A 60,948-nucleotide genomic window follows, 5' to 3' on the forward strand; every position below is an offset into this window, starting at 1 on the left:
AACCTCACGTCTGTTAGTACATCTGTTGGACTTCTTTTGGACTACTGCTTGTTTGTTTGTCAGATCATTCTGGATTTCACCTCACCCGTTTGTTTGTTTGTGTTTTGGATTTCTTTGGTCTTCGCTTGTTGGACTTGTGTTTCTGTTCGTGAGTAAGTTGCCTTTTGCAGTGATTTTTGTTACTTTGTATTTTGTTTTCTATGTTGGTTCATCTTTTTGTTACTTCATATGTTCGATTTGTATGTTAGCATTATTTGCCTGCCTTAAATCAGCGTTTTCCATTGTTACTCTGTGTGTCTGGTTAGTGGGATTTTTAGTATTGTTTACCTGCGTAGTGCATCATATTTTGTGTTGTCACTTTGTTCTTACTTTGTTAATTTGTTCGTCTCTTTTAGTTGTTACTTTCTTGGTGTTTGTTAGTTCCCCTTGTTCCTTATTATTAATAATAAACAAAGTTCGTACTTGTTTGCCCTCGTTTTGTCAGTTTATAACACAAGTTAAATTAAATTTACAAAGGCTTTGACGTCCCATGTAATGTCCTCATCACATACATTGTTATCGATTACCTGTGATTAGAAATGTACAGTCAAACTAGATTGTTTTTCTGCAGTCATAAAATCACAAGGCCATGAGATCAGACTTACTAATCCAGAGCCACCACCTCACTGCCCATTCATTGCATTTCAGGAGCCTGAATTCTGTCCATACTTGATCTATTTTCAACATCCTTTTTTTTCCCCTCCTAGTGTTGTTATGCTCATTCAGATATAGGCAATTGCAAAATAAAGAGCTCTCTTCCCTCTCCTATACTCTGATGTTACCATGGAGACAGATATAATTCAGTTCTTGATGTTTCTCATAAAAAAAGCCTGCGTACATATTTTCATCTGCAACCATAGCGACACTTGACATTGTCCGCGCTATTTGTAAAAAGCAAGTCACCATAGCGACACTAACATCCAGGCTGTGTCATAGATCATGTGTCCTAGCTGAGTATGCCTCCTCATTATGAGTGAAATTTAGGAATCCACTGGTAAACAGGATTCATTTTCATCATTTTCAAACGGGTTATCACTTTTAACTTTTAAAGAATTGAAATTAAACATTTTTATTTAATTAAAGTGAAAAAAAAAATGCTTAAAATGTTAGAAATGAATATGCACATGTGGGTGTGGACATGTTGTCTCAGACGTGCAGGACAGTATGAAAATATTCTCAGGAAATTAAAAATGTGTTCACTAGGCAATTAACACAATTTTGCCACGACTACAGTGAGTTGTGATGCAGCTTTTGCCAAATTTAACAGAAACTACAATCATTTCATGTCAAAATGCTCATTCTCAAGAAGAATAACAAACATTTGGTTTGTTTTCCCCAGTTCGTGCTACTATATCGTGCACTGATCAGTGATTGGACTGCGACCCATTTGAAGCTTGCAGACATAGTATAGGTAATTATTTTTCATAGATGCACCCCGTCTTGTGCGTCAACCCTACGTCACACTATAGGCCTAATGGCCAACCGTACAACAGCGTTGGTGTGGAAAAAGCGCTGCTTTCATCCAATGCATGATTTCAGAATAACTACAACCCAAGAGTTCACATCCATATTGTGGCTGTGACCACCACAAACAGAGCATTTGACCCGCGGCAGCTTAATAACTACAGGAGCTGGTGTCTGAGTGCTGTTGCATGACTAAAATAGTAAATCCTTAAGCAAATTCCTATAAATGTAACTTGTCAAAAATACATCCTCAGGGTATCATCGCAGCCATATGAACCCAATCCCTATGACGGCTGGTGGAGATGCGCTCGTCCTCGGCGATAATCGATAGATGGATGCAGGTAGCCTTCCTCCCTACACACGCAGCATCACCACGCACCCTTACTCCACTGTGCAGTCTCCCCTGTTTTCCTCCCCATCACCACACTTAAGAGGAATCGCTCGTGGGTGCCCTGCCTATTGATCTCTAAACATCTGGAACACCTCATATTTGTTTTACAAGGCAGAGACGAACGCGCTGCGCCCGAGAGAGCGGAGTGAGACAGCAGCAGCAGCAGCAGCAGCAGCAGCAGCAGCACGGACCACTTGACACCTTGCTTCACGGCATCGATATGCAGTAGCGTGATACCAGCTCTGCGGAGACGGGAAGGCCAGTCCATGGCATCTTGATATTAAAACCGTGGGCTCTGCGCCGGCGTAGTCTTTTTTTTTTTCCTGCGGAGTCGAAAGGATTAACGTGGCCAGATAAAGACGACGAGGGAGGAAATCTTAACAACTATTCACTTTGACCAGATTGTGTTTGGGGGATTCGTGGGATCTCACTGTACCTGCGATGGACTCCAGCGCGGGGGGAGATGGCATGGCTCGTCTTGGATTGTTTTTGGTTTTGATGGGGCTGTGGAGATTTAGCGATGCTTGCCCCGAATCATGCACTTGCACCATCTCAAGGATTGTTTGTATTGATTCTGTACCAGGGATCGAGGATTTCCCTGTCCTCGCGTTGGATGACACGGAAAACATCACCGAGATGTAAGTGTATGAAAATGATCGTGCACACGGCTTATGAACTTATTGGGATGCAATGCGTAAAGAACTGGCTTCGATCGTAGCTCGCAATGATACCGAAGGGCTAGGATTAGGATGAGAATGAAGGTAATAAAAACATCAGCAATAATATGAAGAACAGCAGGTCTGATATAATCCCCCCCTTGTGGATTAAAGCTCGCTCGAGACCTGTCCTCTGCGTTTAATGTCAAACACAAAACCTGTGCTTTTATCACCAATGGGTTTGTCAGATCATGTAGCCTAGTATATGTGTGCGTGTGTGTGATGGGAGTCGAGCGTGCCACTAGCGAAGACGGTGTGTGTGTGTGTGTGTGTGTGTGTGTGTGTGCGTAATGGTGGTGAGAGTGCGCGTCAGGCTTATTTGGATTAGTCGGTGTTTCCTTTACAAAACAGCTCCAGATTTAGTGATGGAGTAAATGTTTAAGCAGGCCCCCGCGCAGCCTCTGAGGTGTTAATTCGTCGTTTGGGCGTCAGTGGGGAAAAGCCTCAATATTTCAAAATGACCACATTGTTGCCAGATTACACATGAGATCACATCAGCTGTACATAACCGGCGATAGGCTACCCATAGTTATGTAGCCTTATCTGCGTCAGTGTGTAGGCCTGTGTCAGAGTGTACCTGCTACAACACTGCACAAGTATACAACTGCACTGGAGAATGGAGGAGAGACTGGGGGAGTTTTCTGAGGCAGACAGACTGAAGCTAGGTGTCACATCAACCTGTCATCAGTGGAGTTTACTAGGTGTCTACTGTAGTTGGATCATTTTGCAAGTCAGTCCAGCTTTGTAGCACACCACACCGTGTTCATGTGTCTTTGTTAGTGAGTGAAATGTCTCCTTATGACAAATACATCGTCCCCTTTGAAGCATTATTGAAATTAACTGAACAAACCTGCATCTTCTTAAAATCTGACCATGAATTTTAAAACTCTTGTGTCTCATTTTTAATGTTTGAGCATACTAACCTAGCTCTCCACAAGCAGCACTGACTCCGAAGAGAGTAGAGGATACTTTAACTTGTAATATATTCCCAGTTCAAGGTTTATTCCACATGAAAACAAACATGTCTCCTCTAAAAGGTTTGTTTACCTCAGTAATGTAAGGTAATGGTCACTCGATAAGCAAAAAATGTTCTGTTTCAACAATAACTCATAACATTCAGCAACATGCTGCCAGATGGGATAGTAACACATTATGTAACTTCACTATCATGCCACATTAATCAAGGCTTTAATTTTTATCTTGATGCTCGGACATTTGTTCGACTGCTTTAGTGTGTAGTTGGATAAAAACAAGGAAAACGGAAACCCACGGCTCTTGTGGCATTGTTAAGCTATAAAAGTAGTATGACCTTTATTAAAAAGCTACATCAGCAACACATACGAGACATTAGTTGTTCCACTCAACGCAGCCTGCTGTCAGTGTGTAAATACATGATGTTGTACTGGTTCACATTAGATTGACAATCAAATGTGCCACAGACCAAATTCCCTCAGTGAGACAATATGACAGCTGTGTGGGCTGTATAGCACACATAAAATGTAGCTATAGCTACAAAATTAAATAAAAAACATTATGTTTAGTTTAATAAAATATACAACGGGTTCTCTTGATTTGCACATTGAGTGTTGCTGTGTATTCCCACAAGGGTAAGGCTCCTCTGTGGAGTTTAACACATGGATTCAGTCAGGTTTTGGACCACATGTTGTCTATCTAACTCTAACAGGTGTTTCTTTTTTTTCTGTTTTCACAGATACATTGCTAATCAAAACAGACTGTTTGAAATCAATAACAGCAGTTTGATTCACTACATAAACCTCAGAAACCTGTAAGTATAAATGTTCTTAATGGTTCACGAGTAATTTAAAAAATAAGCAACAGACAAAAGTTGTAGCTGACATGATGACTCTACATTTTAACTTCCAACAGAACAGTGATGAGGACAAGGTTGACGTCTATATCATCAAACGCATTTTCCAACAACAAAATACTTCAATATATGTAAGAAGGAATTTAAAGACTCACTTAAGTCATTGCATTGATGCACACAGGACTCCCCTTGTTTAGATTTCTATTGTTTTTTTCCTCACCTTGTAGAAATCTCAGAGACAATAATCTATCAACACTGTCATGGAAAACATTCGAGAACTTTAACACATCATATCCGTAAGTGTCAAACATACACACAACAATCAGTCCATCTCTTTAATTATTTGTGCAAGGGTGGCTCATGAGATCATGTGCTTTTATTTTTTAGACTCCTCCTGACTGGAAACCCCCTGGATTGTGTTTGTGATAACGTGTGGATTAAACTGAGGCTCCAAGAAGAAACTGATGGTCAAGAGCTGAAATGCATAGATGGCAGAGGAGTGATAAAGTCCTTAGCTACACTCACTCCACCAGACTGTGGTAATGTGAAACCAAGTTATAAGTAACACTGGCTTCATGATATTAGGCCTTCAGAGAACCGACTGCTTCACAAAGACCAGACCCGTGTAAATGTTTTATCTGACTGGTATCTGATGTCTTTTTTTTTTATTTATTTTTTGGCAGTGGTTCCCAAAGTAGAGGTCAATCCTAAAACTGTCACCAGGATGCAAGGGAGTAATGTCAAGGCTGTGTGCAGCGCCTCAGGCTCCCCCCGTCCTGACATCAGGTGGAACCTTGGGATGCTCTCAACTCCTAACAAGGTGAGTCAGTCTACCTCTTTAAGCTCAGGTCATGAGTTTGGTTATATCCTATATTTTTCCTCTTATAAAAAAATCCACAGACCAATACCAAACACTTAATTCATCTTACTAACACACCCTGAAATACCTTATTCCTCTTCTCACATAGCTGTATTGTTGTTAATAAGCATTAAAACCCCTCACTGAGCCACCGGTGTTGTCTTTCAGTACCACAATCATGGTAATCACGATAAAAACTCAGAAAATGTGTATTAATCGACAGGTTAAAATAAACCAAACTTCAATAGAGAGGACTGTTCATCTTAGAGAAAAAAATAAATAAACACCATTAACTCAACTTTGAAAGTGTTGTAGTGGCTCTTTTGCAATTTACATAAAACTGTGACTTGACTTTGCCTCAGGGACGGGAGACTCCGTTTGTCAGGACTTGATTTGAGACTTTGTTGGACTCATGTCCTAAATAATAAATAAGTTGTATATATTAAATAGCTGGATTTTGATATATGAATTAAATAAAACATGTTTGTTAATTGTTAATTAATTAAATTTGTCAATTTCAATTATATATTGATTAATTTTAGCTGTTTCATCTGTTTAGCTATTACTCTTCAACTATTTAAATAATTTATCAATAATTATCAATTAATTTTGTGACCATTTATTTTGTTGGCCTTTTTGGTTTGTGCCGCACATTTGTGTGTGTTGTAACGGGCTGTGGTTATGATAAATGTACTAACGATCAGCATACATGACGCTATTAATGCATGTAACACAATGCATTGTGTTTACAGACTGAACCTTTGGAGACGGGAAGCAGACTCATCTTGTCAGGCCTGTCTCCTGATGATAATGGCAGGGTGATCGTATGCAGTGCCGAGAACATGGTTGGTCAGACTGAGGCCACGCTTGTGCTCAATATTCTCTGTAAGCACTCATACGTTTCTATTATCATTAACTGTAAATGTTAACTGTAGCATACATCTTTAGAAATGTACTTTTCTAAGTTTAACCTGTCAAATTTCCTCTCAGATTAATCCCTAATGTCTTCTTCTAAACTGTGCTTTTCTCCACTGGAAACAGAAGGCTCCTCAGTTTGTTGTCATTACTGTCTCTCGACAAACCTTATTGACTCTCCATGTTTCCTGTCCATAACTCTTCCTCCTGTAAAACTCCTCATGCCTTTCCGTACTCCTCTTCTTGTTTAATGCCACATTTCTCCTTATTCTCCTCTTTCACGTTTTCCCAATGTCAGTGTTCAAATGTTGTGTGATCAGTCTTTCTTCTCATCCGCAACTGCATCTCTTCTCTAAGCCCATAAACGTTGCCTTTCCTACTGGCTATTCCTCCTGGTGTTTATTTCCTACCATCCTGTGATTACTCTCCCTTTACTGTTGCCTCCGTGTCAGTTCCCCCCACCATCCAGCAGCTGCTGGGGCCGGAGCAGGACCACCACTGGTGCATCCCCTTCAGTGTGACAGGAAACCCCAAACCTGAGTTGCGATGGTACCACGAGAACATGCCTCTCCAGGAGCAGGACTACATCCGCACCATGATCCACCTGTCCACCGAGAGTGAGGACCACGGCTGCCTGCAGCTGGTCAATCCAACACACATTCACAACGGAGTGTACAGACTGGTGGCAACGAATAAGTACGGCTGGGATGCGAAGAATGTCACTGCCCAGTTCATCGACCCACCTGACAACCACACAGGTACGAATATATTGTCTTCATACAGGTACCATTTAGTGAGAAATTAAATTTCTGAAGCTATCATTCACTGCTAACACCATGTTTTTGTGTGTTTTTTTAATAGAAGACATCTTCTACTACTGTAAGTAATAACTGAGTTTTATATACTCATCAGTTATACTATACTAACTTGATAATTATAGAAAGTTAAATTTAACTTTTGCATTTCTCCTCCTGTGGCTGCATCTTCCATCTCCTCCCAGACACCACTGGTAGGTGTTTGAACTCTCTCGGGGTTACACATTTTTAAACACACAATACACTATATCACTTTTAATAATAATTGCTATTATTTTCTAATGTTTAGATAACTGTTCTTGTGTTTTCAGACTCACCACTCCCCCCACTGGATGACAGTGTTGCAGTAAGTGATACACACTCCATCCTTACCATCTGAATCAGTGTTTCCCACCTAGTTAATTGCAGTAAATCAAATGTTTTGCTTTAACTTGTTGCACTACTTAAATTATTTTAAGCGGATACAACACGCAGATTTGAGTTATTTTAACTGTGAGTAATGAAATAGGAGTACATTTTAGTTGTAATGTAAAATATTACGTTACTAAGAAAAAGTTAACAGAACTAAAACGTTTAGATAAAATAAAAACCTCAAATCCAAAACGTTTCAGAAAACACTTCTTTGTTTCTTTCTTGTCAGGTGTATGTAGTTGTGGGGATCGCAGGTATTGCCCTCACTGGCTGTGTTTTGATGGTGATCATTCTGAAATATGGAAGAAACTCCAAGTTTGGTATTAAAGGTGAGCTTGTTTTCTTAAAGGGATCATTTTTATGTACGCTTACTGGATTTTTTTGCCCTGGTCTTCAGATTAATACCATTCTTATAACAAGACTAGCTGTTCCTCCTTGTTTATGCTTAGCTAAGTTAATCTGCAACATTTACCTTTTTTTCGACCTCAATGATAAATTAGTTTAGTATGTTATACCTTAATATAAGAACATAGAAATTATTTCAAGTTAATCCAGTTTTCGATGGTACATTTTGGCAGTTACAGTTGTTACTTCAATTAATTATATGCAGCATAAAAAAGAAAGTGTTAGTTTCCACTGGATCACTATCAGGATGTGTGAGTCCTACTTTGGGCTCAGGCTCTCATGTTCATTCAGGATGTTCTTTTGCTTATTATACATCCTGGATCCTTCGATTTCTTTCCTCGTGACCATCATTCTACACTTCTTCTTCGCTCCTCTCTCTGCACCTCCTCCCCACCGTTCGCTGTCCTTCTTCGCTTTCCTCTCCACATCCTCCTCCTCTGTGGGTCCCCAGGCTCCTCCTCAGTCATCAGTAATGACGATGACTCTGCTAGCCCTCTTCATCACGTCTCCAATGGCAACAACACCCCGTCGTCCTCGGAGATGGGTCCAGACGCAGTGATCATTGGGATGACAAAGATTCCTGTCATTGAGAACCCACAGTACTTCCGCAACTCCGGCAGTATGCTGAAATCTGACACGTGTGAGTTACCACCTCGCTCGACAAATGCCTCGTAACCCAGACCTTTTCTGATAAATCCATGCTGGACATCAGATTTATTATCAGTACACTGCTGCATTGTGACAGTGACTCCTGCTCTGCAGAGGAAACGGGCAGTTAGCCCAGCTGAGATGTTCAGAAACACAGACTTAACATAACTTTCATAGACACGTACAACATTTGACAGTGTATAGCAAACTACAAAGTAATTGTACACAACTGAGGGAACAGCTTGAACTCTTTGTCAAGTTCCTTAAACCATTCCTGTACAACTATTCCTGGCAATAAGGGGGCCACAGACACCAGAGAGTAGGGGTCACATGCCCAAGTAGAGTGCAGTCTGTGGCTATGGAGGTCCACACATACAAAGCTAAGATTGACTGTGTGCAGCAGTAGCTCTTGTGTGGATTGAACCAAACGCACTACCCTTTACTTCCGAGCTTTGAAAGTTCCTGTGACACTATAGCATCATCCCACCTCGTGACAGGTGCCTTTGTAACAAGATAATCAGTGTTATTCAAACAATCGGTCAGTGACTGATCAGAGTATGTTTTATATTTCAGTGTGACTTTACAACGTCCACAAGAGGAATCATAGTTGTTAGAAAATTCATAAATAAACCCTTATATCTGTTTACAACTACAAGTTTATTTACTGTTTATAAAGGGGAGCTATCACCATTTTTACATAAATCTAAATAACTAAATAATCAAGTTGCACAGATGCTTTAAGTGAGTGATTTGTCTTATGCTGCATCACAGTTGTCCAGCACATCAAGAGACACAACATTGTACTGAAGCGGGAGCTGGGCGAGGGAGCCTTTGGAAAGGTCTTTCTTGCTGAGTGCTACAACCTGACACCAGACCAGGAGAAGCTCCATGTGGCCGTTAAGGTACAGATCAGGAAGCCATGAATTGTATTGACTAGATGTACGTTGCTGGAGATAATGCTTCCCACTGTGAGTCCCCTGTCATTGACTTTTGTCAGACTTTGAAAGAGGCCAGCGAGAGCGGTCGAGCAGATTTCTACAGAGAGGCCGAGCTTCTAACCAACCTGCAACACGAGCACATCGTCACCTTCTATGGGGTGTGTGTAGAGAGTGACCCGCTCATCATGGTGTTTGAATATATGAAACACGGTGATCTAAACAAGTTCCTAAGGTAGGATGATTTTAAATTATATAAATACTGACATGTTTTATAGTCAGCTCCGAAAATCAATACTGCTTTCATACCTGTGTGCTCAGAAGGAAGTTAACAGTTTGATAGCTTTGTCTGGAAAAATGGAATTGTGACGAAGAAAAATTGTTACGTAGTCAAATAATTTGAAGATTAAAAACTAGTTTCCGCCCTAAGTAACGATTTAAAGTGGAATCATGTTGTCATGTATGATTGTAGTTTTAAATTCTGCTGAAATTCCATTAGTTTTATTTTCTATCAAGTATCTAATGGCTGAAGCTTTTATTGTTCCTGGGTGCAGGTCCCATGGTCCTGATGCAGTGTTAATGGCAGACGGTCAACACAGTATCCTGGTGGAGCTCACCCAGTCCCAGATGCTGCACATTGCCCAACAGATTGCTGCTGGCATGGTCTACCTGGCCTCCCAACACTTTGTCCACAGAGACTTGGCAACCAGGAATTGCCTGGTAGGAGAAAGTCTGCTGGTCAAGATAGGAGACTTTGGCATGTCCAGAGATGTTTACAGCACAGACTACTACAGAGTGAGTATTTTTTCTATTTTTTCCCTCTTCTCACCTCATTTGGCCCCTAGTCTCACACACATGCACATACACACAACTGAAATGTACCCACATGAACACAGTCTCAAATGTATAATTAGAATTTTATTCCAGTTTTGGTCTGAAATATGTAGCCGAAGAAATGAGAGATATTTTATCTGTTTTAATACAATTTAAATGCAAATTCTATAATCTGCATAAAATTACGTGTGAAGTTTTCATAGTAATAAGTGCAAAAATGCATGGACAGTTTTTTTTCCCTGGGCAAAGAGTTAGTATTTCCTTTAACTATACATGAACAGCATAATATTAATTCATATACTGTAGAGGAGTTGGTATGTGCTTTGCTGTGGCACATGCCCGAAGATACAGTAGAATAAAAAAAGAAATAAATGCATTTGTCATGTTGAGGAACAGATGTATTTTATTCTGTCATGTGTCTCAGATACTAGTTTGAATCCCACAGTGCCCCCTGCTGTCCAAAGTGTAGTCTTCACACACACACACACACACACACACACACACACACACACACACAAAATGGCATTTACTGGCATCAGATAAGATGATCATAAAGAGAGCCTGTCACCAACTTGTGATTTTTATCAGAGACAAAGTAAAGCATGAACACATCTTACAGTATGGTTCTGCCTCATTTGCTGTAATGCTGCTCTCACTGAGCAATTTAAAGGAAATCGTGTAATAATAAATCAGCTCGGGGAAACCAATACTGTTGCATTGAATTTGGGAGCATTAGCAGCATTAGAAATTAGGTGCACTAATGTTGATCTTCCATTAATAAAGATTATAAACACTCAGTTGGAAAGTTAGTTAGAAAGCACTCTGTTGTAAGTGGGCAGTTCTTTTCACATACAGCAAACTAAAAGCTTGAATTCTTCATTCATATAAACAGATTAATGATAAAATATTATAAGAGGCACCAATTACTGAGTACACTACAGTCATGCTTCTAGGGTAAAAGTCTGTAAGGACATTTTTTAACTTAAATATTGCACATTCAATAATTGAGCGAATGTGCACGCAACTTTTTGTAAGTGAAGTGATGAAGTGAAAGGATGGGAGTAAAGCTGATTGGATTAGAGGAAAGGCAGTAAGAGATACAGGAAATAAGTGATGGAAGGAGACAGGAAGACACCGGGTGGATAAAAAGGTTATGAAGCTGTAACAGGCGTGTTTCAGGAATGCCAGGAGTAAACTGAATCGTTCACCCAGCTGGGAGGATTTTTAGGTACAGCATTCAATAGATCCTAGTGATGGTGTTCAGGTTTCAGAGAGCTGTTGATCGTTTTGAAAGATGCAGGATGTGTAATATATCGTAAATATAGTATTTTTAATAATGATAATAGGCTAACTAAATAGGAGAAACACTTCTCTGTATTAAGGCCAAGCTTTAGCACATCATGTCTAAAATATACCAATAAAGCACAGGCAGTCTAACCAGTGGCGTAAAACTATTCAGCACGTCTCCATGTTCTCTCTCCGTAGGTGGGTGGTCATACAATGCTGCCAATCCGCTGGATGCCCCCAGAGAGCATCATGTACCGGCGGTTCACCACAGAGAGCGATGTGTGGAGCCTTGGTGTGGTACTGTGGGAGATCTTCACATATGGCAAGCAGCCTTGGTACCAGCTCTCCAACAATGAGGTTAGAAGCACATGTGCTCTGCACTGCTTGGTCACCGAGTTCAGAGACACTAAATTACACATATTCACCCTCATGTTTATGAGCTACACTCAAACACGGAGCTCCTATTTGTGATAGTGAAGCTATGATCAAAGTCAAGTTAGAAAAGTCATTAAAAACTGTGCGGGGAAAAACAACAGGTGATCTGAAGTATGCAATACTGTGACGACTCCAAACCTTTACCTATCTAAACCAGAGGTTATCACTTTAAGAAATCACCACTGAGTAAGAATGCTACTGTACAAAACTTAACAATTAGAAATAATATTACCAAGTCAACATCAGTTTGGAAATACCAAATATATTAAAAGCATCACCATTATACATTATTTAGTGCATTGTCATGACGTTATCTGGTGTTTCTGCCCCCGCCTGTAAGCATCTGTCATTGATACCACTCTATGAATTAGAGGTTTTGAAGTGCATGTCTCAGCATTTGGGCTCTAGTCACTACCTGTGCATACATATACAAAGCATTACAGGATGATAGATTTGGATTTGGACAGACTAGAATATATGCAGGGGAGCTAATGAGGGAAAGAGGAACAGAGTGTGAGCTATATCTAGTGTATGAAATATGTAAAAGTCCTCCTTGTATCTTGTAGGTGATTGAGTGCATCACTCAGGGCCGCGTGCTGCAGCGGCCCCGTACCTGCCCTAAAGAGGTGTATGACCTGATGCTGGGCTGCTGGCAGAGGGAGCCCTACATGAGACTGAACATCAAGGAGATCCACGGCATGCTTCAGAGCCTCGCCAAGGCCTCACCTGTGTACCTGGACATACTGGGCTGATGACCCCGTGCTCGTGTATGTATTTTGCGTGTATGTGTGCAAGCTGGGGCTTCAGATGTGGACAGGTATTTGTGTTTGCACATGGTGACACGGGGAGAAGAGGAGGAAATGAAGGCTGTGTGACTGCTTGAGTGTGTCTGTGTACAGTACCCGGCTGTAAATGTTACTGTAAATGCTATCGTCCATGTCCTCATTACATCGAGAAAAGCCTTAAATTTTGAGTGATTTTGTTTTGCTTTTTGTTTTCTTATCAAGTTGCAGATGTTATTGAGGCATGTTTCACAAACCAAAATGCATACAGGATTATGTAACTTTATTCAAACCTACAACCCCCTACAAACAGTATTTGTTTAAGGTATAAAAAAGAATGAATGCCAGTAATCAGACACATTGATTACTGGATTATTCTGTGCACATTCCTTGCATTAAATGATCACTCTTTTTATATTTCATATGTGCTGTGAATGAACAAAGGGAAAATAATGTGTCTCTCCACAATGGACACAGCTTTGTAGATAAAAAAAGCTTTCTCGTCTTTCAAAAGTGTCACATATTCTGCCAGAAGATAAAAAGTAATCACTGAGTGGACGCCTTTACTTTTATTTGTCCTGGGCTATTTTAATATAAGTAGAATTTATAAATGTTGATTCTGTTTTCATACTTAATCTATGATTTTTCCACAAACACATCACTACTTCAACCATATGTGTAAATCATTATCCAAACGTGAAACAAGTGTGAAACCCACATAGATTCTGTAACTGAATGACTTCCCAGTTGAAAATCAATGAGGTGTTTAGAAAACACAAGGGCATACAGCATTTTACAGTTACAGAGAAAAAACAAAACATCACCCTGTGTCATATTTTCTGTAAATATCTCTTCATATTTAAACTAATTACACCAGGTCATCAATATTTACAAAGTAGTGTTTAAATGTGCTCATTCCACAGTCTCTTTCCCCCTAAAGCACAGAGAAGGAGGACATGGTGATGTTGAACTGTGCCTATCTTGAAGATTAAAAAAAAACAAAAAACGGATGAGCACAGGATGTTTTTGGTTTTATTTTTCATTCACCAGCAATGCCATTTAGCAAATCTTCGTTGTTCGGTGGCCCATATCTGTAAGTGATGTGGTTTTGTATGCATCTTCAGGTTTTCACATGTTATGGGTGTTGTTGTTGTGTTTACGGTTCTGCAGAGAACATGAACTTATGAAGTTTGTTTTTCTGCCTAATTTCTAAGAGGGACTGACGTTTCTGATGCACTGCTGACAGCGCATTTCAATGCAGTCCATTACTGTAGGTTCAATATAATGAGGATTTTCCTTCTGTTTTCATTTTGTCTTTGATTGTAATGAAGCTGCTACCTGTCCGTTATATATTTACAGTGTACTTTAAAGATCTAATCTTTAACTCTACATAGTAGACTAAGAGACTGCAATGAAAGGATTAATTAACAGTCTGATTGCCCTTAAAGGGTCCCAGGGGTGCTTTCATTTCTCTCAGCATACAACTGAGAGCTGATACAGCTCCTCACCCCGAGCAGTGGTGAAGCTCACTCGTACTGGCAGAGGATGCTTTAAAATTGTTTTTAAATGTATTGTTGTAATCATTATCCAAATTATATTTAATAGCTCTGTTTTCCTGAGATAAAAAAAAAAAAGCTAAAACATTAAAGCAAGCGCGGAGGTTCAAGTATCTAGTCAAATCTCCAAGTATTAATCTGTGCCAAAACATTGGCAATTACTCCTCCATAATAACCATCGTGTTTTTCCATATAAAGCAGTACGGCTCTTTGCTGAGACAAGTTAAGTGCACTTTGATTGATTGCATTAATTAACCCCTAAATGCACAACCTGACCACTCTCCACCTTGACCTCAGCTGCACTTAATAACAAAAAAACATTTCAACCCTTGCTATGTCGCCCATGACTGAAGCAACTTAGACACACTGTCCTTGAGGAAAACGGCAGTTTTTGTGTCGCTCTATGTTTTATTACAGCATTTGTTAGTTTTGTATAATAGTCACGTGTCTGCTGTACATATATTGCTGTCCATTCTGTACAGTTCTGATATTTGTCTATATGAATAGTAGGCTATGTTTAATAGTATAATCTGTTTCAAGCAGGTATCATGTCAAAACTGTGTGACATCTATTGAAGACAATGTGTTATGGGCCACTGGCAATACATAATATATGTAAATACGATTTAATTTGTGCTACATTGTATAATTTCTTTGTGCTTGTTCATAATAATGGGTGAGAATACAATCCTTTTTTTGGCAACTTTTGATCTGCAGAGGACTTTCTTTCAACAATGTGTTTTTCTCTGAAGAAGAAACAAAACAAAACAAAACAAAATGAAAGAAAAAGAAAAATGATCTCTTCTTTCCTCTCCACTGTGATGGGGAGCTTACACAGAGGCTGTTTGAGATGATGTCTGTCTCTAGGAGGACCAAAGACTCTAGATCTGATTTAACATCACGATCTCTCTGAGCTGACAGGTGCCCTAGCAGACGTGTGGCCGATGGCGAGGAGGTCAAAGGTCGCCTCCTGGCCAACCCCACTGCTCAACCTCTGACTGACTGTAGCCTATTTTGATCCTCTTTCAGATGAATAACTGTGACTTTGCATCATGAATAGTATATTATTTTGAATGTAATCTAGAGGGTTGGGACCTTTTTTGAATGTAATCTATCCTGAGGGGGAGGGGCTAATGATTTTTTTGTAAATATAAGTATGGTAAAAGATAAAAAAAGATTACAGTTTTCATTCCTGTGCAGATAACAAATTTTACTTACTGTGTGAATACAAAGAAAGTGTGTATGTGTTTGAATGTGTGACTAATGTGTGGATGATGTATGTGTCTGCACATACATCTGTATGCAGTGTGTGTGTGTGTGTGAGCTCTTCTGGCAGATTTAATCCTGCTTTAATCAGCCAGTTCTATCAATCAATTCAATGCTTTGTGCATCATGTGAGTAGCTTATCCACAATTAATGGAAATGTTCCTTGTGATACTGTGCATTTAATAAAGGTGGTATGTCTTACAGTACGCTTTGTGTCCTCTGCGTTCTTCATTCACAGATTTGACCCTTACATATCTAAATATTTGCACACTTTGGTTTCTCCAAGGATTTAACAAATAATATATACATATAATGAGATTTAGAGGTGCAGGTTCATTACAGCCAGGCTAGCTGTTCTTTTCTGTGCTAAGCTACACTAACTGGCTGCCAGTTCTAGCTTCATATCTAGTATACATTCATATCAATAGTATCAAACTTACATTTTACATCTTAGCAGAGAATGAATCAGCATTTTTTGCAAAATGTCCAAATGTTTAATTGAAATTATCTTGAAAGATAAGTTCAACTGTGATTCAGTCTTGATTTTCGACTAGTCACCACTATACTGATTAATTGTGTATAGTTTAATGACCAGCGACAATGTGAACAGCAGACATTAAGACTGTGATAGATAATCTATCTTAACATTGCTTTTGGTGGTGGGCGGCTTTAAAAAGTACCAGCAGGCCAACATTTGTCATGAAAGGTATCCCATGGGCACCATTTGTTTCTAACAATAACTACTGGAGAGTGACATGGACAGCTGCCCTAAAGGGCACAGACACTACACTCAAGGACAAATCAGTGGCAACAGCTATACTGGTCTTAAAAGTACCATATATTGTCCTAAGTTATACAGTATTGTATTGTTACAGTTAACATGCAGGTGTAAGAAGATGTAAGAAGATTACAGACCTACCTTTGTGTGTTCCACTCTGTGCTCCACTCTGCATGCTGCCCATAGGTGAGGACAGTGTTGTTGAAAAGTTGTATGGTCAACTCATCAGGTCTTAAATAAGGGGCCAGCTACTGCTCTCTGAGGGAGGCTTGAATGTTCCTGCTGCAGGAAAAATAAATATAACATACTCCTTTAAGTTAGGTGAGGTGGAAACTAAATATTAAGATGGTTTGATCATGTGTGCGTCCATATTGTAGTACAATAGGTGTTTAATGTTTGTTTATAATGCACATATATGATGATAAATATACTTTTATCAAGATCCAGTATGTCAACAACCAACTTCTCCTGTGAAGAATTTTTTTATACTATCATTACTTTATTTTACTGTATTGCCATTAGTTACTTTAATGCACAAACCTCAATTTGGGGCATCCACAGGAGTTAGTTGTTGACAAATGCAATAATAAAACACTTCACTTAACTGCTTTTTATGATATAAACTACTTTTTTGATGCTTAGATAAATACGCTTCAAGCGATCTAGGTGCAACTCAGAGGTGGTGTTCTGTACCCATTCTTCAAACTGCCATCTGTGAGCAGATTATTGTGAGATCACGCCGGCTACACAGAAACATCTGTCGAATAACACAAAATGCAAAAGGTGTGATGTTCTCTTTTTTTTCATCAAAAGCTGTGCGCAGTCTATATTTATTGTCTTCTAAATTTACATTTTAAAAAAGGTCTGCCCATATCTTAGAACCATTATGAAAGTTAATGCACAAATTCATAATACATCTCATGTAATTTACATAGTGGGTAAAAGTATAGGCATGAAGGTGGCATGATTTAAATCAAGGCTCAAACAAATCAGAAAATAAACATGAATAAATAGAAAGTGCTAACCTTTGCAGAAAAAAATATCTCCTCTTAATTAAAAAACAAACAAATAAAAAAAACAACTGCAGAGTGGAAAGTCTCAAGCTCCTGTTACCAAGAAAAAGAATTTCATACAAGCTATCTAAAAAGCAAGTGGTCTGACACTGGATCTGCACATTAGCAGAGTGGATGTAAGAAAATCATGTGAACGAGCAATGGATAGAGCTGGGTGTCGTACTTATCTATAAATTATAATGTAAACTGTGCCTAAACAGCTTATAACTAAACATTAACATCTAGGCAAGCTCGATTTTCTTCTGTTCCTAGTTTCCATATGATGCTTGTAGTTGCAGTTTTGCTGCTGTTAATGCAGCCACTGATATTTTCAGACCATCGTCACAGGAAAAAAAAAAAAAAGGGGGGGGAATCTGCAGGAGCTGAGACGTTGCAGTATCTCTGCAGAAGCTACTACAGAATCCAATTATTTTCTCTTTATGATATATTATCAAACAAACCCTAACAAAATATAATTTGATTTCTGCATGTCAGTTTTGTCAATGACCTAATTTTTAGTACTTAACTATTTTAAAATAACAATTTAAAAACTGTTGAAGGCTTTGGAATAATTAAAAAAAAGAAAAGTTTTAATGACAATGTCATTAAAAGTCATGCACGCTGTAAATAACTGCATGCAGTAGTTATGGTAACCCATCCAAGCAGTTTTTATTTATTAATAGTCATAAACACACAGCAGCTTCATCAGAGGAGCCAATACCCTTTTGACTTTTGAGTGTGGAGTATTTATACGGAGAGCCATTTACATGTTACAGGAAGCAAAGGTCTGCCACAGCTGCCTGTAACATTTACCTGATAAAGAAAAGAAAATGTGGATTGATTATCAACTTCATATATATTTTATATATGTATAGATCTTTCTTCTCTAGCTCGCTCGCTCACTCAGTTGCTCTTTGCACATTTATCCCATCTTGCTCTCATTTATTTTTGTTTACAATGTAACAAAAATGGTGACAGGCCTGAAATTACAATCACCAAAAACAAACTCAGAAAACAGAGGAAGGAGAAAGGAGGGCGAGGCCGGGGAGAACTGCTGCTGTTTGCTGCCCATCACTGACAGTTGCAGCACAGAGGACACAGTCTGCTTGATGCTCGGACATCAAAGAGGAGGTGGTGGAGGCTCCTTTCCCGTGGAGCTGCTCTCTCGAAGCTGGAGGTTCTCCAACGCCACATCTAAAGGCATAATATCCACGCAGCCCATGGCTCCAAAATCGGCGAAGTCTCGGCGCTCGTCCTCATCAGAGGAAGAACTCTCTTCGTGCATCAGTGTAGACAATAACAGCTCCTGCACAAACAGGCTGCGGTCTGCACGCTCTCCTTCTAGAAACTGCCGCTCTGCTTCGGACATCTTAGGTTCATTCAACCTGAAAAAATGATTAACATAAGTTTTCATGAGTTCCTTCCTTTTTTCCTAACCTCTGTAACCTAGAGACCCTAACTGCTTAATTGTATTTTGTATATTTAAAAGTCTGGTGCATAGTTTTTCTCCTGTGTATAAAGCCTGATGGAGTTTTTTTTTTCCTGTGCCAATGGCCGACATGTTCCTTCAGACAACGATCACGGGCACTATATTTTGAACCAATTCTGCCAACACCACCTTGTTACCATAAATACAAGCTAGTGCACTAAAAACAGCAGAAAATAGAAACGCATGGTCTATTTCTTCTGAGTAATGCTGTAAGAAAGTGCAGTGTCCAGTTGTTCTATAAGATAACTCTGCCTTTCACATTAATGTTGGTGTGATAATGATTTTTTTTTAATTATTTTTTTATTCAGATTTGTGATTTGTGAGATTAGATTTATTACTATACAGTAATTTGTCACTAGAAACTTGTAATGTCTCAATAAGATTTGAGTTTATAAGATGTCACAATGCAGGGATCAATGAATTACTCATCCATTATTATTGAATTAACAAAAAAATTAAATAAAATACTGAATTAAAACCACACTCACCGTGCTAATAGGAACTGGGAGTTGTGGGATGAGGACGACGGATTGCTTTCACCCACAGCGGCAGTGTTGGCAGTTGCTGTGCTGGGTGGAGGAATGGCAGTGCCAGTGTTACTCGGGTTGTTGCTGCGTCGTGTCGCGTGTCGGCCTGTGTCCACTTGCTGCCTCGCTGCTTGGGCCTGCTGCCGCTCCAACTGCAGCTGCATCTGGAGCTGCTGGAGCTGGGAGGCTGAAGGCCCTGATGAGTTTATTTGCCCCCCTGCTGCACGCCGCACACCTGACAGCTGAGACAACAACTCTGCAGGAGGGAAAAAAAAGACTTCACTGTCAGCTGTTTCTAAATAAGTCATGATTTCAAAAGAAAACACTGTGTTGTCTTATGTAGGAAAACATAATGGATAGTAGGGAATGAGTATTACAGGACTCTTTAGATGGTGGTTACAGAACTGCTTAGACACCACCTGGGTTCTGACTGTATACATTTACTGTACCAACTCATCTTGTTTGGTTCTGATATATTTCTTAACCACTTGTCCATAGAGGATATTATCATATTAGTGATTCACCTGCGATTGGGTCCATTGCTTCTCTGTTACTGGGAGTATAAGTGGAGCTCTGTGATGAGGAGGATGAAAGTCCCCCTGTGGAGCCACTAGTAAAGTGCATATTTGTCCGTCGTGCTCTAGGACCACCCAGTCCTCGCCCAGGGTGGAACATCCTACGTACATGTCGAACACTGCTGGACTCATCATAAACAATGACTGTTAAGGTTCAATTCAAATTTAAATTAATATACGTAACTACATCTTTAAGCAGACACTAGTGAGTGCAGACAAAGAAAGGATATTAAATCTCTTGGTGCTCTGTGTTCGAGTGTGAGGTGAGCTGTGAAGTCATCTGTGACATGGTTGGGGTCCCCTCCTGGCAAGGCAGCACAAATTGGACAGATCTGAAAAGAGAGAATGAGATGTTTCTGTTGGAGGACTGTTTGAAAGTCTGTGCTCCAAACACCAAAATGAAGGAATTTAGAAGTATGAAATTATATTGTGTTTATTTTTAGAGTCAAGTTTATCCTACGTTTGATTTTTCATTTATTTCATATCTACAGCAGCTACTGTATCCACTCACTAAAAGTTTGAAATAGAGTGCTGTTTATTTAAAATCAAATTAGGATAAATTTATAGTCAAGTGTTTAATGTAGTAGCATGACTGAATTTAATAATGACAAGGGCTGCACAGGAAAGACTGATGACTGACTGAACAATATCTCAGAGAGGAATGACTGCTTATCTCTTCTGTGTTGGTGTTATTTAATGGTGGTTTAGAGTGATTGTGATATTTCTTCATTAAAATGAACACAGACACTGTGCTTTATTTTAAGCCAGTCCCACAATTAATGTCCTGCTGCTGTAAATACTCCCTGAAAAGCCAAATGTCTAATAATGCACAGCTAAAAATAGTTTCCAGCAAATCACCATTTATTCTTATTTCAGCATTTTTGCTAAAAGCTACAGTGCTCAGTTGTTTTAGAAAAATCACTTTTCAGTTTTGTAAAGTAATGATAGACTGAGACATTGTTGGTTGTAGTCTTAGCACTGGCTTTTTTTTAGAGCTGAAACAATTAGCTAATGAATCAACTGACAATCAAAAACTGGAAACTTTTGATAACTGCTTTTTAAAGAGTTCACAGCTTTTCTCAGTTTTTGGTCATTGCAACGTGTAAACATGTACTTTTTTTTTACTTTTACTTTAAGACAACTGATAAACATGTTTCAGTTTTTCTGAAGTTTAACAAACCAAACATTACCTAATAAAACAATGAGCAGATTATTAAATAATAAAAATAATATTTGTCTACAGCCTTACATTTTAAAAATGTAGAATAATTCAAACCTCACCTCTAAAGCCCCGTAGTGTTACACATTGACAATACTGTGAGATCAGCACAGTGCAAAACAGCAACAGCAGTTCTGAACTGCAGTCATATTTACACAGATAAAGAGTAAAAATCAAACCAACAAAAAACACCCTTCTATCTAATAACTTCATTATTGTTGTTGACAAATACATAAAAATTGTATCTGTAAATACGCCCTGATCCCTAATGCATGCAGAATACTCACCACCTCTGTGGAAGTCTCGGCATGCTCTGAGGTGACATGCTCCTGTAGCGACGTCTCTGTAAAGCCCATCTTGCCGCAGTAAGGACACGTGAATGACTGGGGTTGCTCTACTGAAAAAGTATCTCCTCCATAATATAAGTCTGCAAGTAGACAGTAAACAATATTGTAATGATCAACCACCAATAAACTATTCTCAGTAAAATAAATAACCTTACTGGTTGCAGTAATGTTAAATGATTTCTAATCACAAACACTATGAGGAAGGTATGATGAATTTGAGTATGATCTGTATGCCACACAACTTCTTTCTGGGCTTTCAGCCAGGTCCTTACCATAGTCTACCCTGGTTAATATGCACTGCATGGGGTGCTCTGTTGTGTGTCTAGTTGTTGTGGCTCCGCTCTCGTAGCACGATGCACATAGGTCGTAGTCGTAGCAAATTAAACACTTGAAGCGCCTTCCTCTAAAGTTCCCTTTTAAACACGCATCACAGCTCACACCTGCAGAAGAGAAAAGAAGAATGTTGACCTCACAATATCGTTACAAATTCCTTATAAGTGTGTCTGTGCGACTAGCTGTGAGAGAGCAATCTCTCTGTAGGCCACTCTCACTTACACGAGCATGTGTTTTGGAGTGGCACCAACCCACAAGTGACAGCAATGAAGAACTCTGGCATTCCACAAGCAACCCAAAAGCAGGACTTGAATATATCTGAGCCTCAGAAAGCGGATTTCATTGCAGCTTTCTTTACTTGTTCATAGCAAAGGCATACATTTTCAGATAATATTAGTGTATTTGTTGAGATCTACGTGAGTCAAAATGCTCAAGAGAAAGTAAAGTGAAGCCAGATAAAGCACTGGACATGTCAGCCGTATTATGCAAATAGCTTATTACTGCTTATTAGTCATAAAAATATAAATATTATTGGATCTCTCTGTTTGTCCACTCTTTGCTACAAGATTACTGTGAAGAACTATCCATAAATATCCAACCTTTGGGGGAGAGAACTGTGTACTGTGCTCAGGCTTTGACATTTAAACAACGGCTTATGACTACCTAGAAAATCATTAGGCTTCCTCACCTCAAATAATAAATAAGCCCATTTGGACAATCAACAGAACAAGTAGATTAGCTGTCCTGCTTCAACTGATTAAGTTATTGAGCATTATCCCTAGTGTTGCTGATATTAACTAACCTTACTGATGTGATGTTTGTATTATGGACAGCATAGTAACTTTGAGGTGATAAAACAGGAGAACTGTTTCAGCTAACGCCTTAAAACAGCCAACTTTACACTGTCATCTCGTTTACAGTTATTCATATCGTAACTTAACCCTGGCTAGCTAGTAGCCTGCCAGTTAGCTAACTTAGTGACTGGTTCTTGGTCAGAGGCCTCAGACTTTCTGTCTTCTTGATGACAGTGCATTAGCTAACAGCAGTAGGCTATGTGACCAAGCGGGACAGTATGGCGCTAACACATGAGCTACTGACTGTTAAATTCGCACAAATACAGTAAACAGACGCTGATAGCTACACCATATTGCATTAGTGTACATCAATTGAGGTTAAGAGTGCCTATATAGGCAACATTAAGTCGCACATACACCAACGACTCATATGTTAGCATACATTAGCTTGCTCGCTAGCCCTGCTAACGTAAGGTAACGCAGTACCTAGCAACGGCTAACTGCTAAGCTGCGCTATGTTGCCGTATCACTGCGAACAGTTTGACTTAAGTTAGAACCGTTTGTCTCCGCTTAGGAGATATGATAAATATAACTGGTATGTGTACTACAGCAAACACGTATGTGTTGGAACAAGCCTGAACCAGCGGCGAAAAGCGCAGCAACCTCCTCACTTGACTGTGGTCTTAGCGAAGCTAGCTGCGAGGCTAGCTGCTACAGCAGGCGCTGTTTATCAACTCACCCTCATGTCGGGACATCCTACAAACAGCGACACAGCCGCTCCGCGGGCTCCCCAGCGCGCTTAACGGGGAAACGAGGCAATGTTTGATATACTAAACTGAAAAACGCTTAACCCTCGGCTTCTTTTTTCGAGCAAGATGGATCCCCAGCAGCTTACAGTTTGTTCTGCTTCCCCTCCCAGTGTCATTTATCGGTAAGTGTTTCGGGCGAACACCAGGTGGCGCTCTGCGCACATGTGCCGAGGGAGTTCAAACCCTTAGTCTTGACTCACAGGTATGAGAGTTCACTGAGCCGGCGGTGGAAAAATGTGATCATGCATGGCAAAATAAATTATAATCTAATAAATTATTATATGTTCTTGTATAGAAGTCCCCTAATCTGTCTACACCCCCATGTAGTAGTCTGTAGATCTAAGTTTGTTTATGTATTTCTCAACATGTCCTTATGTGAAGACTGGTGCAAGATAAATTCAATGTGTCTTCACAGATAAATAATAAATAGTGAACACATGTATGTTGTAGTGATATGCAATGCACTGACAGAATTGAAGTCATCCAACATTTTTACATAATATCCAAAAATATTTCAATAAAGGCTACATGTACATGTTTTGTCATATCTTATCTAAAGTAAAACAAAGAAACCAATGTTTAAAACCGTCTTTGTAAAAAGTTTTTATTTTTTGTACATAAGATTTGGTTCATTTCTGTGCTGATGAGGACACATACAGTTTGACAAACCAGTGCAATACAGTGAAGACTTCACAGCAGTGTAGAAGGCTCGGTGGAGCTCACAACTCTCACTTTGCGTTTTACTCTCTTTCAGATGTTAATACAGAATAAAATCAGAAAAAAAGTTCCCAGACCACCTCAAGTAGACTAAGAGAGACCCATAGCTCCACCCTCGTGCATAAGCCTAATGTAGCCATACAATCTCAACAAAAAAAGAACTACCCTAATATATAATCTAATCTCGTTTAACAAAAACGTGTAGCTGTGCAACGTCTGAAAACAAAAACAAGACTGAATGATAAAATTTTAAGGTACTGTGTACAACACATGGGATGACAGTAAGCCTGTAATACTATGTGCACATGATGCAGGTTGTCTCCAATCCATCTACACAACAACAGTGGAAACAGCTGGTGAATGGTGACATATACATGTATATTTCCACAACAGAGGAATATTACCCACCATGCTATAATGCATTTAAAATGACTGAAGTCATTGTGTCTTATTCATGATAAAGCCTCTGAATTAAAGAAAAAAACAAAAGTAATGGATACAAATCCTCATCTTCATCTATATTTTTAGTACAGGATAATTGTACTTTTATTTTCTCATCAAAATATAACAATATTTACATATTTGCATCAGCTTTGAAATGGTGAGAGAGAGGCCAGGTAATTGTCCTATATATCAGATGTTGTTGTCATCATTCATAATACTTGTAGCACCTGAGCAAAACCATCTTTTCTGACCACTGATCACACACAAAAAAGTTAAGTCTTTGTGGATAGCATCTCTTAAATTACACAAATGAAAACAAACACAATTATGTACACTTTGAGCTTTACATTTTTAAGCACTAACCTATATTTACAGTACAATCAGAGGTTTGGATATTTGATCTTTCTGTATCTCTCAGTCACTAAGGTGAAACATATTATAAACATTTACCATCTGAGTTGCTAATCTATTTTTTAAATTGGTTAATATATGAAAAAAAAATCATACAGGCTGCGCAGGTGTTTTAGGTCAGTGTCTTTTTAAAAACACTTTGAAATGAAGGATGTACAATGTGCCATATCATAAACCTCAACAAAAATGCTAAACCGAAACAAAATGCTATAAGACGCTAAAAATTACAGTGTTTTTTTCAAAACTAACTCAAGCACATACGCTTCAACACAAGAAGTTAAGCTTTCAGACAGACTGCTACAACACAAAGTTCACATCTTGTGTCAGAGGCAAATAAATCTTTGGATATTGTTGCTGTAAAGACAGAAGCTATATGAAGTGGCTTAGTCGACTTTGGATCTTCATGCCAAAAAACCTGAGTACGTTTTTCCTTCGAAGCTGGAAAACAGCTTTTGTAACCATGAACATTTGGTAAAACTGCTACATGTAATACAGATGTCTGCTATTTAGCCAAAGGCCCCTGGTAAGCAATGTCTCTTCCTCCTCCTGTGATGTGATGCTGATATCTGCCAGAGAGAAGCTGAGCAACTACAAATAATGTTTGCAAACGTGTGTTGGCCTTCTTGTTTTGCGTCGAGGCTGAGGTGGCTGGACGTTGATCATCTGAATAGCTCCAGTTAGGAAACAGGCCCCTCAAAGCATCAAAGCACACGGGTTGAGAAGCAGCCTGTTTGCAAACATTATTTGACTTTGGATGCGCAGGACAGGGATTGGTCATTGTGTTCAACTGGTAGTCATCGTGTGGTAGCACTGAGGTGTCCGTGGGTCTTAATGGCATCTCCTCTGTCTGTGTGTTTAAAAGTGTGTGCCTGTCACTTTGTGCAGCCCCGATGGCTCTGGAAGCAGTTAGTCACAGAGCTGCAAGCTGCCAGCTCTGTGGACACCTCAGTCCATTATTTCCTCTTTGGTGTAGTCCCTGGATTTTCTCTTGAAGAAGCCCATCTGGAAGAGCAGAATACCTGGTTATAACACAACCTAACAGACGTGTCTCTGTGTTGATTAGAATATTCACTATGTAAAAAGTGGTAACACTATGTGGTAATATGAGAAAATGACACCAGTTAAATGCTAGAATACACATAAAATGAGATTTATGTCCCTTAAAAAGTGCCAAACTGAACGCCAGGAGAGTTTCCACCACAACTAGCTCACATACCTGCAAACACATGATCAGCATCCATTCAATCAGACAAATGCTGGTCATGATTTTACCTCTCTACTCAATTTATTAATTGCTGGAAAGTATGTACTAAATCAGGAAATGTTACCTTCCATAGAGCGAAGATGACCAGAGCTAAAATCAGCAGTCCTATCAGGATGCTGATTATGATGACCCATATAGGGATTCCTCCTAAGGACTCCTTTGAAATCTGGATCGTAACCTGAGTAGAACAACACATTCATTTTCTAAATATACACATACATGCAAACATACACACACGCGTTTAATGACGATACCAAAACTCCTCATTACGTTACTTACAGTTCTGTTCTTGACACTGTCGTTCAGTTCAAACAGCTTTGTGTTGCTGATCGACAGAACACCGTTCACCAACATGTTCAGAGTGGAGAACTCGCCCTGTGAAATGAAAAAGCTTTAAACATTTACTCTTCAATCCATCAGTGAGCCAGCTGTCAATCTTTATACTCAATCTACAACTCATTCCTGTTTCTGACAAACCAAAGGACGAGACAAGAATCAACAATCGCTTTGACCTACCTTCGTAAACGTAGGTTTCCACACTTTGAATGTCACATTGACCTCACTGATCTTAGCCTCAGAGAGGGTGCAGGTGAATGATGCACAGGGAAGCGTCTCACAGCTCTGTAAGACAGGAGCATAAAGTATTACTGTATGATAAAGTTCAATATATTTGAATAGTCTTCACTAATAAACCTTCATTACTCACCAGTAGATAATTGCTGAGGGTTTCCTTCACTGTATTGGGCTTCAAATTGTCTGGGTTGTTGCTCAAATCCTTTACGGAACATTTCACCTTCAAAGAAAGGGACAGCAGATATAAAGGCGGGTCTATCTGTTTAGAAACACTTGAATGTCTAAATGTGCAGCTATACAAACCTCTGAACTGGGGCTGACATGTGTCAGATACAGCAAGTGGTTCTTCCGAGGAGACACCGAAGGATAAGTCACTGTTAGTTGAAGAGGTGACGTCACCATATCACTTAACCTCTCCACCTGGACAGGTGTCAAACAGATTTAGCAAAACATTAGCAAACACACCAGCTGTTTGCAGCTGTATGGTCTATGTTTAAATTAACAAGTCATCAGATGTGAGCTCTACCGTGTAATTAACGTTGATCTCCTCTTCGATCACCTTGGTGTCATTGAATATACTGGAATACCATTCGCCCTCTTCCACTACAATGTGTTTGTGCACAGGTCGCCTACACGAGGAAACAATCACATTAGCCTTATTGCTTTCAGACATCATGAGATTCAAGGGCACAATCAGTGAAGCCATTCCCACTAACTTTTATTCTTACTTTCTTTGACTGTGTTTTCAACTAACACAAGAAGCTGTGAACAACTCAGAGAGACTCATTTTCACAGAGGATAAATTATAATGGTTTTGGTGACATTTAGAGAAGAACACAGCATGTACTTTTAAATGCAGTGTGATAGGTAAGATGTATCTATGGCGAGCGAGGAGTGAACCAACCGCTGAACCGACTTCCACAGCTACTCACGCTGAGAATAGAAGTCCAACTTCATACTTCACAGGAATGGAGATTCGCACTGTGTTGTCATGAAGGGTCGAATCCAGCTCTTCACTGTCACTGTGGGAAATTTAAAACGGATTTGTACTTCACCAATACATAAAGAGTAACAGAAACAACACAACTCTTTAATTCTGGTCTTTAATCATAAAAACAAAGAGAAATAATTTTATATAAAACATATTTTACTCTCTCACCTTGTAGCTGTCACGTTGATCTGAATTACCTCCTGAATATGTTTAGGATTAACCTCGAATTTTACTTTGAATGTTTCCTGTGGGTGTTAGAGCACGTAACATTTTTACTACTTGGCAGTAAAGACAGAAAAGAACGTATTTGTTGGACAGGAAGTGTGTATTCTGCACTGTGCACAGAGACAGATCAATGTATGCTGAAACAAACCTCTGCATTGCTTCCCAGGAAGGGATATCCGACAGCACACTCCAGTTTAGTGTTATTTAGAGTGCATCCCGTCTCTGGCTAGAAAATGCAAAACAAAACGTACATCATCACGCACGTCGCAGCACAAAAACACTAATATGATGCAGATGAGTACGAGAAATCTCACCTCTACTTTAACATAGTTGATGTTCGGTGTGAAGTTGAGGGTGACTTTGGTGTTGTATGCGTTGTCTCTGCTGTTTCTCACTGTGATGGTCACATCAATCTTGTTTGTGTTTGGTTTGATGACCATAAGCCTGCGTGAAAACGATCAGCTGTGATGTGGATTTCTCTCCACAAGGGTGCAGTCATGCACTGGAAGCATTAAACGGTGGTAAAACGCTCTTTGTGAGGACTGTCTACCGTTTATCACCACCCAGTTGTAACTTTTTCAGCAGAACTGAAAAAATAGTTCTAACTAACTATAAAATAGAACAGAATGAACAATAACAGCAGCTAGATACTGTTTTATTGCACATATAGGCATGCTAGTACTGCTTTAATACACACATTGATAACACACGTGGATTCCACTTACCCATTTTCACTACACATTACTGTCAGAGAGAGGTCGGCAATGCACTTTTCATCCCCTCCACAGTCCACTAAAGGAATCTACAAGATAGAGATGCACATTTCCGAAAAAGTAAAGATGTGAAACCTTAATGAGTAAAACATGTCTGATGCATATGTTTAAAGACAATCTCTTTAGTTCTTAAAACAGATCAAAAGGGGACATTATAAACGCTGGAATAGCAATAACATTAGACATCACCAAGCACTCTGAAACAGCTACAGAATCTCTGTGTGTTTGTTTGTTTCCTTGGCTAAAAGGGTGCATTCAATGACCTTAATTTCCTTTGTCTTTTCCCCCTGAGTGTTTGAGGGTCATAGTTGTGTTTATTCCCATTTTCAGTACTCTCCCACTGGACTGTTAAGAGTAACTGTGCCTGAACTCTCAAGAAAAGACAAGAGACCCAAAGTTGAGCGCAGAACAATGTCAAAAAGAAAGAAAGACAAAAAAAAAAAAAAAGCTGCTTCCGTCTGATGACTTCCCTTTTCGGTGTGTGTCACTTCTCTTCCTTTCAATAACAATAACAGGAGAGGTCCTCATAAAGCTTCCTTGCAGTACGCATGTTTAGATGAGAAGGGAGGTGTTGTTCTTGCTACTGTGAATTTCACACACCCAGGCTTTACCGGTTATGTGTTAAAGCTGAATTCTCATGTGACATTTTCCCTTTTTATCTGGACACTTCCCTCATTGCAACATTATCTGGAAACCCTCTTGTTAGGACAAATATGCACGTGGGAGTGTGGGAAGACTGTGTTGTTGGTGTTGAAACACCAACGCAGGCTTGAGGCAAAACTGAAGGACAGCAGTCAGCTGTTGCAGATGCTAATGTAGTGTAACAGCAACAGGGGCCAGACAAAAACGCCCCACTTCTCAGTCTTGGATTATAAAGACAGACAGATGGAGGTTGTTAAAGATGAGGTTTCAATCCTTCCTGTCTGTGACTCTAAATCTTCTGCTTGCTGTTATTTGGCAATTAACAATCAAAGCACTGAGGGGGATTCTTGTAAATTTGTCATAAGTTTGTCTTACTGTTTTATTGATGGATCTGGGAAGACTTTCATCCAGGACGGGGCCTTGGTCTTCAGCTAGTCCAAACTCCAAAGACACCAGGAGAGCATCTCGGAAGTCTAGTCGGGCCTGTTGGGGAGAAGAGACAGGTGGAGCACAACAAGAAGAGCAAGAAAATTAAAAATGTGGGAAGAAAGAAGACAAATGAAGGATCCTACACTCATGGCTGATTAGACTTCTACATAGTAGTGTGCGTGCTGCTTACAGATTGTAGCTGTTGCCCTGTGCAACACAAAAACGTGGACCAGGCAATGGAAGTTTTGAGTATAACACCACTTCTTTTTAATCTGCGGTTCCCCTCACTGGTTTGGAGCTGTTATAGTGTGGTGTGGACTTACTGGAGTTCTTGTATTAGCTAACTGATTATTAAAGCCTCTGTGGGACACGGATTCATTTTGTTTGTTCCTGTCTGATTTGTTTGGGTCCGCTCCAGCTTGGATTGAGGTGAGATAGTAGTGATCACTTTTGTGTCTGGTACAAATCACCCCTTAGAGACCTCTGCCCTGGACAATGTGGGAAGCTTCTGCACAAACTGGAGTGCTGGAACAGAGCAGGTATTCATGCTCAGCACACACACCAACAACAGCTGTTTCCACTGATTAGTTCCTCTTTGTCCCGCGCATTGCTGCAGCGAACGGCCGGAACGGGAAATTTCATGCAAGCGGTTCTGAATGTTGCTGGAGACCACTGAGATTTGCAGTAGGTTGTGTAGGTAGCTGTTAAGTTCAAAGGTTTTAGCAGTGATGAACGGTCTGTGACGTGCAGGTTCAACCACTTTTAGAAAGCAGGAATGTCACTTTGTCACAAGCTCAAAACCCCATTTACGTCTAACAAGACTAGAATATATATGTCATAAATAACCACAGAAATGTAAGGTTAAATTGCTTTGAATATTGTGCAAAAGAAATAAAATTTCATTTAGGTTTTGGGTTCTTTCAGGGTTAGGGTACTTACCGACATCATGAAGGTCTCTTGCATACATTTGGTTTCTGTGTCTTTGATGGTGAAGTTTCTGGTAATCCTGCGATCATTTTTATCATCTTCGTCAATAAATGAAGCTCTGGCTTTTGCACGCAGAGCATCCAGAGTCAGATTGAAGCGTATAGCTGCAGGACACAGTACAGACATGAGATGAAAAAAACATTTTGAGGTCGAGGAGGAATCAACATTAACAAAGAATGTTGCATGTCTCACCTGCAGCAGAGTTCGCGTCCTTATTGTCAGATTTGATACTGTAGAAAAAACACACCTTGGTTGTCACACACACAGATTGGCGTCCACCGTGTTCACACTGGTACTGAGAGTGCTGAAGGTTTATTTTAGGGGGGTTAAAGGTCATGTTGGCATGAAGCTCTGCAACATCTCTGGACCTGGGAAAATTACATGAACATGCCAACTTACACACAAATAGTGGGTACATTTACTGTAGTTCTGCACATTAGTACAATTTAAGGTACTGTAGTGTTTCACTGTGTGTACTTGAACTTAACTCTATTTTAGGTAAAGCGGTAAGAAAATACAGTGTAAATTTGTGTAGCAGAACAAGTTGCTCTGTTCTGTTAATCATCTCACACTCTGTCAGACTTATTTCTGATCTTTGGGAATAAACTCCACCACTGGGCTGAACTACCAAACTGTGTGCCAAGTATTAAAACTGCTACAACATGTTATTTATACATTCATGCATCACGTCATAAATGTCTGTCAGGACCATTTTTTGCATAATGACTATTTCTATTTTCTGATGCAGTATGTCTTTCAAATGCAAGAACCAGAAACAGATGCATCTTAAACACAAAGCCTGGCCTCAACTCTCTCCATACAACTGTTAAGCTTTCGTAAAAAATGCAGCCAACAGCTCAGGAAGAGCAGCCGCCTGTTGCCGAGTCCTATTTAAACTCTACGTCACTTGGGACATGGAGTTTTCGCACAGCTTAGTTGAGCCCTTGCCAGCAGAAACTCTGGGAGAAGGTCTGCCTGGGAAGTTAAATCATGGTGTGGGCTGGTGTTTTAAAACTTTGAGGGTCGAAGTACGTAGGCTGGTCTCCAACAGTGAAGAATGTAGCCGGGGGTTTGAACAGATAACCCATTAGGAAATTGTTGGTCTCAAGCCTACTAGCCCAGTGGGACATGCACAGCTGTCTAAACCCAAATAAGACAATGCTAAGCGGACGTACAGGGTGATTTCTTTGGAATATGAGCTGCTGCTGGTGATAATTCAAGTCGAATGTCTAGTGGACATTTATATCTGAGGATAGGCTATGTCTCACCAGAATAGTGAAGCCCCACCCAGACCTCCTATGGTAACATCAGTGATCCCATCTCCGTTTAGATCCATAACTCCATGTATGGACTGACCGAAGAATTTTACCTTTTCACCATCCCCACCTGCAGGAATACGCTAAGGAGAAAGCACAAAATCCAACAATAGCGCATTAATCTAAATGAACTATTATAGATCTTTTATTAACAGATCACTAAGTGGTGTTCAAGTCTGAACTTGGTATACCTGTACAAACTTCTCTTTCAGTGACGTCTGATCTCCGTGATAGATGTAGACGGCTCCTCTGTGGTCGTTCTCAAAAGGTGCACCGATGGCCACGTCGTTAAATCCATCAAGGTTGAGATCTGACACAGCTGCGATGGCCGTGCCAAACCGAGCACCACACGGTTCATTTTTATTAGTGCAGCTGTCTGAGCGGGCAGTGCAGCAGGACTGATTGACAGGCTTTAAGGTGAACTTGTGCTCAAACTTGTTGTCCTAGAATCAAATAGAATAGAAAGGACACAGTGAGAAACAATCAGCAGCTGCATCGCCTTAAAGTTCCCAGTGTGACTTTCTTTACAAATCTGATGCATCCTGCTTTATTTGTCTTCTGTACCTTGTTGAGGTTATAAACGTAGACTTGTCCCTGCTCGTTTTTTTCTGAGCCCATGTACATTGGAGCCCCAACCAAAAGGAGATCCGTGTAGGAATCCCCATCCACGTCCACAGTCTGCAGGACGCTGCCAAAGTAGGAACCAATCTGCACAGATGAGTCAGGGATTATATGTCAGTGTCAACCCTTTAATCACTGAACTCTGTTTCCAGACTCATCTAATGACTCCTTAATCATATATTTATGCATTCTACAGTATATATTTAAATCTCTCTATCTTCTATTTTAATTCTATTTATCCTGCATCATATTACAGACTTGAAAATATCTACAGTATTTAGTCCACACATCATAGCTGCTAGTGTTAAACTCCAGACAAATAAATCATATTTTATTTATAATGTGTGAAATACTGAGAGTTCAGTATCATCCTTAAGCTTTTCAGGCAAAATCAATGAAAGATGTCTTCTCTGCATTAATACACAAAGCAATCAAACATCAGCTGAACTCACTTGTTCTCCTTTCAGGATCTGTGAGACAACAACCGTGTTGTTTTTATTCAGGTTATAGATAACAACTCTGCCTGTGTGGTTGTACCGTGGTGCGCCAGTGATGTACAGAACTCCATTAGGGGTTGATGCTGACTGGACATCATAGCCTGCAGAAAATGCACACACAAGCACAAACTGCCGTTACGTCAATGCAAACATAAACACGCATCATCTTGAATCTAAGGATGTCTTGAGGAAAACATACTCGGCTTCTCTTAGTGGGATATTTTTAAAGGCTTGCTTTCTCCAACCAGCTGTTTACATCTCAAGGTGTGGAGGAAACTATAAAACAAGCTGCCAGGAACACACACACACAAACCTCAATGCATGCACGCTCACAGACAAGCACACAAAGGCCGTGTATGCAAAGTCTGCAGTCAGACCATTAGGTATGAGCATGTGCCAACAGCTGAGTTTACAGTGTGCAAGCCTGGACCTACCAGTGCTCTTTCTAATGACATGTTGATTAAATAACTTGATATTAAGATGCTGTGGTTGCGCTGCAAGCCATAAAAGGCAGCAGAGAGGAGTCAGTGGTTTTATGTGACACAGAGAAAGAGGCATCTGCTGTCAAAGTTAGACAAATGACCTTTCTTACTCCTCCACCCAAGAGAGACCATATTTATTCTCCAGCTGTAAAGTTTCACTTAATCATTTGAGAGATCTAGCTAAGAGGTCTGTCTGCGTAGAACAAAAATACTGAGCTTAGTCATTCATGTAAGTTTTTTTTATGATTTTACTTAAAGCCACTGAACGACTGCTTTATTAAGTGCTTCTCTATAAATGATTTAACACACTGTATATAACAATGAGAATTTGCCTCCTGAAATTGACGTGACGTGATGCACTACAAGATGTGTCATTTGGTCACAGTTGTTCATATTACAGGGCAGAGTAAGTTGTTCCCTCACAAAGGATCCTTGGTTGAGTACAGAGAACACTGCAAGTCACTGACAAGTTTAGTCTGGGCCTGTCATCGTGTGATTTACAAACTCCAATAGAGATGTTACGTGGGAGGCTATTTTGGGTGCTCCTGGTTCTGGAAGTAAAAGTCCCATTCATTTTTTCCATAGCTACAGTAGCGTTGCATAACTCACACTGAGAGGACTTCTATGGTATGAACATCTCCTGCTTGAATCATGAGTATTAAAGGCTTACAGCAATGTTAAGAAACACCTGGTTCTTTGAGCAGAAGTCCGTGTACATAAGAATGTGGTTTTAAAGGTAACTACAATTCCCATGATGCAATTTGGCAAGGAACATCCAATCATACAGCAAAAGGTTCTGTTTAATGAGCTGCTAGCAGGAGGCACAAGCGGACCCTTATAACGTTGTTTTATTGCAGTATGTAGATCGTCCAACTTGTCAAATATCTTAAAGATATTATAGTGAACTCACCAAGATAACCAGCCAGCTGTTCATATCCCGCCTCAGTGTTTGGGTTGTAAAATTCATTCTTCGCAGGAGTGATTGTCTTTCCATCCTTATGCATGACCACCGTCCCATTCCAGTCATAAGCTCCCACTGCTCCCAGTAACACACCTTCCTGCAGAAGACAACAGACAGAGACAATTATTATTATTATTATTACAAAATAAGGGGTGAAAATAAAATTATACCGGAAAATACCAAGAGACAATCAATATTTATTATCTGTAGGAAGCTGAGTTATCTAACAGGAACAGCAGGGTCACACAGGGCCTGACATTAGCCATTAGTCAAAGCAAAATGTGTCTTTTCTACTAAAGGCAGTTAAAACAAGTCCTTATATGTGTAGCGCTCAGCGGGAGAACTTAGTTTGGTTGTGTCTGGTTTTGTTAGGGGGCTCAAAGACAGTGTACAGAGTGACTGAAGAGGTGATAAACATGAGTCAGGAGCAGGAAGCGAAGCACAAGGAGAGAGCCTTGACTTTAAATACACATAGGAAATCGCTACTGAATGAATCCAAGAATGACGTGTAGGCTAAAACAAGCATGTAGATTTAGAATTTTTTCTGACTCAATCTCTCTCTCCCTCTAACGCTGTACATGTGTTACATGTACACTCAATCCCTTTCTTTGTTAATCTGTCTCACATAATCTCATGCAATCAGACAAAACACCACCAGTGTGCAGCACCATGAGCAGAGACGACAGAGACAGTCTGCGTCTGGAAACTACTACTAGCTGAGGTGAATCACCTAAGGGCTGAAGATGGACCAGAGATAACTCTCTGACAGTGTCTGGGTGAGTTCATTAGTTAAGAAAACATCCATGCCAATGCATCGACTTGCACGCAAGCACAAATAAACAGTTCCTTTAAAAGTAAATGCCTACAAACATGTAAACTTTGCAAGGATCTACAGATCTGCAGGTCATTTGGTCTGGTTCTGTGAATTTACAGTTGAACATCTAACATAAATAATTGATTTTAGACTTACTTTAGAATTATGTGCGCTAAATCCAGTTTGGGACATCTCCATCTCAAAGGAGGAAGTGAAATTACCAGTTGTAGCTGAGGAAAGAAAAAGTTAATTTACACTGCATATAAATAAAACCCTACATAACAGAGGGAAACAGATACTGGGCCCTGTGACATTAACACATTAATAACACATTAACAAATTATTATTATCTAATTTGAATGATCTCACACAATGATATTGTATTTCTTCAAAGCTTTCTAGTGTACGGACACCCAAACAAGGTGGGTGAGGTGTTTTCACCTTCCAGGGCGAATATCCTGCTTCCAAGAGCGTCAACAATGCTCAACAGCGCCACCTCATCTGACACATTGAAGAAGTGGTCTCGTAGCGGCTGGCTGGAGATGGACTCGATCTCTTTGATAAACTTTTGCACTTCTTCTGCACTTTTGTTCCCACGGTTGTAGTCTCCCAAAACCTGGAAACAACAGTTGGTAAGATGGCTTGATGATGATGGTTTATCTCACTGTCGCTGCCATATTTATGAATAACAAATGATTTTCTGGATTTATTGTCCACAGTTACGGAAAACACACAAACTGAACATCCTCTGCAGATCAGACAACACAGTTAATACATGTTAATGTTATTGGCAAACAGCAAAAAGTTAGTTTGTACCCACAGCAATGCCAAATCTCTCGATGCCATCATTTTCACAGTCGCCGATGACCTTGTCCAACTTATAGAAGTCATGTGACTCTCCATCAGTCACAATCACCATGACTTTCTTCACCCCTGGTCGCGCACCACGCTCTGGCATGAAGGCCTCTTTCCTGATGGGTAGAAGTGAGAAAACGTCACTCAAAAGGAAACTAATTTAGACTTTTGACTATATTGCTGGTGGTCATGAAATGACACTGCCCCATTCAAATGCTTATTACACTTTGCCAGACCATAATGACTTAAAGGAAAAGTGTCCCACTGTTGAAAAAGACAGACTAATGTTGAGTACCTGGCAGTATCAATACCCAGGAAAGTCATGGTGTTTAAGCCAGTATGCTGAGGAAGGTCATCAACGAATTTCAGCAGATCTTGAGTGTTGTCAAACTGGCTCAGGTTGACACGATGTGTTACCGTCTCTCCATAGGACACTATTCCCACCTGGAAAACACACACACACACCCACTTGTCCTGTGAATGTTATGCTACATTGAAAGTATTTTTGTTCCTCTCCTCATTGCTGTCTCTCCCAGACAGTCTGCAGAGGATGTGGTTGGGTCTGGTGGGGTTGATATGACAAAATGTTCTTTATACAGCAGCCAGAGGACTTCACCAGCCATGGAAGATGTGACTTACACCCACTGGGCTCCACAGTGAGAAGACTTTCCAGTGTTTCCCTCTGGAAAACTCTACCAGCTCCAAGCCAGATTGGTGTATACCATAATAAAAACCTAACCACCCATTTGTGAACGATTCAAGACAAGTAGACAGAAATAAACTCAAGGTACAACTCAGTAAGACAGAGGCTAAAATTACTTTAAAGCCTATAAAGTATTCAGTTCACAAAGTATGCATGTCATTACACAGTTCTTCTTACTATTGGCACCAAGTGAAAAATTCCACAAAGGGGGACACTTAAGTGATCAAATATAATATATAAAGTATTAAGTTGAGTTGGCAGAAAATAACACACTCCTTCATTCATCATTCTATGCCACTGTTATATAACCCATCTATTAACTCGTACACGTAACCCATTCATATGTATTTATCCATCCACTGCAAACACAAAGATGTTTCATTTCCCACAGAAATTAACATAATAAGTCTGTACAGTTGTTTATGTAACTGACCTGTGAGAGTTTAGGCCCAATCTCAATATTCTCAATAAAGCGTCGCAGAAAATCGACGATACTTGACCACGGGTAGATACTGTTAGAGCCGTCCAAAACCATCACAATGTCCAGCTCCTTTCCACACTCTGGAAAAAATCATAGTTCAAAGAGTAAGTTTGCTTTATATTCAAAGGTGAGATTAGTCTTAAGTTATACACATTATGCATTTTTATACAATGACAGATAAGCATGTTTATGTCTAACTAAACACATTAGAAGAATTGATTTCACTATTAAGAAAGAAATGAATGCCTCCTCCTGTTTACCAGTAGGTCACAGCTGGTAGTTGCTGATAGGTCAAGAGTAATTGATCAGATTTAAAGGGTCAGAAGCCAAAAAGGTTGAGAACTACTGATGTAGGAGATAATAACTGAAGACTAAAAAGTACAAGGTGTCAGAGATCTGTCATGATGAAGCATGATTTGACTTTGTCTTTAAAATCTTCACACTCAAAGCAAAAACATTAAAGGTTGTCCCACGTGAAAATGCCAAAAATGAAAACTTACTTTAATTCAGAACTTATATCATGAGTTTATAATTAGTTTAAAAGGAAAGTGATACTGGTTCTCTGGTTCTTTTCAAGGATGGGCCAAAGAAGGACAGGGTCATAGACAAGTTTACTTTAAGAAGAATTCCCTAATCTCTCTTTACTTAAGGAGGATGAGTCTGATGACAGAGTTGTGGGTGCAGATTAAAACTCTTTGTCTGATTTTATTTCATCAGACTGCGTACCTTGCACACCCGGTGCCACAGAGTTGAGGATCTGAAAGGAAGAGCTGACATTTGCACAAACGCCTGAGATGTACAGCTGCTGCCCACACATGTAGCCATACTGAGGGCCGCACGCCTGTGGAGACAAACACACAAACTGAGACTCTATTTGCATGAAAACATAAAACTTAGAGGCTCTGACTTGTTAAGCTTTCCACCAGCATGAGGTTACGGGTGAGAAGAGGTTCAGGACTACTGACGACATAAACCAAGAGGAAAGAACTACTCAAACTGAGAGTTACACAGAGACTTTTAAAACCACCACAGATCTCTTTAGACTCTACTTCACCAGAGAAACTGAAAAACATCTAGAAATGCTTTGGAGTAATCTCCTTAGATTTCCCTGCATGCTCCACATGCTTGGAAGGATTCGAGCGTACCCCTCCCTAAAAAACAGCTACAACTCAGGGATGTCTATTGGCTTCCCTCCAAGCTGATGTGCAGGGATGATAACGGTTAGAAAAAGGTTTAGCTGAAGTTATTCCTGTTAAAAGGGTTCCACCAGTGCCATAAGTTACTGAAGGCAGAGGTTCACATGCTTGTGAAGTGCATCTAATCACCACGAGGCACATTTAATTAACCAACACCACACAAATGTATCATTTACCACATTTGACCTAAAGGAAAAAGGAGCATCCCTCCATTATATCTATAATATTATTTGAATTTCTTCTTCACACTACAGTAAGTTGCAGAACCATAAAAGTGTGGGTCCTTCATCTACTGCTTCTCTAATTTTCACACCCTGCTAATTTCATAATGATGAAATGGGATTCATAACCATAAAACTTAATGGGCCGTGTGCTAAATATGAATATAATTCAGCATTTATACACTTGATTTACAGTATCCTGTTACATTCCCAGGACACGAAGCCCCACTGGGAAAAATGAAGGGACAAACCCACTGTTTCCAAGCAGGTCAAAGGTCTAGTGAGCATATAGCTGCTGCCCAGTTTCTAGCAGAGAATGCACAAAGTTGAGTGATGCTGTTGTGCCTGGTATGTAAAATTTACTGCTACTTTCAAATAGTATAAAAAGCAACGTCCCCCTTACCAAAAATCCTCCATTGGGATTGGTCACCAGAGTGGTTCCCATAGTCATATTCTCCTTGACTTCACGTAGGTTGGGAACTGTTGTGTTTTCTAAGAAAAATATGGATGAATAAACAGAGTGAGACAAATAGAGAGCAGCAGCGAAGAAGAACAGCTGGACAAATTCCTCTTCTGTATTTTCCCACAGGAAGAGTCACTCAAACGCCGTTCTTACTTCCGCCTGCACAGGAAGATCTAATAACCACTAACATGTGGTTAGATATAGTTTGTGTCATTGCTTTAACATGCTTCTCCTCAATGTGCAGCTTATGGACACTGAAAAATGATACTCACAGTCGCAGTCAGTAAGAAAAACAGAGGAATTGAATCATTTAGCAATCACAACATGTGGCTAAAATTAGCATGTTATGACAAAGCTTCAGCTTGGGAATGCCTTGGATCTGTTTTCCATTTTTTCTTGAGGGATCCACAGAAACTCACAGGCTCATTCACATGCACTCTCGCTGTTGAACTGAGCTCTTAACCAATCCCCATGAGAGAAAGTTGGCAAATAACCATTTCTGATTCTCATTAGCAGATAGTTATGATTCTGATTTGAAATATTTTCTATTTCAAACAGACACCACAACAGTGCATCTCAGTTTAATATTTAGGTTTATCTCTTTAATCTCTGTCTTCATCTCGGTGTGGATGCAGATTTCTGCTTCCTGCTTTGTCCTTTCTCTGTTTCCTGCCCTCCAGCTTATAAGAAACCACTACCCAGCATTCCCTCTTTGACTCCTTGCTGACCTCTGAGTTAAAAGATTTCAATTCAAACTCGCTTTTTATCTGATGCACAGTAAACATTGTTCTCTCGTGCACCACAGTAAACTCGAGTGAGAATGAGTTTCTGAATGTTTTGAACTATCTGATAAAGAGCGAACCAAGATCTTGCACCTCATGATTTGTCCACATGGGACTGAAAGCAGCTTTTTGTAGCAGCAGAGAAGAATACATACTTTGTCTGTAAACTGTGACTATGCATATCTATCAGAACAAATCACATTTTTCACACATTTTTCCTGGTTTGAAAATCGAAGGAAGATACAAATCAGATGCTACTTGTAAAGTGACTTTTACTAAAATGTGGTTTGTTAGAAGGCATTAGATATGACTGTATGTTAATATAACCATGGTGCAATAGATGTTTATATTTTATTTCAACAAGATTAATATATTAACCAAGATAACCTAAGAACTACCATTAGTTCCTCAGGTTGTAAGAGTGCAGCTCCTGCGAATCTGCAGACAACAGATCATGTTAATTGTTTGTTATTTGCATTCAATTTTCCAAACAGAAACATATTGCCGTTCTGACGAGCAGACCAAAACTGTGGGTGTTAGACCTTCCTGCCAGTATTTCATTACGCATAATTTCAGCTTAGCGATTAAAAATTACAACACAATGACCACAATGATTTAACATTGCTCATTATGGTTTGGCATCTTCCTTCTGCACCACGTAAACCTGTGTGGCGACAGCTCTGGGAATTTAAGACTAGCGTGTCGTCAGTGGGCATGAACTCCACAGGGATCAGATCGGATTAAATCGGATTGATAAATGTTACAAGAAAGGTCATGCTGTTGCTAAATCATGCCCGGTTTTACATTAAATTCAAAATGCATCACGACACTTGTCACATAAATCACTCCTGGAGAGGTCTGGTTGCAACTGCCAGTCTAAATCGATTCCCGGTGGATGTTTTCCAGACTAAACTTAAGTTTGTGGCACTTAGGCTTTTGCCTGTCTAACTCATTCAACATAGAAAGAAGACAACACCCTGTGCACTGGCGGCTTGGGGAAAATCATTTCCAGTACTGTAACAGCACTTACAACCACTATTTCCAAGAACAGCAGAAGATACACGTATATCTCTTGTTAATTCATCATAATTCTGCAGTGTGTGAAAAGTATTAATCCCAGAGATCTGCTGTAAACACAAACTCTCAGTTTTTCTGTGGCGACACATAGACAAACACTAATAGAGACTGCATACTGCTGTCCGGGAGTTTTGTTTATAAGTTAATTAAGATATAATTGGAAGGATGAAACTTTAAAACTATGTTTATTTACTGTCTTCCTGTTCAGATGGGCGGCCCTTCCTCTCCAGGAGATCCAGGCAGACAGTAGACTTAAAAACCCAGCCGTGTGCAAGCACGACACCACCACACGATTCACAGTATTCACACATAAAACAAATCCAGCTGTCCCATCCCATCCAGCCACAGAGGTTAAGGTACATTCTTGCATATTTCATAGACTTGTCACACACCGGGAATTCCAGAAAAGGCATGTTAAAAATCCTATTTTTATCCACCTCACTTCTATTGTCAGTAAAATCTTTGACAGTGCAGATGCTAAAATCCAGATAAGAGAAAAGACGAGCTGATTAAAATGTTGAATGAGTCCAATGGTCATTTAATATGAATGCAAATGTTATACTAGCTGTATTTACTATCAGAAAGTAGAAGGTATTTAAGGAAACTAAACATTATTTTAAGTATGGTTGCACTTAATGATTAATTTAAATGCTGATAAATGTTTAGATGTCATCTGAAATCCTAAGAATTAAAGCATCAAATACTAATATTTAATAACTCAATTCTGGAAATTGTTGCAACAATCTTTTTGTCAACTGAGTAACTGCTGCAGCTCTAATTCTTTAAGGTTTATCCTTATTTTTCTTTTTATTACCTATTAAGTCCATTAAAATATCCCAAACACACACAAGCATGCACACAGACACACAGTATTCTTACGAGGCAGGTCCAGTTTGACACACGTGTTGCTCTCTTTCCCCACAGGACATTTGTAGACATCTCCTGTCCGTTTAGCTGGCTGCCCCGACAGCGGCGATCCAATCAGAACCCTGAAAAAGTGCATTAACAATACAGAGATTTAGGTTTCCCTGATAAAAATAAAGAGCAGTTTAGATCATTATAACAAGCATGATTAAAATAGATTTGAACAAATCTAAAGTTTGCGGGTTTAAGTTGTGACTTTAAGTGTTTTTATGTGATTTAGATCAGTTTCTATTAATAAAGATGCACAACTTATTATAACAGAATCTGTAGTTGTCATATCATGTAGTATGAAATACAAAAGCAAATATGAGAAGGTCTATATTGGACATGTATGTTCAACTGTTTCACATGTCTATAACTGTAAATAGATGTGTAGGTTTAACATTATGTCACTCTGTCAGTAAACTGATGCTAAAAGGAGTCGGTCATCTGGCTTCCTCTAAACACTCAGGCTTATTAACATTCCTCAACTCTAATGGGCCCTGGTCATCTAAAGCAAGACACAGAGTGAAACAACAACTCACTCTCAGCTTGGCCCACTGACTGCGAGAATCACAACATTATTGATTTATTTATGAACAAGTTGAAACATAGCTCTCAACAATTGATAAATAAATGGATTTAATGACTTAAGAACTAGTGCACAAGAACTACGTTGTTAGTTGGCAGCCTCAATAACAATGTGCCATTTGTCTTGCAAGAAGAAGATGGTAACATATGGTAAGTTACTAGATACTCCTGTCTATGTGAACCATCTGTGCCACATGTAATATATTTTGCAGTTGATCCACCTTTCAACACGGGTGAGGTGCACTAGGAGCCAGTGGGTGGGGGTCTGGACGAGACATCTGCGACCAATCAGTCACCTTCCAGTTATGGCAACCTGTGTGTCACCTCATGACTGCTTTTTTTCTCCGTGCTTATAATTTTCTCCCACATGTGCTGAGAGCTACATATCATCTCTGATTTTATTCCCCATCCTCCTCATTTCCCCGAAAATTCCTGTTTTATCTCTTTTTTTTTTCTTCTGTCTTTCATCTGTTCTCTTCAGATCTCTCGTGTCCTCCCTCTGCTCTTTCCCCACGTAATTCTCAGGTTCAGCAGCTTCCTCACTCAGGCCCTTATCACTTAGACCTCTTGGGGTAATACTTTTCTCTGAACTGGAACAGAGCGGTGCTATCTGGAGAAGTTACAGAGCCAGTGTTTGCAGTGTGGTTCAGTCCCAGTGAGTGAATTAGTGTAACTGATCTCAAAGGAGCTCGATAAGATGCTGAAGAACAGCACCAGGTACAGTGGATAAACTGAGAAATAATAACGGGAGTAGTGGTGTAGAGAAAAGGAGTGAGAGACTAAAACCATTAACCACACTCTAATAGCATTTAACAAGGTTATAAAACTGTGTTCCTAAACAGAGACGAGCCATGGATGCTTGGTTTCAGTGTATTTAAAAGCTGTGTGTGTGGATACTCTGGTGGGCAGCTTACAGTTAACAGCTTGGGTCATAAAACCAAGGATCCTCATTACAGCAGCAGCCGGTGTGCTTTCCTTCGCTAACTGTAGCTTTACACGTGAATTAGGGTTTTTGGCTTGTGTTAATGTTGTGGTTTGAACTGAGTACCTATTTTGGTGTAATAAAATATTCTCAAGTAAGAGCATTTTTGGCTGGCCCTCTTTTAAACAACACCTCAGAGATTTTTCGGATATAGAAGATTATTAATTATGAGGACCACCAGAGATACCAACCAAAAAGAGTTGAAACAGCTGTACATTGTTGCCAAGTTTCCATATCAACATCAATAATTTACACATATATTTGTCTCCGTGTCAAATACACAGTTAATATTAGAAGTTCGTAGCTTAAATTCTTGTGTAAAGTGTCATTTAATAGTTGCAAAAGGTAAAAGTTGCACCACAAAAATGTAAATTAATGTGATATCTTCACTACAGCTGTTGCAGTTTATTAAAGTTTGCACAGTTCATGTGCAAACTGAAAAGGCACAGAACACATGCAGGCGACATGACTCCAGTAATCTGTTTAGGTCTTGAATGTCAATGCTTAAACACCCATAAAACAGACACTCCAAAAACTAAATATGAATTTCTTTTAAACACTGAGGGCGTTGTACATCATGTAATGGAACGGTGCAGTGAAGAGCATGAGTGGTGATGTGTGTGGTCATAAATATACAACATAGGTTTAAATACACGTCTCACTTGTTGCACATCTGCATGAAGCGACTGACTTTTTACCAACATTTATGTGAAACTAAAGGAAAAAACTGCACAATGACATTTCTCTGAAGAAACTTTACATATTTAGAGCCAAATCCTGTAGGCATAGAATACATCCAGTAATGTAATTTTGTGCACAGCACTGCTGAAAACTGTGGCAGGTTCAAAAGTAATAACATGAAGGAGAGTTTTCTACGGCACCTAGAAGAAAAACAACTAACATTTATCTGATGTGACCAGAGTCACTTTAGCAGCTCAAAATTCACATTTGTTTTTGTGGTTATTTTAAATAATTTGATTTAGTTTGTGCATAGAAGATAATAATTGCGATAGCGTCTACATATTTAGGTGCACATTTGTGGGTTTGTTTTTCAATTACAGTAGCATCTGTGGTGCAAGGAGGAAAAGATGATGAACGTTTGGCTTAAAATGTACAGCGACAGACACTCACCACTTCCCCTCGCTGTTCTCAAACTGCTGGACAGTGTAGCCAAACATGTCTTCCAGGGGACCGCTGAACGACAAGCCATTTTTCTGGTCTACGTTGAAGGACAGCGCACATGCCAGCAGCACTGCGGGGATGAAGGGAAGATAGAGGTTACAGAGACTGATGTTTACTAAACAGAACAAGGTTACTGAGGCCTTTTCCAACCGCTGCACAGCTCCACAGTGAGCAAAACGAATGACAAAATAATCAAATCCTGAAACAAGAGACGTGTGTATTAATTTTCTCAGCCATATTAATGAATAGGAAGTTAGCATTAACAAACACTTTTAATAAATATTGATAATATGCAGGATGAAAATGTAGAAATTAAAAATAAACAGACCTCATAATTGAATATCTTAATACTAATATTGGACATTTACTCACAGCATTCATAAAATTCTAATGGTATCATAAACATTTAGTAATATTCTGTATTTATAGAGATGGTAAACCAAGATGAGGGATGAACTGCGTGCACCGTATCACGCTCACACACACAAAGAGTGTCATTCTGGAGGAAACAAGTGGAATTTCAAATACTGATGTGAAGCACTTTGGTCCGAGTCCAGTCTGACCTGCAGTACAATGGCTTCTTCTCTGCTCTCTGCAGTCTGCATCCGTCTGTCACTGAGCTGAGCATATCACAGAGGCTCTATATAAATCCATCCATGTCTCATTGTGCCTGCATCACAATGACGCTCTTTATATCGTCTGTGCAGGGAATTCCTTCAGTATAATTTATTTGATTGCCAGAGTTGTGAGGGAGTACGGAGAAGTAAGAGAACAGTGGGATTAAAACGCGAGAACAGGCAGACACAGACCACATATACAAAGGCTCAAACAAAAAGAAGCCTTTTGTTCTTTGATGATGATGTTTTGTAACCAATGTGGCTGACCCAAACATAATAGAGAACTATCATTTAAAGTCATTGACTTTTGCACCATGCTAATACTGGACCCAGATTCCAGGTACACCAAGTTAAAATTAATACAACAGTCTTGAAGTAAATCACCTGTATGTGAAGGTGATATGGTTGTGCTGCTGTTGAACTGTGTTTATGTTGAATATGTGGTGTTTCCTCTTCAGCATGCTTTGCAGCATAGAAACACTAAACTCAATTCAAGCAGGGATCAGTACGTGTGTGTATTTGAAACGTCAGAGCAACATAAATGCATGAATCACATACAATTGTGTCAAATGCAGCCTCTATTACAGCCTCTCTCGCTGTCTTATAAACAAAGGAGTTAGGAAAACACACTGCTACCAGTCATAATCAAGTCATGTTTAGATGTTGAGCACACTTCTCACATCCATCTCTGGTAAAAAGAAGTAGATCCATCCAGACCTGCACAGTCATACACTGGACTCTCAGCCAAGAAAGTGCATCCCCTCTGTTCTGTTCTTATTATTACCCCCTTTCCATCTCTAAGAGAGGCTCAATTTCCTGGTCCTATTAACCCTATTATAGACGTCCCCACAAATCGACACACGCACACACACACTCACTTAGATACACACCTAATTTAGCTGATTTAAGATGGCTTTGGGCCAACAAGGCCTTTTTCATTTAAGCTCAAGTACAGTTCACAGTCACACTGGCCTGAGCTGTAAATCATACAGGAACGTCCTCTGTCTACTGGCAGAAGCATCTTTTGTGTATATCAATCTCCTCTTGCTGTAGTTGGTCTTTCTTGCTCTGCTTGGCTCAAATCAAAACCAATGAGTTATGTAAGTGGCTTGTTTCTTGAGCCGGGCTGACATCTGCCCTGGAAAACTAATAAATGGGGGTTGTCCTGTTGTGGGTGGAAATAGCCTCATGAGTCTCTGAGGAATTGGCATTTAAAGCTGAAGGGTTCATGTTATCCTCTATTACACAAGGTGAGGAAAGCACAAAGAGGTTTAGCAACGCTACCTTGGCTTTGTGTCAGAGAGTCAGGGCAACAATTTGGTAGATAATAAATATGTCAACAACAACTGGAGGACTTCGTGATTAAGGTTTACATTCATGGTACCAAACACGGAGTCTTGTTACTTTAAGGACTCTCCTTTGACATTTCCTCCTGCACCACCAGTAGGAAAAGAGATATCTTTGGCAGTTTTCCTTTATGTGGTATTATCCGTTACTCTGATGCCGCAAACCACTGAAGAAGAAGTCATTAATTATTACATGTTCATTTGCCTATTTTCACAATTAGTTTCTATTCCTTGATGGAAAATGCCATGTTACATCCCAGTTCTCATTTTCAAAGAGGACTTCTTATTTCCCTTTACTTTTCATTATTAATAATAAACCTTGAACTAATATCCTTCAGTGGCCCAGAAGCTGTGTCTTACAACTTTAACAAGCCTCCGGCATTTTACAACTAATAGTGTTTGTTAAAGATGTATTAGATACACAGAAAGTGATTATGCTGTGTTTTCCTGTTATCTGTGAAGATATAGTTTGACAAAACTATGTTAAGTAATCCGGTCTACGCAGGCCTCATAACAGGTTGTGTTTCATCTGGGCTTTAAAAAACCCATGTGGCACGATCTGGAGCTTTAAAGCAGTTTCTTTCATTTTATAAACATGATTATAGTTATTGTGTACTGGGCTGTGAACAATGCAAAACACAGGGGACCTACAACTTATTTCTGTGTCTAAATGTGTTGTGTTGTAGAGATAAAGCCCTCACACTGCTGCTGTTTCTCTGCTAACATGCTGCTGTCATTACACTTTCTGTGTAGTTTTGTAAAAACAATAATTTCTAATCTAAGTTCAGGCTCAGACATCACGGCTGTAAGACTACAATGAGTGTTTTCAGTTAAGCTTCATGTTATCCTGATTGATCCTGTCAGTCTGTCAGCTACTTTAACCCACAATAAAACCCTGCTGCTCAGTCAGACCACAGTTATCAAAACCAAAATGGCTCTATTTCCACCACACGACTCTGCAACTTATAAAGCCAAGAAGGAAAAAACAGATATGCTGATAGAGTCAGGGCAGAAAGCAGCACTGATCAGCACCTGTTGGCCTGTGAGACATCAAAACCAGCTATAAAAATGACCCCGAGACACCATCTGAAGGCTTCAAAGCTTTGCTCAGTTATGGTAAAAACACACACCCAACTGGCACCTGCTCATCTGTAACATGTCTAACCAACTATAATCTGCTTTAAGGCTTAACACAAATCAGCACCTGTGGGCAACAAAGTCATTAACTAACCCTGATACTCAACCTCAATCAGGCGTAGTAAGAAACACGTGTCAGCTGTTAAGCTGATCCAAGACAGACCGTTTACACATACCCCCTAAAATTAAAGTACGCAAACATCTGGGGTAGCTTAGCAACTGGGTGATGTTAATGATACATCGGTTGTAGTGAAAGAATGAAGCAATTAATGTTTTTATGGTGGACTGGTGTTTGACCTTTCAAAGGCCAAAAGGGCCAGGGCGGGACTTGGACCTTCATCCACAATGTGCTGGTATTTACCTGCAGTTGTGCAAAAGAACAGACTGATACTTTGGCATAACTGCAGGCAGCCTAGAGCCTTGCAAAACGTTATGAAACTGAAATATTTCCAAATATCCTCCTTTGATCTTTTACCTTTATGTGTTTCTCTGCTCTGCCACATTTCTTTCTCAGCTTTTTTTTTTTTTTTGCAGGTTTCCTTTGTTTCTTCTTGTTTTTGTGTTGCTGCACCACCGTCACCACTTTCCTCTCTAATCACTGAAGGAATGGGTATCACGAGCCAAGCGTCTGACAGGTTTCGATCTGCTGACTCTGACTCGGCTGTCTGCTCGCTTGCTGCATTATCTTTGGCAAATGTGCAGTATGTGGGTGTGCACTGCACACAAGGGGTCATAAATGTAGGCGTGTTCGTGTCCTAACGTGCAGAGGGGAACACGGGCCTAGATTCCTCAAAGTTTTAATGTCTGTGTAAGAGACAGATAAATTAATTCAACTTTTATTCATGCGGAGTAGTTTGATCTCTATTGTGTAAAAATATACTGTATAGTAAGTCACAGAGTTGCATAGCTTTGGAAAGCCCCTTTCAGCCGTCAATTTAGGGGGTGACTGTGTCCAATCATTTCTTTAACTTTCCTATAACTAGACTAGTAATGAAATGCCAGCAGGATTTATCTTCTAATTATTATTATGAATGTTTAAACTAAATTTCATAGCAATCACGCCTACACTTGTCGAGACATTTCAGTCAGTACAAAATTGGAAGAATAATAGACTGACAGTCTCCAGAGTCACTCTGTTAGTGGGGACAAAAACCATTTCCTCCCACCCTGCTTGCTATTCAATCCTCTTCCTGTACTCCACCCATTCATTAATTCATTCTCCCATCCCTCTGTCCCTCAAGAAAATCACTCGTCTCTCTACTATTTCTTCCTTTCATTCATCTTCATCCTCCTGCTCTCCTACCAGCAATTCCAGTATCCCTCGGCTCCTCTCTTCATGCATCCGTTCCTTCATTGACTGAACATATCGGCTCGTCGGTGTCAGATTCCACTTGCTGTAACTTCCAGATGTATTCTCTGGAGCTGCATTTTTTTTTTTAGTGGAGGAGAAAACATGTAGGCTTACAAGCTGAGTCCCACACATGACATCATCCCCCCTGACGGTTGTCAAAGCTTTCAACTCGCCAAAAATCTCTTTATATTGCAGGGGTGGTTGACATCTCCTTAACCATATCCATCCACATACACATAATATGTCTACTAAATCAAGGAGAGGCTGGGATGCGGGGGCTTCTGGGATACATCAAACAACTCTGAGGGAACCAAAAATATACACATACTGGGGTCAAAGAATGACCTTCCTCCAGAATCAATAAGCAACATGCAAAAATAATCATGCATATCATCAGGGACACAGTGAGGGAAAACAGCTTGTGAGTAAACTTTCTATTGCTACTCTGCACCAACTCTTAAAACATCATGAGAGGTTTATTTTTATAAAGTTATTCAGTGTAAACCCAGATAGAAAGATTATCATCACTTACCAAGAACAGAGAACAATTTCCTGTAAAGTTCTCTACAGCATTTCTGACATAATAATAAATGTGTGATAAGTTAGATGACATATTGACACCACTCTCCCACCAGTGCATGTGTGCAGTATAAAGCTGGAGCCAAAAAGCAATTAGCTCAGCTCAGCTTAGCTTATCTTTACAGACTGGAAAGAGCAGGAAACATCTGCCAACTTTCACTTTAAGACCCCCAGAGCGAAATGTGTCTTGCAGTCAGGTATAACCTAAAACATACAAAGACTTGGACACAGACTGAAGAAACTACATAAACCATGCAAGAAAATAGGGTATAGTTATAAACAGATTATTTATTATTGATAGTGATTACTTGGGAAACATCATGAATATTTAACAGTCTGCTGGCCCATAAGATAAAATAATTCTTCAACTCGTTGCTGTATAAACGTCAAAGTCACCATACATGGTATAAAGAGGACTCTGTAAGTGACTCAAGCCTTGGAAATGTCTTTCTTATGGACAGTCTGGGACAGATCAGGCAGTTTAACACCATTTAAATAAGACTATTCTGACTTCAAATGGTCACATTGGACACAACGCAGAGACCATCACCCAATCGAGCAATAACAGAGAAGGTGGTCACTTTTTCATGGAGATATCAGTTCACTACACACAAAATGAGCTGAGGTTCTAAAGGAAATTTAGTGACTTTTAAAGACTCAGAAACCCAGACATAATGTCAGACAAGGGCGGTGAGACATGATGAGAAACTATAATGATGTAATGAGTTTCAGATCAATTCTGAATGTGTGAAATTGTGCGTGACAATTTGCTCCTGTTATAAATTTGCAGTTCCTACTTTTGCTCGTTCAAATGTGCAAAAACATTTCTGTTCTTCTTATTCAAAAATATGCAATTTCGGACAACATCACGATACTTTCGGCCACTTTAAACAAAAAGGTGTCAACATAAATGTTCAGCTGGAACAATTCACTGTAAATATGAAATCGAAAATCCAATGTTTTCTTTTTTATATGCATTTTTAATATGCATCAACAAACCAATTGCAGTCTAGACCTATGGAAGCATTTTTTGTGTTTTTTTATTTAATCTTATCTCAATTAGCTTTTTTTACTTCATTCTTTGTGTAATAGTTCTATGGACGACCTAGGGACATAGAGGCTCCTGTCATTTCCACAGACGTAAGATACTTGTGTTGTATTTTTACATTCTTTGAAACCAAACAAACAAACAAACAACAAAAAATACTTTTTGTAAGTGTGAAACTAAAACTAAAACTGACTGAAACTTTCTGACATGATGGGAGACTATGAGGTTATATAAGGATATAACCTTTATAGTTGTGGTGCAGAATATTTATACAGTGTACATACAGTCAGGTCCGTGTGCAATGGAACAAATATATGTTTTTCGTAACTGTGAAAACCACACTAAATCTCAAATGAGACATTCAAGATGTGAGCGAAGTCAAAACCTTTAGCTTTACTTCAAGGGTTGACAAAACTGTGGATTTAACCAATCAGGAATTGCAGGATTGCAAGATAGAGGAGAAATCTGATTACTTATCTGCTACATAAGCATTTCCAGTAACAAGGTTTCATAAATGCATGCAAATCTATTCCACAATTACGGAAGAAACTTGGTTTCTCTGAGTAACTTGGTTACTTAAGTGCATATATATACTGTACACAGTCCATGACTAATCAAGCACATACAAGGCCTGGAGATGGTTCATTTGCATTTGGTAGCTGCAGTCAAATTCTGCAACACTGCTTTGTATTACAGATGGGTAATGACCTAAAAAATACAGGAAAAGCTACCCAAGAGTTTCTCAAGGTAAAGAAATAGTATATTCTTCACTTTGCCACCTGATCGCAACCCAACAGAGCATGAGTTACACGTACTGAAGACAAGACTGAAGGCAGAAAGACCCACAAACAGTTGAAGGCAGCTGCAGGAACCGTACAAATGAGGACACGTTTGTACAACTAGAAATATTATGATCATGCATTTACTCCCAAATCTGGATATGGGTTATTTAATATTTCTTCCTGTGTGCTTGGTTTAAGTTAAACTAACATACTAAACTTAAATATTGATGTCTGTTACCTGTATTTTCTGCCTCATTCTGACCTACAGCACGTCATAACGAGGAAACATTAGCCACAGCCACTATTTTCCCATGAAACCTTTGTTGAGCATCATGACTAGCATCGCAATTCATGTTGGCCTCTAGTTGGAGAGGTTAATGTGAACACGTTGCCCCAGGCAGACACCACAGCTCCAGTGCTCCCTGTATGATGCCAGTTTGATGGATAGCTCTGGCCCACTGCTAGCCTGGGAGAGAGACAGAGGGTGGAGGGCTGGATAGGCCTGGTGCACAGATGCAGCAATGCTCAGGCTGCAAACACACACACAAAGAAACATGTACGTTCAAGATCTGAGGCTATCAGCACTTACCAGGTAGTGAGAACCCCAAAGGAGTGGAAGTATGTGTGTGTATCCAAGAATTCGTTATGTGTTTCTTCTGGAAAGACTGTATAGGATCTTGGTTGGTACAAACCGGCAAAAACAAGGAAATGACTCTAGACAGACCGAAATCCTGTTTTACAAAAATGACTTTATCACCAACTACACTCAAAACAAAAGGGCATTTTAAATGAAAGTCAATACTGGGAAATGAGAAAGATTTAACACTGGTGTGTTATAATCACAATTTAGGGTTTCTAGAAAATTCGACAGTAATGAATTAATAATAGAGTTTTCCTCAGTAAGAGATGAGGAAATAACACGACTTTGTTATACTTTTGCAAAACATTTAAGAAGAAAGCGTATGAAGGGTGTAACTGTGATCTTGCAGGTTGGATAGGATTGAATGTTTAGATTTAGTTTGTGGTAAAGCATGAAACTAAATATGAAGCTACAGTTCATAGCCAGTTAGTTAAGTTAGCATAAAGTCTCAAATAATGGGGAATCAGCTACCTCTGCTATGACAGAAATCAGAAATATGTCTACTAGCACCTCTAAAGATTATTAATTAGCCTGTTGTGTCTTGGTTGTGTATGCGTACACAGACAAAAACATAGAAACGTCCATTCTGGGACTGTTACGTGCCATGCACAGATCTTACCATCTTGCCAAATAACCATGCACAGCACAAATGTGCTGGACAGATGAGTGACCTGTTGTACAGCAAGAAATAATATTTATATTTAACAGAGACATATGACAAAAAGAAACTAACAAGTATATTTTCCAAAATAAACAACCATGTAACCCTGTTTTATCCCCATCACATCAAATAAAGAGGCTGTGAAGAGGCCTGAACACTTCTCCGTTTGAAAAACAGATACGGTGGTCCTCCACTCCCTCTTTAACCCCTGCACTTTTCACTCCTCTGTGTGTTTTTTCTCAACTAAAGATAATGCAATCTCCTCCTACCACAGATTCTATGAATTGGACCTCCACTTCGACTCCCTATTGTTCCTCTTCAAGTTTTCCCCTCCTGACAACCTCTTTTGCACTTTCCCCTTTGCCTCCCTGTCTGCCTCTTTGCCCTGTTGCCTCACAGCAACTATGCAGCGCCAGAGGTCAGACTAAAAATACCTCAGTGTATTGACTCTGTTTGTGGACATGGCACAGTGTGGAGAACTGGAAAGATTAATTTGTGGGAAAATCTGATTCCCTAGATTAATGTTTAAAAAATATGTAAATAATATTTTAGTATTTCTTCAATATGGAAACAGAAAACAGTAGAGATGCTAGTAGTTTAACACTCTGAACAAAGTGGTGATGAGTGATGACCCGTGCTGAAGTGGGAAACACATGCTAAACACTTTTATGTGTCCACTGTGTTTTTGTGGTTTGACCTTGTGTTGTGACCTACGTAAGCTGACACGACATGTGATGTTACACCTTCATGGGGGTCTTGATGATTTAAAGCTGTTTAATAACATATATAAGTTTTGTTTTCAAAGTGTGTCTAGGGGAATGATTCTGTGCTCAAATACAAAGTAAGGGTCAGTTGGTTAAATTGCACAGTCACTGTTTGTAACAATACAATACACAATACATCTATTATAAATAGAAAGATAAGAAAGAGAGGAAAAGCCACGTCCTGCATGCTCCTGCTAAATCATAATACTATTGAAGATGACTTCACATTTACAGTCACTGAACGGAAGGATTTGGCACAAGCATCGCTCCACCAACCCAAACTTTGTTTTTATATCTGTCTCACTTTACTGTCTGCAGCCATGGCAGCAACAGAGCACAATGATTCAGTGGTGATGACTCAGATCACTGACCAAACACTAATGGGTATTGCTGACATTTACTTATTTATTCTTATTATATATATATATGTACTTAAATGGTTATTATACTTCTACAATACACACTGTAACACCATAGAAGCCATTTAAGATGACTGTAAAGGGATCAGTAAAATTCACAAAGAGTCTTTGCACCACACTACTTATTAATCAATAATCTCATGCTTACTTTTACCATGTCCATTTTGAAATGTAAACTAATTACCGCAAGACAACAGTGTCTGCTGTGCTAAATGCTCCTCTGACTTCTTTTTAGCACATGTAAGAAAATACAGTTTATATTTAACTGGATTATTCTTTTTTTTTTTTTTTGTAACAGAAGATGGCCGTTGTAGTGACTTGTACCTTTCTACTTTACCAACTCATATTAATATTTACAATATTATGAGAAAAGCCGGCAGGTCCACAACTGATGTTATAAGATACCAGCATTACCTGACCTTGAACATCTTCAACTCTGCAAATGCTAGTTTCATGGTTGCCACATGCTGCAGTATAAGTAAACATCAGTACTGTTACACATCTGCAGCGGGTTGACTATCATAGTCAAGTGGGTGGTCTTTGTGGTTTCAGAGACTGACAGGCAAAATCTTTGAACTCATTGCTTTTGCATGGAAATATATGCTCTTCGGTTTTGTGTTAAGAGCAACTTCCTGCCGAAGTAGCTATTTTCGACATCTCTGTCATCTTAATATGCACCTGAAATGCATGCGCTTGACATCATCTAAAAAAGCTTTATGTGATACTGACCTAGTGGGATTTCTATTTCAAAATACACACATTTTATGTCAAGCATGTACAAATTACTAAATGACAAATGAGCTCAGAACAGAGATTCTTCCCTAATTGTTAAAGTAGACAGATACTAGATGCTCTTTTTTTTTTTTTAAATTTCATTATCTATTATTTTGAATGTCAGATAAATGCACTTTAATATGTAGTACCCTCTTGTATGTGTGTAATATTGGGTGAGTGGTCACTGATGTCCGTTGATTAACTGGCCAAAGGGTCGTGGAGCACTTGCAACTAGCTACTGAAGCTGGAGCTTAATATTTGACCACATGTTTCAGTTGGTGAGAGATAGTTTCATTTCATTTGCTCTGCACGGTGCCACGGTTCCTTATATATATATATCTATATATGTATATGTGTGTGTGTGTGTGTGTGTGTATATCTGTATATCTATGGATATATATATATATATATTAGTCAATATATTTGTTATACTTTGTGCTTATTGATGTTATGATACAGATAGGTCTGATCACTCACAAATCACAAAAATCTCAGTGCTGTGAAAAAGTATTTGTCTCCTTCCCGATTGCTTGCAAATTTGTCAAACTTAAATGATTCAGATCATCAACAAGTCAATTACTTTTTCACATAGGGCTTGTGCAGCTTTTATCCCTTAAAAAATTTTACGATAATTTAGGAAAATGCAATTTGTATTTACTCAGGTTATCTGTATAAAATATTGAGATGCATTTGTTGATCTGCAAAAAAACATAAGGAAGGAAGTCAAGTACGTTCTCACAACAATTTATCTGGGGAGGTGTTAGTGTGCAGATCATCATCAAGTGTGAAAACATGATAACAACCACATCAGACACAGCACTGCCTGTAAACTGCCAGGCCAAACCCTGTTGAGGAAAACACCTGCATGTTCTTATCTTAACAGAGGTTTAAGTCGAGGTTTGTTCTAGTTTTATTAAACTCCAACAATCCTGCTCTAACTATGCACAACATTTGTGATGTAATGCAAATTACGGCAGTCTTATACTGATAAGAAGAAACTTAACAGTTTTATTGTGCAGATAAAAATGTTTTCTGTGTTATGAAGCAGACCAAGGTGCATTCATTTAATTCGAAATCTGTGCAAAATCCCCCCTCGAGGATCAATAACACCTTTTCTATCACGGTCACATCAGGACTTTAACATCTGCCACGCCTGTACTATTTCACAAGTACAGGATAGATGTTGTCGAGAGAAGTTGTGACATTTCTGTCTGGAACAAAGTGAAAAAACTCAAACAGAGAAGTTCAAATAATTTAAATTTAAGGCCATAAAATAAACCTATAGTTCCAATAATTTATAAAGGGGACGTATCTGTTTACCAAATTCACATTAGTACAGACTATAAGTCTCTGGTTTCTCACTGGAGGAGGAGATATTATGGTAACAGACATGTTTATGACAGTGTTACAGTAAAATGCACCCACCAGAAGTAAAGACAATAAATTTCCCTTGCTTGCATAAAGTCAGATCTCTCCGAAACAGCAGCTACGCCTGACACATTAGAAAAACAAGGATAAGTCATATTAGTGCAGAATGCTATGACGCAGGAAAGATGCTGATTCAAATGAAAAATAGTAAAGGAGGATGAGGAGGAGGAGTCCTGTTGCTAATGACGGAGATGGCTAGGCTCACTACCCAGTCTGGCCAGGCTCATAAATTCAATTCAGAGTTTTAATTTTGACGTCTTACACCCATTGACCTTAAAGCTTTTGATGAATTAACCGCCTACTTTGGTCATCCACTGCAGCTCCCTGTGTGCTCACAGAAATGTAGAGAAAAGACAAATTCCCAAATCTGAGATGTGAGAAACTGCAGAAAAACAACATCTCAGTCCTCAGAGGAATGTGGAGGAATCAGTCTGTGTTCGACTGACCCTTCACCCCTTCTTTCCATCTTTGTAGCAGAAAAAGTTGAAGAGACTAAGACATTAAATACTTTCCCTAAGTAGGGGTCTCCATATATAGCTACATGACACACTTCTACCATGTTAAAGAACCAAGCCACAATGCCCTGAGGCTTTTCTTCATCATGTGTCAACCATGATGCTCTGACGTTTCTGCATTAAGAAGGACAACAGATAAAGTCTCATGTACAATGGAAATATTATGTTGAATACTAAGAAAGTAAAGTCAAATTACCAAGCACAATAGTTAACAGCCTCTTGTTATAGTTTCAACGCTGTGATAATAAAATAACTGTAACAGCCCTAAATGATTAATAGCTGAAGGCACTAACTTGGAGAGCTCTGGGGAGCTGTGATGGGCTCTTTACCTGACATTTCAGAGACTAAATGGTTAATCATATCATCAAACCATTACATTAATTAAATAAAAATAGTCGGAAATTGCAGCTCTGTAGGCGAAAGTAAAGGTGTTCATGCTTCTCACATCCTTGGTAAGTGTGGTCCAGAACACGGTGATTAAAGCCAGATCCACCTCTCCTCAGCAGCCAAACTCAAACCACCTGTAGCCCCAGCTCCTTTAGGAATTTACAGAGCTGCCACTACAATATCCACATGTGGGCCTCTGAGGGAGGAGAGGTAGCTCCGATAACATGGGATCCCCCAGCATGGTCTTCTACCCCCGTGTGACCCAAATGAGGCCATACACACACAGCTCACCCTGCATTAGACTTAGCAGGAGTGTGCCGACTTGGACATGAGGCAATAGCAGAACATGGACTAGATCAGTTCAGTAAATGCAGCCAGACTTGTGCACTCACAAATCAGCCTAAAGGTGAACAGACAGAGCCAAGATCATCGTCTGATGACCTGCAGCAACCTGACAGGAGTCTAAGAAGGGGCAGAGGGGTCATGCTGGGCCAAGACAACCTGACTGCTTGATGTGATGAGAGTGATTTGCTATGTGAGCTTCTGCTGATCCCTTTACACACACACACACACACACACACACACACACACACACTTAACTTTGTCTCTAACTTAATTCTCTAATGACCATCACAAGCCGATATCACATGTAAGCGAAGGAATCTGAGGACTAGAGAGAGACATGTTCTTTCTTCTCTCCTTTTGTCTGGATCACTCAGATGAGTGGTTCAACCAACTTTGCTGGTATTTTCCTTCATGTTTGAATCTGAACATGACCTAGAAGTTAATTCGCTACTCCTGGTCTGGAGCTGAACCTGAGATCACATCCTATCACCAGAGGGACCAAAACACATATCAATTACTTATGCAGACTGAACTGCGGACACCACCTCTTAAAGCTGGTGTAAGACCAATGTGCATTTCACCTTTCACCTTATAAAAATGTATTTAGATCAATTATCACTTAAGGGTTGTTGAATATTCACAAAAACATTCATTCAAAGGTTTGTTTAACCTCTGTTATAATTAAACATGACACATGCTTTGCAAACTCAGCAGAAGCATCGTGAAAATGCATGACACTGCAGAAATGTTTGTTGCTGTTATAGTAACAAGATTTTTCTCCAGGAAGTCTTGACACTTGTGTTCACACTAATGTCTTCATTATATGAGTCAGTGCCACACTGCTAAGACCAAACCGCTGCATGTAGAAACAATCAAGTTCCCTGTGGTTTCCCTCAGTCAGAATAAATAACATCTGGGCAATATGGACGGAAAGTATTTAGGGGCAGTTTACGAGGGCATTGTGGTGCCACCGCGTTTTAATGGACATGCAGGCAGCGCGACTGACACACCTAATGGATGCTTTTAGTCGCTTAGTCAATTATGCAGACAGCGATGATCTAAGCTGTTCTCCAGCGTGTGCGCAAAGATGCGCCGGAGGCTCCGGCGCGGTATAGAAAACGCGCCTGTCACTCGTTATTTCACCTGAGAATGAGCTTTTGGTCTTAATGCGTTTCTGTATTTACTCACCAACAACTGCCACTGTTGTCAAAGTGAAATGTTGACTTGTCCTGAGCATCCTGTCACACAAAGTGTCCAACACTCGTTTCGGTTACTCCACGGATGTTCTCTTCCTTTTTACGCTCGGTTCTCAGCTAAACTCAGATCCCCGGAGAAGTCAGTTCGCTAAATGACCAACAAGACTCCACAAGGCATTTCCTGTGCTGCAGCATCCGCAGTTTAACTGTCTGAAGTCCTGTTTCAAAAGCAGTCTACTACTCGGGATGAGCCGATACTGAAACAGGGAGGAGTGTGAGGAGGAAAGTGGAGCTCACTCGAGAACGTTTTGGGGGGCTTGGTCTGACAGACCATGGGAAAATCTTACCACCAGTCAAATAACAGCAGGGCACTGATGTCTGAGACGAGAATAGAACTGTCAGGCAAAGTTAGAGCAGAATAGTCTTAGTTATTATGCAGAGTTCAGTCTTTTACTTGAACATATTAACTGAACTTTTTCTTATAAAAAAAACTCACTGTACAGTAATTTCCCATCAAAACATTAACTCAGTTGTGCATAAAGGTCATTTTATGTATAAAAATGACATTTTGGCTTAGTTTGACTTAAAACCATGAACAGATATTGCAATCACAACTATTTAATTTGGAAAACCAGAGACAGAGTCAAACACATACTGTACAGAAGGTTCAAGTGTGAGTGAAAGGAAACACTTCTATGGAAAGATTTGATGGAAACATCAACATTGTTGATTTTCCTTTCTGATAAAATGTGTAAAATTACACTCATGCTCCTTTGGCACTCAACCCTCCATGAAAGTAATTTATTTCCCAGGAGTCCGCACTCATTTCCCAGCTGAACCTACTGAATTAAAATGTCGCTATGTGTGTTATAGGCTTCAGATGTTCTTCGTCTGTTGATTAACACAGACTCATTATTCTGAAGTCATTCAAACTAAATAGTCCAAATCCAATGACCATACAGCATTTTCAGTACCTCATGCTCAACCACAGTGTAAATAGATACTGTGGAGTATTTTGCAATCTGTCATTTGACATTGAACTTCAACATTCTACCATTTAAAAGTGAACCTACTCTTGTAATACACTGAACAGCGACTGGCAGCCTGGTGCCAGCAAAGATATCAACCCAGTCAATTCAATAATTGGCATCTTGAAAGTACAATAACTTTTTATTAGGCACAACTGCATGATTCACTGACAGTGTCCAGCTGTTCCTGCACTGGTGTGAGTTAGTGGCTCAGTTCATGAAGTCCCATCTTAGTGTCAAACTGAAAAACATTTGACAGATTACATTTATTCAGCTGTTTGTCTTTAGCCAATAGATTAGTTCCTGTGCTGGCGCTCATGTTCAGCCCCACATGACTTCTGTTGTTACAAAATGTGCAATGTTACAGATAGACTGAAATGTGGTTTCAAATCCAGGGACTCATAGCTGGAGATACCAACACAAATCCCAGACATAATCATAGGATTTTTATAAGGAGGGTGAGGGAGTTCTTGAGCCTGCGTACCTAAAATTTGTACATCGTTAGACTAAAGCCTGCCAATTTTCAGTATCATGTTATGTAGAACATTGAAATCCTCTAGTGGCAGGTTTAAGTCATATCAAAATACGTGGAACAGACCCGCTGGCATTGACCTCCTCTTCATAATTACAAGACAGAAACCACGTGATGACACCCCAGAAACCACCAGCATTTATCCTGCCGATCCCTACTGACACCTTAATAACCACTGGAAATCAATAGCCAACCATTTTCAAAACAACTCAGCAAACAAAATCTACCTCTAGAATTTCTACAGAGGAGAGAAGTATGCAGCATGCACACAGTCTAACTGTTTGCTGTGCTACCAGGAGTTTTGTTGA

At 39.6% G+C, this 60,948-nt stretch overlaps 3 protein-coding genes across 3 annotated transcripts; 1 reads left to right on the plus strand and 2 right to left on the minus strand.

Moving 5' to 3' along the window:
• The first annotated feature begins 2,131 nt into the window (after window positions 1–2,131).
• Window positions 2,132–15,771, plus strand: ntrk2b (neurotrophic tyrosine kinase, receptor, type 2b). The gene is made up of 18 exons (XM_026353936.1): window positions 2,132–2,532; window positions 4,322–4,396; window positions 4,498–4,569; window positions 4,666–4,734; window positions 4,826–4,977; window positions 5,122–5,258; window positions 6,050–6,182; window positions 6,665–6,970; window positions 7,074–7,091; window positions 7,213–7,221; window positions 7,339–7,373; window positions 7,668–7,767; window positions 8,295–8,483; window positions 9,263–9,393; window positions 9,489–9,661; window positions 9,981–10,221; window positions 11,746–11,904; window positions 12,549–15,771. The coding sequence occupies exons 1-18, from the start codon at window positions 2,336–2,338 to the stop codon at window positions 12,732–12,734; spliced, it is 2,382 nt and encodes a 793-aa protein (XP_026209721.1). The 5' UTR covers window positions 2,132–2,335; the 3' UTR covers window positions 12,735–15,771.
• A 1,404-nt stretch (window positions 15,772–17,175) lies between these two features.
• kcmf1 (potassium channel modulatory factor 1) lies at window positions 17,176–23,629 on the minus strand. The gene is made up of 7 exons (XM_026356676.1): window positions 23,439–23,629; window positions 21,845–22,012; window positions 21,513–21,652; window positions 20,237–20,338; window positions 19,956–20,139; window positions 19,393–19,687; window positions 17,176–18,800 (listed from the first exon to the last, which is right to left on the minus strand). The coding sequence occupies exons 1-7, from the start codon at window positions 23,452–23,454 to the stop codon at window positions 18,536–18,538; spliced, it is 1,170 nt and encodes a 389-aa protein (XP_026212461.1). The 5' UTR covers window positions 23,455–23,629; the 3' UTR covers window positions 17,176–18,535.
• Window positions 23,630–24,098: 469 nt separating this feature from the next.
• itga1 (integrin, alpha 1) lies at window positions 24,099–59,362 on the minus strand. The gene is made up of 30 exons (XM_026355558.1): window positions 59,073–59,362; window positions 45,041–45,161; window positions 42,313–42,422; window positions 39,515–39,603; window positions 38,421–38,535; window positions 37,647–37,774; window positions 36,806–36,954; window positions 36,476–36,626; window positions 36,097–36,271; window positions 35,812–35,885; window positions 34,791–34,938; window positions 33,354–33,499; window positions 32,845–32,988; window positions 32,472–32,723; window positions 32,233–32,363; window positions 31,157–31,332; window positions 30,917–31,068; window positions 29,924–30,031; window positions 28,859–28,935; window positions 28,448–28,577; window positions 28,282–28,359; window positions 28,077–28,153; window positions 27,850–27,939; window positions 27,444–27,546; window positions 27,221–27,337; window positions 27,051–27,137; window positions 26,861–26,965; window positions 26,624–26,719; window positions 26,409–26,522; window positions 24,099–26,082 (listed from the first exon to the last, which is right to left on the minus strand). The coding sequence occupies exons 1-30, from the start codon at window positions 59,119–59,121 to the stop codon at window positions 26,026–26,028; spliced, it is 3,549 nt and encodes a 1,182-aa protein (XP_026211343.1). The 5' UTR covers window positions 59,122–59,362; the 3' UTR covers window positions 24,099–26,025.
• Window positions 59,363–60,948: the final 1,586 nt, after the last annotated feature.

The sequence above is a fragment of the Anabas testudineus genome, chromosome 12, assembly GCF_900324465.2.
Source record: "Anabas testudineus chromosome 12, fAnaTes1.2, whole genome shotgun sequence".
In the NCBI taxonomy this organism is placed as follows: domain Eukaryota; kingdom Metazoa; phylum Chordata; class Actinopteri; order Anabantiformes; family Anabantidae; genus Anabas; species Anabas testudineus.

Coding starts and splice junctions, on each gene's coding strand:
- ntrk2b (XM_026353936.1), top strand. CDS start 2,336: ATGGACTCCAGCGCGGGGGGAGATGGCATGGCTCGTCTTGGATTGTTT. Junction 2,533..4,321: donor ACGGAAAACATCACCGAGAT/GTAAGTGTATGA, acceptor CTGTTTTCACAG/ATACATTGCTAATCAAAACA. Junction 10,222..11,745: donor ACAGCACAGACTACTACAGA/GTGAGTATTTTT, acceptor CTCTCTCCGTAG/GTGGGTGGTCATACAATGCT.
- kcmf1 (XM_026356676.1), bottom strand. Junction 21,653..21,844: donor ATTAACCAGGGTAGACTATG/GTAAGGACCTGG, acceptor GTCTACTTGCAG/ACTTATATTATGGAGGAGAT. Junction 18,801..19,392: donor TCCCAGTTCCTATTAGCACG/GTGAGTGTGGTT, acceptor TCATTTTTTCAG/GTTGAATGAACCTAAGATGT.
- itga1 (XM_026355558.1), bottom strand. CDS start 59,121: ATGCTCAGGACAAGTCAACATTTCACTTTGACAACAGTGGCAGTTGTT. Junction 32,989..33,353: donor AGATCCTGAAAGGAGAACAA/GTGAGTTCAGCT, acceptor TCATCTGTGCAG/ATTGGTTCCTACTTTGGCAG. Junction 28,154..28,281: donor TCCTGGGAAGCAATGCAGAG/GTTTGTTTCAGC, acceptor TAACACCCACAG/GAAACATTCAAAGTAAAATT.